Source organism: Macaca thibetana, chromosome 15 (assembly GCF_024542745.1).
Source record: "Macaca thibetana thibetana isolate TM-01 chromosome 15, ASM2454274v1, whole genome shotgun sequence".
NCBI classification, from domain to species: Eukaryota; Metazoa; Chordata; class Mammalia; order Primates; family Cercopithecidae; genus Macaca; species Macaca thibetana.
Genome location: NC_065592.1, coordinates 89,453,585 through 89,525,673, shown reverse-complemented (window position 1 = coordinate 89,525,673; position 72,089 = coordinate 89,453,585). Strand labels below are relative to the sequence as shown.

General features: G+C 39.7%; 1 protein-coding gene and 1 non-coding gene across 2 annotated transcripts; one reads left to right on the top strand and one right to left on the bottom strand.

The window, feature by feature from the left end:
• Positions 1 to 50,681: 50,681 nt before the first annotated feature.
• LOC126937555 (40S ribosomal protein S16-like) lies at positions 50,682 to 51,252 on the top strand. The gene has a single exon (XM_050761093.1). It carries the CDS (start codon positions 50,871 to 50,873, stop codon positions 51,189 to 51,191), a length of 321 nt encoding a protein of 106 aa, XP_050617050.1. The 5' UTR covers positions 50,682 to 50,870; the 3' UTR covers positions 51,192 to 51,252.
• A 13,350-nt stretch (positions 51,253 to 64,602) lies between these two features.
• On the bottom strand, positions 64,603 to 64,709 carry LOC126938229 (U6 spliceosomal RNA). Its single transcript, XR_007720040.1, has one exon. It is a non-coding gene; the product is annotated as a U6 spliceosomal RNA (small nuclear RNA).
• Positions 64,710 to 72,089: the final 7,380 nt, after the last annotated feature.

Here is a 72,089-nt window from a genome sequence, read left to right as displayed (position 1 = left end):
CTGAGGAAGTATAGAATTTGAATTTGTCCTTCAGTGGCCGTGGTCAGTACAAACTGACTTTTTCTCTAATTGCATAAAATTCATCAAAGCATTTGGAATGAAAAGAATAACACGAGGACTGCCTCAGCACTAACTACTGATACCTCATCATCAGACTAGCGGGTCTGTAGACAATGTGAGCAGAAAAATTAAGTCAGTGTCTCTCCGCATTCCTGCAAATGCATTTAACAAATGGATAGCAGTGGTCAGGCAGCCATATGGGCTGATGCGAATACAAGTTCATAGCTTCCAGCTAGGTTGTCTTTTCACTCGTGTTTATTCTCTTCATTATTTTTCTATTTTGTTCCTTTTAGCTTTTATTCCTCAAATTCCCCCAAATGATCCCTCCTCACATTGAGATCTCTCTTCAAATACCTCCTAATTGAAGCAGCTTCCCTTAACAATATTATGAAAAATAACATTATCCCTCTATTCCTCCTCCACTCCTTATTTTTCTTTTTCTACTCTGCTTATTTCTTACAGTACTTATACTACTTATTTGCTTGTTTTCTGTCTCCCTCTGTAATAATTTCACCATTGATTCCATTAATTTACCTCTCTCTGTATCTGGTCATTTAACTTTGCAGCATTCCCCTATTGTGAGGGGGCATTCCGCCTCACTCTTTGACTCTGCGTTCATTCATGTGACTTGCTTAGGCCAATAACACATTAGCTGCTATGATGCAAGCAGAGCTTGGACAGCACTCGCACGGTTAGGCGTACTGTCTCGCTCTGGGCCATTGCAATGGAAACATGCCTGGCCTAGGCTGCTAGGCAATGAACAATACATGGAGCAGTGCCAAGTCACCAAGGTTGCCTCAGTCTCTTTGATTGGCCTAACCTGCCCCTTATGTTTTAAGAATTCTAATAATGAGTTGTTTTTTTTTTTAAGGACCCTGCATTTGGGGGTGGTTTGTTATATAGCAATAACTCGTTAGTATACCCTCTCATAGAATAAAAACTCCCTGAGTGCTGGGAATTTGTATTTTCTTTATTGCTACATCCCTAGCACCAAGCACCGTGCCTGAAGTAGATATATGTTGAATAAATGAATCGGGTGAGGCAGGTAAGCCATATATTAGAGCTTAAGTAATAATGTTTCTGACCGTCTGTCTTTTTATAGGGATAGATACATTAACATGGAGAGAAATGGGTAGGCTACTTATCCAACAGGCAATTCTCCAAAAATAATTTTTTTTATCTCAATCAAGCTTTTGATAAGTATTAAGGGGTAGTGAGTTCAAGGTTACATATTTTACCAAGTGTTTTAAGTGTAACTATTTAAAGCACACAGCAAATTGCTGTAATGATCAACTCTAATGAGATGGCATTACAACTGGCTTCCTTTTTATGATCACTGAGTAGTCCGACAATGAAATATAAGAAAGCCAGTTCACCTCCATATAGAGGTGGGCTCAGGTATGCCTTCTGACCAAGAGGTCATTTTGAGGTAGTTCTGAATTCAAGATGATGAGTAAGTTAGACATCAAAGTTCTATGTCAAAGAGCATGGCAACAATATTTTTTAGATTGAAATTAACAGAAAAAAATGTTGCCTTAGTCAATTTTCTGCAGCTATAACAGAATACCACAGACTGGGTAATTTATAAAGAACAGAAGATCATTTGATTCACAGTTCTAGAGGCGGAGAAGTCCAAGAGCAAGGCACCAACATCTGATGAAGGTCAACCCATGGCGGAAGGCATCACGTAGCAAGTGAGTGCACCAGACAGAAAGATAAAACAAAGATAAATAAAATAAAAAATAAAACAAACTAATAGGTTCGACACTTAATCCTTTTGTCCGGAGCCCTTTCTCAAGATAACTTACCCACTCTCTCAATAACAGCATTAATCCATTCTGAGAGCTCTGCCCTCATGACCCAATCACCACTCAAAGGTCTCACCTTTCAATCTGTCACGAATGGCAATTAAATTTCAACATGAGTTTCAAACAGGATATTCAAGCCATAGCAGAGGTATTACCAAATTGTCACACAAGTTGGTTTTTTAAAATGTAGTAAAAAGAACTGACTAGGCACAGTAGCTCACGGATGTAATCCCAGCACTTTGGGAGGCCAAGGCGGGTGGATGGCTTGAGGCCAGGAGTTCGAGGCCAGCCTGGCCAGCCTGGTAAGACCCTGTCTTTACTACTAAAAATACAAAAATTAGCCAGGTGTGGTGGCACACACCTGTAATCCCAGCTACTTGGGAGGATGAGGCACAAGAATCACTCGAATCTGGAAGGTGAAGGTTGCAGTGAGCCGAGGTCATGCCACTGCATTCCATCCTGGGCGACTGACTGAGACTTTGTCTAAAAAAAAAGAAAAAAAGAAAGGAAAGAAAAGAAATTTAATTGCCATTGTAAAAGCATTAGGAGGTGGGGCTGTCTTTAAGAGGGCTGCCTTTAAGAGACCATGAGGGCTCCACCTTCATGAGTAGGTTTAATGCTTTAATAAAAAGTCTTTCAATTGGGTTCTCTCTCTCTCATATGCCCTCTGACCTTCCACCATAAGTTGACACAAGAAGCAGACCCTCACCAGATGCTAGTATCTTGATATTGGACTTTCCAGCCTTCAAAACTGTGAGCCAATAAATTTGTGTTCATTATAAATTACCCAGGCTGTGGCATTCTGTTATGGCAGCACAAAATGAACCAAGGCACCACCCAACGATGATTAGCTTAGAGAAGTGTTTCTCAACTAGGAGTGATTTTGCTCTTCATGGGACATTTGCCAATGTCTTCAGACATTCGGTAGAGGCTAGACATGCTGTTAAACATTCTACAACACACAGGAAATCCTCCTACAGCAAAGAATTAACCGGCCCCAAATGTTAATAGATCGATGTTGAGAAGCCCTGGCTTAAGACCTAATAATTATGTAGTACAAGGGAATACATTTTACTTAACTTGAATTAGGGGACAACAATTCTTAAAATTGGATATTTAGTCTCTCTCAGTAGCTGGGATTACCGGCGCACACTACCATGCCTGGCTAATTTTTGTAATTTTAGTAAAGACAGCATTTTGCCATGTTGGCCAGGCTGGTCTCAAACTCCTGGCCTCAAGTGATCTGCCTACCTCAGCTTCCCAAAGTGCTGGGATTACTGGCATGAGCCATGGCTCCTGGCCTGAAAGAAAGATCTTCAAAGTTATGATGTTATTAAAATACAGGATACTCTTAAATTTTTAAAAGAACTCAGTAGAAAGATGTGCAATCAATTTGAATAGACAATTCATGAGAGAAATAAATACATAATAGATGTATAAGAATATGTCAAGTTTCCTGCTAATAAAATATATCCAAATAAAAAACAAGAAAGCACTTCTCACCTATAAAATAGACAAAGGTTTAAAAAATTGATAGTACCCAGAGTTCTGAAGGAAATGGTAAATGGGCAATCTCCAACCCTACTGATAGCAGTAGAAATTGGTATAATTTTTCTGGATGTCCATTTGACAGTATTTGTAAATAGCTTTTAGATTGTGCTTAACCTTCAACAAATTAGTCTATTTTTAGTAAATTATTTTAAAGAAAAATAATCATTTATTGAATTCTACCTCTGAGCCAGGCTCTGTAGTGCCACTTTATACACATAAATATTTAATCCTTACAACAACTTTGCAAGCAGATATTATTACCAACTGTTACAATTGAGGAAACTAATGCACAGAAAGTTTTAGCAATAAGCCAGATATCAAACTGCTGGAATAGTTTATACACAAATCTGTCTTCTTTTTAGGAAAAATTGACATATGTGCACATCTGTAGGAATGAGGATGTTTATTGCATAGTTTATAATAAAGAAAAGTAGAAAATGAAGCTTATTATCCATTAATAGAGGAATTATTCTGTAAATTACATTCATTCAAATGATCATATACATTTTGAAAGAAAATGTATTTAGAATATCTTAAGTCCAAAGGATTGGTTAAAAATGAAAGAGTGTTAATAGCCAACCTTTTTTTTTTTTTTTTTTTTTTTTTTTTTTATACAGAATTTCACTCTGTCACCCAGGCTGGAGTGCAGTGGTGTGATCTTGGCTCACTGCAACCTCTGCCTCCTGAGTTCAAGACTCTCGTGCCTCAGCCTCCCAAGTAGCTGGGCTACAGGCATGTGCCACCATGCACAGCTATCTTTTGTATTTTTAGTAGAGACAGGGTTTCACCATGTCAGCCACGCTGGTCTCAAACTCCTGACCCCAAGTGATCTGCCTGCCTTGGCCTCCCAAAGTGCTGGGATTACAGGCGTAAGCCAATACATCCGTCCAACAGCCGACTTTTTTTGAGTCCTTGCTATGTGCTAAGAGTTCCAGATATTTGTTCAGCTTGGTGGGTATTTGCATAGAAAATAGTCTGGAAGAACTTATACTAGGATGTAATAGTGATTGTCTTCAGGTGGTGAAATCAGGGATAAGTTCTGAGTTTCTTTTATGTTTTGATGATCACTGAATTTATTTCACTGGGTATGTATTCCTTTTGTAATCAGAAAAAAACACCCTTTAAAACTAAGAGGGAGGGAGAGAGGGAGACGGAAGGAGAGAGAAAAAAGTGGAGAAATCTTGCAAGTTGTATGTGAAGAAACAAGTGAGTGGAGCTTATTCATATTGTTTTGATACACACACGAGCCAGGAGAGTGTGCTATGCTTCCATCTTCCTAAATCTTCTACTTTTAAAGTAGTGTACTACAATTTCAAATGTGATAATCATATCTTTATTGTAGATTATTTGTACATAAAATAAAATATTTATAGTCAAGATTTAGTTTTCAAAGTGTTTAAAATTTTTCAGAAAACCATAAAATGAAACAAAAGCAGTCAAACAGGAGGTTTCTGATTTCTCTAATAGATTTCCACATATAATCCATGAATCTTCATTTTTCTCCTTCCTGAAGTATGAATATAACTCAAAGGATAATGACAATGACAGTAGTCTCTCTCTCTCTCTCCTTTTTTTTTTTTTTTTTTTTTTTGAGACAGTCTCACTCTGTTGACCAGGCTGGAGTGCAGTGGCATGATCTCGGCTCACTGCAACCTCTGCCTCCCAGGCTCAGGCGATACGCCTGCCTCAGCCTCCCGAGTAGCTGGAGTTACAGGCTGGCACCACCACATCCAGTCAATTTTTGTATTTATAGTAGAGACGGGGTTTCACAGTGTTGGCCAGGCTGGTCTCAAACTCCTGGCCTCAAGTGATCTGCCTGCCTTGGTCTCCCAAAGTGCTGGAATTACAGGTGTGAACCACCATGTCCGGCTGACAGTCGTCTCTTTTGGACCCGCTCTTGTTAAATCTCTATATCCCAACACTTCTGCACCTCTGTAACCGAACATAATCCTGGATGGTCAAGCTCGCTCCTCAACAATGCTGACGTCTCTGCACTGAGCCTATCTCCTGCCCCTTGCTTTGCCTGCCACTGTCTGCAGGATGTAGATGCTGGTGACAGAAATGTCTGAGATTCATGAGTGAGCCATGCTTGACTTTGCTACTATGACGTGGTCACTTCAAGGAGATCAGTGGAATTCTCGACAGTTTTCTTTCAAGGGATCACAGCAGCTGCTTTGCTCCATTAAACACAAGTGGAGGATTAATTCTTTTTAAATAAGGAGATCTTGCTTCTTTTTCTTCTTTTCCTCCTTCTCACCCCCCTTTTTCTTCCTCTTCCTAGTTTTCTTCCTTTTTTCTTCCTTCCTTTTCTTTGCTAGTAAAGTTTGTTGTAAAACAAATTATAATTGCCAAAACTAGTAAAATAGAAAATCGAAATATATATACACACCTACATATGCACACGTTTTGCATGTTTTTTTTACAAAGTCCTTAATGTCACAACATTAATTCTTAGTTTTTTTCTCACCTTTGTTCTTTAGAATGGAAACAGAAGGCAGCCCTCTGACATCATCTAGTTCCCTAGCAAAACACATCCACCAAATGATAATCTGCATTTCTCTTTGTTTTAGGATATTTTACCTTTACTTTTGTAATCATGGTAATTTACTGCTAGTTTGCATGTTGGACGAAACCCAAGTGATACTTTTGTTGCAAAGATGACAACAAAAACTGAGTTATGTGGAAACTTTTCAGTTCTAAGAAGAAGGTGTCAAAAGCTTACGAGAAGATTAGATGATACCCCTGGAGGTGTTAGATGCATTGACAAGTTCACATCTCCCATCTTCCTCGACATTTTTAGGTTGAGCCATATGATATTGCTAGGTGTCCTCATCTAAAATAGTTGATTATCGTCAGTTTCACATCGTTCAACTTAAAGTAATGAACTGTGGATTGTTATGGCAAAATGAGGAAAGATGACCTGAACAGAATAGCTGAAGTGTTGCAATTTTTTAAAAAAAGTTTTATTGACTTCTATCAGTCTTAGTTAACATATGTCCCCTTAACCCATTTCCCATTTGCCCTGAGAATACTGCACTGGCAGTGAGCTGCACATTTGTTTTCTAAACAGGGAATGGGTTAAGGATGGGTTGGACATATCCAACCTTCTCTCAAAATACTGACAGACATATTGAGGTTCATATATCCTCCTTGTAGCTAGTAAGTCAGATCAATTTCTACCTTAATGAATATTTACTAAGCACCAATTTTGTCAGGTTATAATAGATATGGAGACACACTCTTTCTTCAAGGAACATTGCATCTATGGGAAGGAAAGCACATGACCAGTTGTGATGGTTAATATTCAGTGTCGACTTGATTGGATTGAAGGATGCAAGGTATTGTTTCTGGGTGTATCTGGGTGTTTCTGGGTGTTGCCAGAAGAGATTAACATTTGAGCCAGTGGACTGGGAGAGGAAGACCCACCCTCAGAAAGACTCACCCACAATATGGGTGGGCATCATCCAATCAGATGCCAGCACAGCTAGAAAAAGCAGGTAGAAGGTGGAGGGTGCTGACTTACTGTGTCTTCCAGCCTACATCTTTCTCCTGTGCTGATGCTTCCTGTCCTTGAACATCAGACTCCAAGTTCTTCAACTTTTTGACTCTTGGACTTACCAGTGGGTTTGCCAAGGGCTTTCGGGCCTTTGGCCACAAGCTGCACTGTCAGCTTCCCTACTTTTTTTTTGAAATGGAGTCTTGCTCTTGTTGCCCAGGCTGGAGTGCAGAGCGGCCATCTTCGCTCACTGCAACCTCCACCTCCTGAGTTCAAGCAATTCTCCTGCCTCAGCCTCCCGAGTAGCTGGGATTACAGGCACATGCCACCACCCCCAGCTAATTTCCATAGAGATGGGGTTTCGCCATGTTGGCCAGGCTGGTCTTGAACTCCTGACCTCAGGTGATCTGCCCACCTCAGCCTCCCAAAATGCTGGGATTACAGGCGTGAGCCACTGCGCCTGGCCATTTCCTACTTTTGAGGTTTTGAGACTCATACTGGCTTCCTGGCTCCTCAGCTTGTATACAGCCTATCATGGGATTTCACCTTGTGATTATGTGAGTCAATACTCCTTAATAAACTCCCTTTCATATACACGTCTGTCCTACTAATTCTGTTCCTCTAGAAAATCCTGACTGATAAACCAATTATGCTATAATATACTAATTTTCATGAAGGATGCATGTTCAATCTACAACAGAAATCTGGAAGAAGTACCCACGACTGCTCGGGGGAAACAGGAAGCCTTCACAAAAGTGGATCAAAGTCAATTCAGATTATGGAAACACAAATAAATAAAGATCATTTCTATAGAATTTTCTCACAAGATACTTGGCCAGAATTGGGTATTTTTCAAGATGACAGGAATCATAAATAGCTGATGTTGCTGGAAGTTGTATCATGAGTAGGTAGAATGGCAAGAAGGAACTTGATTCCTGCCAAAGGAAACACTAAAGGACATTGCTGGGATTCCAGTCATGAGATTGCAGCAGTGAGATATCCTGCCTAGACAGGGGAGAAACCTGCCCTGAACCTTAAGAAATCGTGTTGGATGTAAAAGACAGGGCCTTAAAAAAATAATAATAAAGCAAGCTCCATCTACTGGATTAAATTAACCGAGGTGACTCAAGCATCTCTTGATGAAAGGACTTCTTTTGCCCCTCCTTGAATATATCTTTCTTTCAGAAATTTTTTTTTTTTTTTTTTTTTTGAGACGGAGTCTCGCTGTGTCTCCCAGGCTGGAGTGCAGTGGCGTGATCTCGGCTCACTGCAAGCTCCGCCTCCCGGGTTCACGCCATTCTCCCGCCTCAGCCTCCCAAGTAGCTGAGACCACAGGTGCCCGCCACCACGCCCGGCTAGTTTTTTTTTGTATTTTTAGTAGAGACGGGGTTTCACCATGTTAGCCAGGATAGTCTCGATCTCCTGACCTCGTGATCCACCCGCCTCGGCCTCCCAAAGTGCTGGGATTACAGGCTTGAGCCACCGCGCCCGGCCTCTTTCAGAAATATTTAAGGAACATTCCTTTGGGGGTAAGGCTTTTAGTCTTAAAATAGAAAGTCTTCCTGATGCTCATTTCAGTTCCTTGTACTCTGTATGTTCCTCAGCTATCTCATTAGCCATCCTTGCTTCAGGCTTCCACAGCCTCTCCCACCACGATCTCCTATGAGACATTTCAAAGTATAGCTGATTTCACTATCCATCCGTTTATTAGTTCAATAAATAATTCTTTCTTTTTTTTTTTTTTGAGGTGGAATCTCATTCAGCCACCGAGGTTGAAGTGCAGTGGCGTGATCTCAGCTCACCATAACCACCATTTCCCGGGTTCAAGTGATTCTCCCTTCTCAGCCTCCCAAGTAGCTAGGATTACAGGCACCCGCCATCATGCCTGGCTAATTTTTGTATTTTAGTAGAGACAAGGTTTCACCATGTTGGTCAGGCTGGTCTTGAACTCCTGACCTTAGGTGATCCGCCCGCCTCGGCCTCCCAAAGGGCTGGGATTACAGGCGTGAGCCACTGTGTCCGGCCATAAATAATTATTTCTGGCCGGGCGCGGTGGCTCACGCCTGTAATCCCAGCCCTTTGGGAGGCCGAGACGGGTGGATCACGAGGTCAGGAGATTGAGACCATCCTGGCTAATATGGTGAAACCCCGTCTCTACTAAAAAATACAAAAAACTAGCCGGGCGAGGTGGTGGACGCCTGTAGTCCCAGCTACTCGGGAGGCTGAGGCAGGAGAATGGCGTAAACCCGGGAGGCGGAGCTTGCAGTGAGCTGAGATCCGGCCACTGCACTCCAGCCTGGGCGACAAAGCGAGACTCCGTCTCAAAAAAAAAAAAAAAAAAAAAAAATTATTTCTGTTTACTACTATGTGCCAGAAACTGTTCTAGGTGCTGAGGACACAATCAAAGTGCCTGCTTCTCAGGGAGCACTTTCATTCAATTCTATGAGGTGCACTATCCTGACTTTGCCTAGTCAGGTGAGATATGCAATTGACTTATTATAAAATCAATAATCCTTGCACACTTCACTTTCATCCATTTCTATATATTTGTTAACACATAGAGGAACCAATAAGGATAAAACATGCAGTCAGAATTATGATGCTTTTAATACATCTCCACCAATCTGGACATTTTTTTCCACAAGAATTTCAGTCAACACCATGCAAATCTGAGGAAGTGTTTATACCCAGTTGACATAAAGAAAAGATTTAGCTGGGTTTATTTTGGTCTTACTAGAGCCCAATCCTTTTAAAGAATTAAATAGTATGTGTTTAGTTTGGATACATATGGTTTAATATACAGATAATTTTGAAATTTCCCTTTTCAATATTATTTAAGAAACTGGGTAATCACCTCAGTGCAATCATAATTTCCTTTCAACCGCTACATTTCTATTTTTCCAAATGAGCTACTTTAAAGGTTTATTTTCAGCATCACAGAAGACACTAAACAAGTCTACTCAGGCACAGAAAGAGCATTAGGTGGGACCAGCAGAAAATATGGATATATTCCCATGCCATGATTTTAAGTCAATGAACTAACGTGGATCTGTAATTAACACCCATATGGGGAACAAGCTTACCTTGGTTAAGAAAACAAGCTACTTCAGTTAACTCTGGCCTCAAAACTAATGAAAGTCCATCGCAATTTTTATCTTGAAACCAGAATCATGAGGACAGCTGGATGACAGAGCAGCTGAGAGCCACTGCAATGAATGCCAGGGCAGCTCTGTGCCAGTCATCACTGATAGGAGGTGAGGGACATGTTAAGGAACAGGAGGGTCTTATGGGAACTGCAGGAGGCAATAGGGAGGCACCTGCCTTGAAAAAAAAGACCTACTTCCTTTTCCCTGATTACTGAGTATTACTGACATCTGTCTGCCTGTAACACCTGCCCGTCCAAATACAATACTTGGAATGATCTTTGCTTACTCACTCCTATAGTCATTACTCCTTTCACCTAAAGGGACAGAACACATTGAACTTATTACTTAATTTGATTGTTCACAGACGCTAATCCTGGTAATAGTGTAAATCTGTTCTGTCTTTGATCCAAGAACACACAACAAAGAGCCAGGAATATTTTTAGTTCTGACTCATTGAGATACGAAAGTTGCTATAATAAGAGCAATATATAAAAGTTTAAATACATTAATTATACCTTGATATGTATATAGTTAGGGTATAAGCAGGAGCAGGAGGAGGAGGCTGTAGGGCCCTATCCAGCTTCCTTTCAGGACCAAAACTCACCGCCTTCCCCCCACCCCCCAGCTTCTGAAAGTTGCGGGTGGTTTACAGCTGTGTTCCTCTCCGTTGCCCTGGGAAGAAGACAGCTGACTCCCCCAAGCCCAATTCCCCTCCCCAGGAGCAGCCCACATCTAATGACTGGTTAACGAAGGGGTAGAAGGACTCGGCTCCTTTGTCTAGATATAGGACAACTTTTGAAAGCTGTCCCAACTCCAGAAATTTTTTTTTTCTTTTTATTATACTTAAAATTCTAGGGTACATGTGCACAACATGCAGGTTTGTTTTATATGTATATATATACACACACACACGTGCCGTGTTGGTTTGCTGCACCCATCAACTCGTCGTTTACATTAGGTTTTTCTCCTAATGCTATCCCTCCCCCAGTCCCCCACTCCCTGACAGGCCCCGGTGTGTGATGTTCCCTGCCCTATGTCCAAGTGTTCTCATTGTTCAATTCCCACCTATGAGTGAGAACATGCAGTGTTTGTTTTTTTGTCCTCGCGATAGTTTGCTCAGAATGATGGTTTCCAGCTTCATCCATGTCCCTACAAAGGACATGAACGCATCCTTTTTTATGGCTGCATAGTATTCCATGGTGTATATGTGCCACATTTTCTTAATCCAGTCTATCATTGATGGACATTTTGGTTGGTTCCAAGTCTTTGCTATTGTGAATAGTGCTTTATTAAACATACATGTGCATGTGTCTTTATAGTGGCATGATTTATAATCCTTTGGGTATATACCCAGTAATGGGATCACTGGGTCAAATGGTATTTCTAGTTCTAGATCCTTGAGGAATCGCCACACTGTCTTCCACAATGGTTGAACTAGTTTACACTCCCACAACAGTGTAAAAGCGTTCCTATTTTTCCACATCCTCTCCAGCACCTGTTGTTTCCTGACTTTTTAAAAGTCAGAAATGTTCATAGGCTCAGCTGAGGCCTCTGTTGCAACTCCTCTGCCACTTGAATTCTCCCTCTCCCTAGCCCTGCTTCCCTCATTCCCCTACAGGGGTTATTCCCAAGAATACTCCCTGTAAACCACAGAGAATCTGTGATTGTAAAGACATTTACTCTGAAAAAGTAATTAGAAACAGCAGCCAGCGACCCCTCCAAAGCACTGCTGCCCAAGGAATCCCCACCTACCCTCCAAAGCATTTCGCCCACAGCAGCCCCTCTGGAGTGCTTCTCTTTGTGGCCTTCCATTGTCTCACCAGAGCCCTATCATCCCCAGCACCCAATGGAGTTCTCTTGCCAGTGGTCTGGGAGCACCTTGGTTCCCCCAGGCCATCCAGTGGTCAACCACAAGAGACCAGAGAACAAAGCCACAGGCCCAGTTGCAACCACTTAGGGTTAGAGCACTCAGCCCAGGAGTGTGGAGCTGAGCCTTGGCCCTCTGAAAGCATCCAGAAATGAAACCATTCATCTATACCTACATCGCACCACAGTCAAACCCTCAAACATGAAATTATAAAGCCAAAGGACAGCAGCTTAAAAGGAAGGAAGGACGTCAGCCTTCGCAGATGAGAAAGAACCAGCATAAGAACTCTAGCAGCTCTAAAAGCCAGTGTCTTCTTACCCCCAAATGATCACACTAGCTCCCTGGCAGTGCTGCTTAACCAGATGGAGATAGCCGAAATCTTCGAAACAGGATTCAATGTTTGTGTGGCAAGGAAACTCATCAGGAAACAAAAGAAGGTTGAAACCCAATCCAAGTAAAGCTGTAAAACAACCCAAGTTGAAAGATGACATAGGCCGGGCGCGGTGGCTCAAGCCTGTAATCCCAGCACTTTGGGAGGCCGAGACGGGCGGATCACCAGGCCAGGAGATCGAGAGACGATCCCGGCTAACATGGTGAAACCCCGTCTCTACTAAAAAATACAAAAAAACTAGCCGGGCGAGGTGGCGGGCGCCTGTAGTCCCAGCTACTCGGGAGGCTGAGGCAGGAGAACGGCGTAAACCCGGGAGGCGGAGCTTGCAGTGAGCTGAGATCCGGCCACTGCACTCCAGCCTGGGTGACAGAGCAAGACTCCGTCTCAAAAAAAAAAAAAAAAAAAAAAAAAAAAAAAAAAAAAAAAAAAAGAAAGATGACATAACTATTTCAAGAAAGAACCCAACTCCACTTCTGCGAGTAAAAAAATTCCTACAGGAATTTCAAAATGCAATCGGAAGCATTAACGGTAGAAGAGGCCAAGCTGAGGAAAGAAGCTCTGACATTGAAGACTGCTCAATCAAGGAAAATCAAGCAGACAAAAATAGAAAAAAAATGTTTAATGATCGAACCTCTAAGAAAGATGGGATTGTGTAAAGAGAACAAAACAACAACTCAGTAGCAATCCTGAAAGATGAGAAGACAGAACACCCAATTTGGAGAACATATTTTAAGATATTGCCCACAGAAACTTCCCCAGTCTGCCTAGAGAGGTGAGCATGCAAATTCAAGAAATTCACAGAACCCCTGTCAGATGCTATACCCGATGACCATCCCCAAGACACATTTGGTTCTCCAAGGTCGACACAGAAGAAAAAATCTTACAGGCAGCTAGAGAGCAGGGCCCGGTTACTGTGAAAGGAACCCCAACAGGCTAAAAGCAGACCTTTCAGCAGAAACTTTACAAGCCAGAAGGGACTGGGGGCCTATTTTGAACATTCTTAAAGAAAAGAAATTCCAACCAAGAATTTCATGTCCCACCAAAGTAAGCTTTGTAAGCAAGGGAGAAATTAAATCCTTTTCATTTGAAATACAAACCTTGAATGTAAATGGTCTAAACGCTCTGCTGAAAAAACATAGGGTGGCAAATTGGATAAAGACGCAAGTCCCAACTGTCTGCAAGAGACTTGTCTCATAATATTAACACCCATTGGCCCAAAGGAAAAGGATGGAGAAAGATCTATTGGGTGAACAGAGAACAAAACAAAGAGCTGGGGTTCCTCTTCTTACATAAGATAAAACAGACTTTAAACCATCAACAATCAGAAATGACAAAGAAGGGAATTATATAATGATAAAGGACTCAATCCAACAAGAAGAGTTAACTATCCTAAGTATATACTCTCACCCAACCTGGAGCACGAAGATGTATAAGTTCTTAGAGATGTACAAAGAGATTTAGACAACCACATAATTACAGTGGGAGAGGTCGACCCTGCACTTACAGTGCTAGACAGATCAAACTCGACATGTGACCAATTGTACCTAATAGACAGCTACAGAAAACTTCGCCCAACAAAAATATAATATATTAATACATCCTTCTCATTAGCACATGGCACATACTCTAAGATCAACCACATGCGTGGCCATAAAGCAAGTCTCAGCAGATTCAAAAAAGCAAAATCATACCAACCACACTCTCAGGTGACTGCTCAATGAAAACAGAAATCAATGCCAAGAAGATATATCAAAACCATGCAATTACATGGAAGTTAAATAACCTGCTTCTGAATGACTTTCGGATAAAGAGTGAAATTAAGACAGAAATAAAAAATTCTATGAAAATAATGGAAATAGAGACACAACATAGCAGACTCTGGGACATAGCTAAAGCAATGTAAAGAGGAAAGTTTATAGTGCTTACTGCCTACATATGTAGTTAGAAAATTTTCAAATTAAGAACCAATATCGCACCTGAGGAATTAGAAAAACAAGAGCAAACCAACCACAAAGCTACCTGAATAAAAGAAATATCCCAGATCAGAGCTGAAGTGAATGAATTTGAGATGCAAAAATTCACATAAAAGATTAACAAAACTGGTAATTGATTTTTTTGCAAGAATAAACAAGATTGACAGAAGAAAATTCTAGGCATGGTATCTTATCATGCCTGGGGTCCCTAAGTAATTAGACTTAAATTCTAGAAAAATCACCCAGAATAAAGGAATGATAACAGGTTGTGTGGGGATGAGGCTGGAGACAGGGAGACTAATAAGAAAGTTGATTCAGAAACTATTTTTTAAGGCCGGGCGTGGTGGCTCACGCCTGTAATCTCAGCACTTTGGGAGGCTGAGGGAGGCAGATCAGGAGGTCAAGAGATCAAGACCATCCTGACCAATACGGTGAAACCCCATCTCTTCTAAAAATACAAAAATTAGCCGGGTGTGGTGGCACGTGCCTGTAATCCCAGCTGCTCAGGAGGCTGAGGCAGAAGAATAGCATGAACCCAGGAGGCAGAGGTTGCAGTGAGCTGAGATCATGCCATTGCACTCCAGCCTGGGTGATAAGTGAGACTTCATCTCAAAAAAAAAAAAAAAAAAAAAAAAAAAAAAAAAAAAAAGAAAAGAAAGAAAGAAATACAAAGAAATAGACTTCATCCTTGTACAAAGTTATACATTTTTATAAGAATGTATAACTATTTTTTCTTGAAAGACACGGGCTTCCCAGCCTGCCTCTCTTTGTCCCAGTTTTGTTAAAGTTGTGATTTATCAGGTAAGATTGAATTCAGCTGTTTTTAACAGACAACCCAAATATATGGCTTAAATAAGATAAGGATTGATTTTTTTTTTCTCTCAAGGAGGAAGAAGGAGGAGGAGGAGGAAGAGAAGAAGAAGGAGGTCCATTGGAGATAGTACAAAGCTGGCATATTGGCTCCGTGGTTATCAGAGATTTGGGTTTGTTCTATCTTCTTCACCATGTTGAGCCCTTGACCTCCATCCTCAGGTCAGTGTAGGATCCAAAATAGCTACTGAAGCCCCTGCTATCATGTCTGCTCTTTATTTAGGAGGTAATGGAAGGAAGGGGAAAAAAAAGAATGCTTGTGGCTTAGTCAGCCATTTTAAAAGAATCTTCCCTGACGTCCTGCCCATAAACTTCCACATATATATCGTTGGTCATTACTATCTACAAGGGATAAAGGAAAATAAAAGTTTTAACTGGGTCCATGCCATCCCCTGATAAAAGAGATGTCAGTCACTAACAAGAAAAGAGGAGAGTGCAAGAGCAGGCATCTAGTAGGCTCTGTCTCACATAGGTTAAAAGAAAAGTCTCTCTCTCTACATGTGTATATATATGTGTATATATATATGTGTATACACACACACACACACACATACACACACACACACATATATATATGGCAAAGACGGTTAATGACAACTGACCCTCTGGCTTTGTGTAGGGAGATAACAGGAAGTGATGGGAACTGTGCTGAGCAGGGAAGCCCATATCTCACCTAATAGGCTCAGCCATATTCTGCCCCAGCAATGTGGGAATGGCGCCCGCTGTGTTCTGAAGTTCCCATTTTCCAAGAGAAGCAATGAGCTGTTCTACATCGGCTCCTCACTCTGCTTCAGCCACACTATCCTACTGCTGTCCTTTGAACATGCGCCTGTCCTTCCACTACAGGGCTTTGGTACTGTCTGTTCCATCTGCTGAGAATGCTCCTCTTCCATATATCAGCATGAACCCTTCAAGTCTTTGGTCAAACTACAAAAAGCATAATCTGAGGCATGATTCAGATTTTTGTGCCAACTCTTGTATTACTTTATATTTTATATTTTTATTTTGAAACAGAGTCTCTCTGTCGCCCAGGCTGGAGTGCAGCGGTGCAATCTCAGCTCACTGCAACCCCCCGCACCATCCTGGGTTCAAGCAATTCTCCTGCCTCAGCCTCCCAAGTAGCTGGGATCACAGGCATGCATCACCACGCCCTGCTGATTTTTGTATTTTTAGTAGAGACAAGGTTTCTCCATGTTGGCCAGGCTGGTCTTGAACTCCTGGTCTCAAGAGATCCATCTGCCTTGGCCTCCGAAAGTGCTGGGATTACAGGTGTGAGCCACCGTGCCTAGCCTTTCCTTATTTTAAAATCAACGCCCACATATTTCAAAATTCTGTGTCTGAATGTTGCAATTCGTACCTAACCTCCAACCACTGACCAAGGAGAGACAGTTTTCCTTGAGGCAATATTTTAGGAAATGTTATGCCACACAATAAGAAATGAACTCTTTTGCTTTGCTATCCAGGGTAAGGAAGGGGGAGCTTGAAATGAAGGTGCCCGTCACCAGACTCTTAGACCGTGGCAAATACTTATTACCCCGGGGACAGATACCCACCAACCATCTACCCTCTTCTTTCCTTTGCTAGTCAGAAGGTGCTGGCTCTGAAGCTGGGGTGGACAGTATTTCTAAAAGGACGATTCTGCATAAATTAACTCCTCCCTGCCCTATATAAATGCTCTGGCACTAACCTGATCCAACTCCCTCCACACAGCGGTCCATTCCTTGCAGCTTTCTGTTTAGGCCAGCAGATGGCAGCAAGTATTGGTTGAACCAGGAAACCAACTTACACCTTCAGAGTTGATGTCCTTTTTGATGCATTTTCTTTGATTTGTGCCAATAAAAACAATAAAAGGAATTTACATTTGCCTCACTCATTACTTCTCACACTGAGAAACAGGAAGGTTAATCTATTTTACACCTGACTTACCGTTTTGAAAGGGTGATCATGGAAGTCTGAATATGTGAAATGGGGCAAAAGTCTTAATTTGTTCTTTAGTAACAAGACATACAATTTAATATATAATACCAAACAGAAATTATTTATTTAATCTTCACTCCAATGGTTGTTCTTAATAAAAAACTACAAATATTTGTTAAGTTTCTAAGTAAAGGTACAATAACTTCAGGACATGTGCAAAATGGTAAACAGTTGTGTTATTATTTTCTGAATAACTTCCACATTTGTCCAAATCTATCCTTTAAAATGTACTACATCCTTTTAATCACTTGGAGATGAAAATAATGAAATATATGTGGGGAAAAGTTACTAGGAAAAACTTCTACATATCATGAAAGTGAACTCTTGTTTTATTACTATCTTTTGCAGAGTAGCAATATAAAATTCCTTCCTTTGTATCTCTGGATATATTTCTCTGGCCTCTGCTTGATTGCATCCACCAGTTCAGAGCTTTTGAAATTTTATTGTAAAGATTTTATTTTATTATTGTATTTTTTTGAGACAGAGTCTTGCTCTGTTGCCCAGGCTGGAGTGCAATGATGTAATCATGGCTCACTGCTGCCTCAATCTCGTGGGCTCAAGTGATCTTCTCACCTCAGCCTCTAGAGTAGCTGGGGGTACAGGTGTACACCACCATGCCCAGCTAATTTTCAAGTTTTTTGTTATTTGTTTGTTTGTTTGTTTTTGGAAAGACAGGGTCTCCCTGTGTCGCCCAGCCTGGTCTCAAACTCCTGGGCCCAAGTAGTCCTCTCACCTTGACTTCCAAAAGTGCTGGCATTCCAGGCATGAGTGACCACAACCAGCCAAGGTTCCTAAACATTTCTATTTTGGATCACAGACAGCTTTGTGAGACTTGTGAAAGTATGAACCCTCAATCTAGAGAGATGCGTTCCCTAAACTCATTCATGGAGTTCAGGTGAAGCTTCCCTACTCTAAGGAAAATAAAGCCTTTCTACACAACAATTCTTCAAGTATTTTTTAAAAGCATCATGTTCTTAAAACAACCTCACTCATTTCACTGACTTTTTTCCTTTCTCTGTTCCTTCATCCATTTTTTGAAAACAAGCATATACTAAGCACCCTTTCTGTTTCACACACTCTAGACACTTGAGACACTCAGATGAATAAGACGCCATTCCTGTCGTTCACAGCTTATCTGGAGAGAAAAATCACCGACATTAGGTCAGGGAAGCGATATTTGAATTGAGTATGGTCTTCATTTGGATTCAGTCTAGGTTCAAACCCCAGCTTTACCACGTAAGTGTCACCTTTGGAAAGATACTTAACCTCTTGAGTCCTCAGTTTGCTCATATGTGAAATAGGCACTTGTGTGCTATTGCTGTTATTATCGTCGTTTGCCAAATAAGAAATCTGGACTTTATTATGTAGGCTTTCATAATCCACCAGCCCTTTAAGAAGGGGAGTGGTAGACATGATTTGATTTTTTTCTTTTTTACACATTTTATTTTAAGGCAAACCATTCTACTTTGGAAGATTGTGAATAAACTGGACCAAGGAGAGATGGAAAGGAGGGAGACCAGATTGGAGACCTGCAATTGTAGAGGGAAGAATGGTGAGCACTTGAGCTAAGGCAGGGGTAACAGGGATGGAGAGTTGTTAAGAGATATTTTTGAGGTATAAATTATAGGACTTGGTGGTCAGTTGACATGGAGAAGACCAAGTTAAGTTGGTCTTACATGTTTCTACCTTAGAAAACTGGTTGGATAGTGATTTCATTAACTTGGATTGTAATTACAGTAGAAAAAACATTGAGAGAAGATAATAAATGTTAGATGCCTTTCAGATACCTTCAGCTTTGGAAATATGAATCCAGAATTTGGGACAAAATCCTCCAGTAGAAAGAATAGACTTAGGGTTTCTTTTTGTCTTTGGTGGTCAGTCATGAGAATGGATAAGATCACCCAGGAGAGCAGGTACAGTGTGAAGAAAATGGAAGACAACCAACAAAAGAATCAAGGCAGGCCAGATGAGGTGGCTCGACTGTAATCCCAGCACTTTGGGAGGCCGAGGTGGGCAGATCACGAGGTCAAGAGATCGAGACCATCCTGGCCAACATGGTGGAACCCCATCTCTACTAAATATACAAAATTAGCTGGGCATGGTGGCAGGTGCCTGTAGTCCCAGCTACTTGGGAGGCTGAGGCAGGAGAATTGCTTGAACCCAGGAGGTGGAGGTTGCAGTGAGCCAAGATCGTGCCACTGCACTCCAGCCTGGCAACAGAGCAAGACTCTGTCTCAAAATAAAATAAAATAAAATAAAATAAAAATAAAAATAAAAGAAAGAAAGAATCGAGGCAAACACAAACATTTAACAAAAGGTGGGGGAGGAGGAAGAGGAAGAGAAGGCCCAGCTAATGAAGGCAGCTGACAGTAGAAAGTTAGAAAAGTAGAACTTAAGGGACTGTTTTTTCTAAGCAGTTGCTCTCTTAAACCAAAAATCTGAATGCCCAATAAGTATCAGGCACTCTGCTAACCGTTCATCTTAATTCCCCTTCATGTAGGTAGCCCATTGCACAATGCCATCCTACCCATCGATCTATGGCCAACCCTAGCATAAACCAAAGTTTCACCTATGCTTGGATCTGTTTCTGTGCTCTTTACTATGCTGTGTCATTCTAGATATCCATCTCTGCACCAATGCCAAAACCTTTTAATTACTCAATTATACAACTTTACGAACACCCTTCCTCCCTCCATTCCAAGGCAAATATAAATTATTGCCATGTTTCACATGAACAAAGTTGTAGGCATGTTTTCAGTAATATTACATATACTGATGATGTAGAAACTCTTTCTCTGACACTACCTTTAAAATGAAATTACAGAGTTAACATACCATAAGGTGCAATCTCTCTCTTTCTTCATTTGATCCACATAAATCACATTCCCTTAGACAGTGATTCCCAAACCTGACTGAGTATCATAATCACCTGGGGAGCTTTTTAAAAATGTAAATTTTTTTTTTTTTTTTTTTTAAATGGAGTCTCGCTCTGTTGCCCAGGCTGGAGTGCGGTGGCACGATCTTGGCTCACTGCAACCTCTACCTCCCAGGTTCAAGCAATTCTCTTTTTTTTTTTTTTTTTTTTTTTTGAGACGGAGTCTCGCCTGTCCCAGGCTGGAGTGCAGTGGCGGATCTCGGCTCACTGCAAGCTCCGCCTGGGTTGCCATTCTCCTGCCTCAGCCTCCCGAGTAGCTGGGACTACAGGCGCCCACAACCGCGCCCGGCTAATTTTTTGTATTTTTAGTAGAGACGGGGTTTCACCGTGGTTTCCCAAAGTGCTGGGATTACAGGCGTAAGCCACCGCGCCCGGCCGGTTCAAGCAATTCTCTTGCCTCAGCCTCCCAGGCACCTGGGATTACAGGTGCCTGCCACCACACCTGACTAATTTTTTGTATTTTTGTAGAGACAGGGTTCCACCATGGTGGCCAGGCTGGTCTCGAACTCTTGACTTCAGGTGATCCACCCACCTCTGCTTCCCAAAGTGCTGGGATTACAGGCATGAGCCACCACGCTGGGCCCATATCAGTCACATTAGAATGCTACTTTGCCATCAACTTTCAGAAATTAAGCACTTTATTGGGAGGCTGAGGCGGGTGGATCACAAGGTCAAGAGATCAAGACCATCCTGGCCAATGTGGTGAAACCTCGTCTCTACTAAAAATACAAAAATTAGCTGGGCGTGATGGCATGTGCCTGTAGTCCCAGTTACTTAGAAGGCTGAGGCAGGAGAATTGCCTGAACCCAGGAGGTGGAGGTTGCAGTGAGCCGAGATGGCACCACTGCACTCCAGCCTGGGGACAGGACGAGACTCTGTCTCAAAAGAAGAAAAAAAAAAAAAAGGAAATTTTGCATTTTATTAACTTATTGTTTTTTGTTCTTTCGAGAAGTAAGTGTTGTTATAAAAAATTACAAACCTTGCAGAAATGAACAGAATGTAATACAATCCAACAGTTTCTCCTTTAATAAAGGACGTTAACAGTTTGGCCAACACTCTGTATTTTTTCTTATGCACTTAGTAAGATAATTCTTTTAAAATTGGATCGTTTATACTTTGGGAATCTGGACTTTGAGAATCTACATAAGACTTGGCCTTGGGAGCACAGTAAGTCCCATGCACCATGTGGAAAGCCTAGACATGTGAGCCAGGAGCATCCGCTTTTCAGACACAGCTCTGTCTTTTATGAGCAATTTTGGGCAATTTATTTAACCTCCCTAAGTCTCAGATTTCCTCATCTGCAGATAAAAATACTACCTATGTAATAAAATTATTGTGAGAATTAAATGAGATAATGCTTATAAAGGGATTAGCACAACATGAAAAATAAGTTCTTGGCAGGATGTGGTGGCTTACACCTGGAATCCCAGCACTTTGGGAGGCTGAGGTGAGTGGATCTCTGAGTACAGGATTTTGAGAGCAGTCTGGACAACATAGAGAGATCCTGTCTCCAAAAATAAAAATAAAAAATTAGCTGGGTGTGATGGTGTACACCTGTAGTCCCAGCTACTCTGGAGGCTAAGGTGGGAGGATCGCTTGAGCCAGAGAAGTTGAGGCTGCAGTGAGCCGTGATCATACTACTGGATAAATGTTAATTTTAAAAAATTGTCAGTAAGCCTTATTTTTTAAGATCAGTTTTAGGTTCACAGCAAAATTGAGTGGAAAGTACAGAGAGTTCCCATGTTCCTTCCCCTACAACCTTCCCCACTATCAAGATCCCGCACCAGAGTGGTACATTGTTACAGTCCATGATTCTACATTGCTATATCCTTCTCACCCCAAATCCATATATACATTAGGGTTCACTCTTGATGTCATAGGTTCTATGGGTTTTAACAAGTATATAATGACAAGTATCCACCATTGCAGATCCAGCTCTGTACATTGAGATACAAGATAGAATGCAGATACAAGATACATTATATCTTATATCTTATACATATATCAAGATACAATGTAGATGTACTTGTATCCAAGTGTCCATAATGGATAATTTCACTGCCCTAAAAATCCTCTGTTCTCTGCCTATTCACCTCTCCCTTTCCCCCAACCTCTGGCAACAACTGATTTATTTATTTTTTATTTTTATTTATTTATTTTTTTGAGACGGAGTCTCGCTCTGTCGCCCAGGCTGGAGTGCAGTGGCCGGATCTCGGCTCACTGCAAGCTCTGCCTCCCGGGTTCCCGCCATTCTCCTGCCTCAGTCTCCCGAGTAGCTGGGACTACAGGCGCCTGCCACCTCGCCTGGCTAGTTTTTTGTATTTTTTTTTTAGTAGAGACGGGGTTTCACTGTGTTAGCCAGGATGGTCTCGAACTCCTGACCTCGTGATCCGCCCGCCTCGGCCTCCCAAAGTGCTGGGATTACAGGCTTGAGCCACCGCGCCCGGCCAACTGATTTATTTTTTTACTGTCTTCGTAGTTTTGCTATTTCCAGAATGTCATATAGTTGGAATTATACCATATTAACTTTCTATTATGCTCATTATTATTATTACTACTACTACTATAGGCACTTTCATTTAATATATAGGACATTGTATTAATGTATGATTTTATTATTTCTAGCTTATGTATAGCATTTCACTGTATGGATGAACTTAAATGTCTTATGCATATTTTGGTTGTTTTTCAATTTTTCTTGATCTAAACCATTCTGCAGAGAATACCCTTTTATATATATTTTTTCATACTTATATGTGTCTCTCCTATAAGGATATTTTTTTAAAATTGTGTTTTGTTTGTTTCTTTGTTTTTTAGACAGGGTCTCGCTCTGTTGCAATCCTCCCATCTCACCCTCCCCAGTAGCTAGGGCCACAAGCATGTGCCACTGCCACCATCTATTTTTTTATTTTTTGTTTTTTTGTAGAGGCAGATCTCCCTATGTTGCCCAGGCTGGTCTCAAACTCCTGGGCTCAAACACTCGTCCTCCCTTGGCATCCCAAAGTACTGGGATTACAGGCGTGAGCTGTCGTGGGCAGCCAAGGGGAATTGTTGAGTCAATGTGTATGAATATTTTAATAAAGTTTTACCCATTAGTTCCACACACAATTTGTTTATTTATATTTCCACTAGCAGTATACGAGACTGTTTTCCACATACTTGCCCAAACTGGATATTCAATTTCTTTTTAATCTTTGCTAATGGGAGAGTCCAAAATTTTGTATCTTTGTTATATTATTTAACATTTAATTACCAAAGAAAACAAGCATTTAAAGTAATCTATTGATGCCACAGTTTTTTATTTAGGTTTCTATTTTCCCAGATTCTCCTGGTCTATTTTCTTTTTACAAGGATTACTTCCTCTCTTACTTTATTTCTTTCATTCCTTTTTCCAGTTTTTTCCTCTCTCCTTTATTTACCAACGGAATGACATTTTTTAAGTCAATGCCATTTTTTCTTAATATTAAGTGGTCTCTGGGTCCTTTTAATTAATACTCTCTTTATCTTGTTTGCCTTCTCTAAACAGAAGACACCAAATGATTTCATCCTTTATTTCCCAAGTCAATATTTTCTCTTTTCTTCACTTCTCACACTTTACAGAAGAAAGTAGAATGACAGGTACTGTAGTTTCCTCACTACCTCTTTGAAATGGAAAAGAGCTGGTTTCTTTAATACTGCATTTCCTCTTTGTCCACTTCAGGTCGTCTTCTGCAGCATGTAATTGTTTCTTTGGCGTTCCAAATACTACCCTGTTGCTGATAGAAAATGTCACAGCTTGTGTGAGTGCCAGTTGCAGCCAATTATGTACTAAATGACCTGCATTGGCATGAACAAGCTTGGCAGAATGCATTATGCTTTGGTGAGGTGAAATTTTGCTTCAATAAATCGTGCTTGCATGGGATTTGACCTCAGGATGAAATCACACTCTTGTCTGAGCTGAAACAGCAGCAGCAGTGAAAGCATCAAACAACCACGATAGCATGAATATCCAAATGGTATTTTTTGACAGGTGAAAATTATATCACATATGATAACAAAATGGCCGTGAATAGGGCTTTATTTTTTTTATTCCAAACTCATTGTATTCTAGTTTTCCAAAGTTGGTATCTTTTCCTTGTTGTCCACAGAAATAACGTATAGACATATTCCCTAAACAAGCATGTAACATACTGATATAAATTTTATGTTAAGCAAATCAAAATCATTTGGTATTTATTGTGAAAGTAATTTGTACCTTCAAGGTACATTTTTATTTTCCAAGATAAATTAAGTTAGTTCAGACTTAGAATTACAAGAGTTTCAAGAGCCTAAATCATCAAAATAATAAGTCATTGAAAAAAATAAGTAATATTTTAATGGCTTGTATCATATAAATTCAAATATGTGAGTTTACCAAAAGTATTATTACCATTACATTTAATCTTAAAGTGGTAATGTTATAGTTAAAATCAAACCTATATCCATTAGCATAGTATGCAGCCACTGAAATCTGATTAGACGAACTGTGTAGAGACAAGGAAAGATATTTATAGCTATCTAAATTGAATAAAGCACACTATTAAAATATAATTGCAGGCCTACATATACCATCAGATTAAAATAGTTATCTTTTTTTTTTTTTTTTTTGAGACGGAGTCTCGCTGTGTCGCCCAGGCTTGCAGTGGGGATCTCAGCTCACTGCAAGCTCTGCCTCGGGTTTTTACGCCATTCTCCTGCCTGCCTCCCGAGTAGCCGGGACTACAGGCGCCCGCCACCTCGCCCGGCTAGTTTTTTGTATTTTTTAGTTTTCACCAGCCAAAAACTCCTGACCTCGTATCCGCCTGTCTCGGCCTCCCAAAGTGCTGGGATTACAGGCTTGAGCCACCGCGCCCGGCCTAAAATAGTTATCTTTTATTTTGGGGATTGTCTACATCCTGCTATTATATTGTCTTTTCCACAAAAAATTACTGTGTACTAAGTCCAAACAATGGCTAATATCCAATGTTTATTCAATAGTTATATCTTTCATTAAGCACATGTCAGTAAGTCACTTGACTAATATTCATATTATGCAATGCAATGAATCTTCAGAATGGATTTAATCCCCATGACTACCTTTAGCAGTCTTCAAAACTTGGTACGGAATAGGTTTGGATTGATCAAGAGTGATATTCAAATTATTAAGAATCAGTCAGGGCCAGGCGCGGTGGCTCACACCTGTAATCCCAGCACTTTGAGAGGCCGAAGCAGGTGGATCACCTGAGGTCAGGAGTTTGAGACCAGCCTGGCCAACATGGTGAAACCCTGTCTCTACCAAAAACTCAAAAAATTAGCTGGGCATGGTGGCGAGTGCCTGTAATCCCAGCTACTTGGAAGGCTGAGGCAGAATAGCTTGAACCCAGGAGGTGGAGGTTGCAGTGAGCCGAGATCACGCCATTGCACTCAGGCCTGGGTGACAGGGTGAGACTCCGTCTCAAATGAAAAAAAGAAAAAAGAATCAATCAGAACAGACACTTTAGCAAGCACCAGACACAGCCATCGTGAATGTAGGGACTGAAGATCTATTCTGGATAGAAGTGGAAGGGTGCGTCTAGAAACAGGCAGGATGGAGTCCTGATTTTCAGGATATTGGCATAGTTTGATGAATAACACACTACTTGGTTTACAAAGCGAAGGCATAGGTATTAGTTCCAACTTTGCCAATTTTCCTTTAAGTCTCAGATTCTATATCTGTAAAATAAAGTATTCAAAGAATGAGATAATCAATTTTGGAAAACACTATAATTTTTTTTTTTTTTTTTTTTTTTTTTTTTTTTTTGGTGAGCTGAGATCCGGCCACTGCACTCCAGCTTGGGTGACAGAGCAAGACTCCGTCTCAAAAAAAAAAAAAAAAAACCAAACACCAAACAAAAAAACACTATAAATTTTATAGTGAGCACAAGAAAACTCATGAGAACTTGGCAGTCATTAATGAAATATTAATATTTTATTTATTTACTTGTATATTGTAGACACAATTGACAATCTTGTTCTCAGTTATATCCCTTAAAGAGTCCCATGACTGAACTTTGACTAGGTAATGCAGATTTTAGATGACACAAACTGATTCGATCCCTGTGAATTATTCGTACATGCTACCAATAAAAGATTGATTGCATAATATAAATATGATTCACCTGACTTACTGACATGTGCTTAATGATCTGTTCCTGTGAATTATAAATAATGTTTGGAAATGCCAAATGTATGGGAAGTTATCTTCTTCTTGAAAAGAGAAGTACATACCACATGTGAACATAGGGTTCAGAGTTAAGATACATTTTCTACAACAAACTCTTCCAGGGTTGATTGTAATTTACTGAACATTTATAATATAAACATGTTGATCATTTATTAATCCTATGGAGTTTTGCTTTTTTTTTTCTCATTTCCAATTCATTGTCTTCCTTCAATGTTCTCTTGCCCTACCTAGCGAAGTTTCAGGTGGTCTCGATTAGTTTATTTGACCTCATCTGTGACATTTCACTGGCATCAACTACAGATTATTTTTCATCCACAGATAAAGCAGTTTTATAAGTACAACTTTAAAGCTTTAAAATGTTTGATTGACTTTGCAAATGCTTTGAAGGTTTTGTTGTTCACTAAGTAAGTGGTCAGAAGTTCAGGCAGTCTTCGTAAAGGCTTTTGGCACTCTATTAAGCTTTATATGTTACAAAAATTCTGAGTTTAATTTTAGAACGCTTACTCAAACAAATGCTCAGAACTCATACAATCCTGACCTCACTATATATGCCACCTATCAGTGTCAACATTTAAGAAATGCAGCTTGATAGTCATCTGTGGCTGGAGTGACAAAGTGCCATATATATATATATATATCTTTTTTTTTGAGAGAGAGAGTCTTGCTCTGTTGCCCAGGCTGGAGTGCAATGGTGTGATCTCAGCTCACTGCAACTCCTGCCTCCCGGATTCAAGTGATTCTCAGCCTCCTGAGTAGCTGGGATTACAGGCGCGTGCCACCATGCCTGGCTAATTTTTGTGTATTTAGTAGAGATGGGGCTTCCCTATGTTGGCCAGGCTGGTCTTGGACTCCTCACCTCAGGTGATCCACCTGTCTTGGCATCCCAAAATGCTGGGATTACAGGTGTGAGCCAACAGACCCATCATATATATATTTCTAGTAATAGATAATGGGGACAGAAATAGCAGTTGTAGTAGTGAAAACAATCTTGAATACCCTGTAGAAACTGAGGACCAAGACATTGTTTATTTGTCCCAAATGGTTACATCAAATCTCACCCTAGGCATTTTATCACCAAAAAACAATATTCTCCTAAAAAATCTGCAACTGAAGAATTATCTATGTCTATTACAAGCCACATTTATTACTTAGGGCAAATACATGTTTTACATCCTCAAGGGACTCTTCTCATAAAAATTTATTTTATTTTTTAGCATTTAAACAATATGACATTGACAGACCACCCGTCTTAATACCAGTGGATGTACAGCTCATATTTTTATGTGTTATTTAAAAAGTACTAATTTTATACACATACACCAACACAGACACACCATAATCAAATAACATAATGTTAAGTGATTTCTTTTCAAGGAAATGACTGAAATCCCTACATGAACAACATGAGGCGATTCTCTACCCTCTCCACCTTCTCTCCTCGGGGGTTCATCTCTGTTAGAGACTATTAGCAGCACTGCCTATATCACAAATAATTGACAAATAATTGTGTGTGTGTATACGTGTGTGTGTGTGTATATATATATATGTATTTTTTTAGACAGAGTCTCGCTCTGTCACCCAGGCTAGAATGCAGTGGCATGACCTCAGCTCAATAAACCTCCACCTTTCAGGCTCAAGTGACCCTCCCACCTCTGCCTCCTGAGTAGCTGGAATTACAGGTGTGTGCCACCGTGCCCGGATAATATTTGTATTTTTTGTAAAGATGGGGTTTCACCATGTTGCTTAAACTGGTCTCAAACTCCTGAGCTCAAGTGATCCACCTGCCTTGGCCTCCCAATGTGCTGGGATTACAGGCATAAGCCACTGCGCCCAACCAATTATATATAATTTTTTTTTTTTTTTTTAAGATGGAGTCTCACTCTGTTGCCAGGCTGGAGTGCAATGGCATGATCTCAGCTCACTGCAACCTCTGCCTCCCAGGTTCAAGTGATTCTCCGGCCTCAGCCTCCCGAGTAGCTGGGACTACAGGCATGCATCACCACACCCAGCTAATTTTTGTATTTTTAGTAGAGACGGGGTTTCAGCATGTTGGCCAGAATGGTCTCGATCTCTTGACCTTGTGATCCGCCTGCCTTGGCCTCCCAAAGTGCTGGGATTACAGGCGTGAGCCATCATGCCCATCCCAATTATACATAAATTGAAAAAACACACATAAGCATACATCTACAATGCAGCATGACGTCAGTATCTTCCTCTTTGTTCTTATGCACATTTTTATCTTCTGGGCTTGAAGTAATTCATGTTTTCTTAAAACACCATATCTATGCTGTCTACCATCTTTCATGATTCCCATATCAGGAACCATTCTACTTCCCATTTTCCTATACGTACTCTTAGTTGTAATTAAACTAATTTTCTTAATGTTAAACAAACAAATTCCAAAGAACAAAAACCCAATCATTTTATCTTCATTTTTACTTTGCATACTTACCAGCTATGAGTTGCATGATATTGGGCAAGCCAGTGTATCTGGACATCAGCTTCTCATCTGTAAAACAATTGAACGTTGCTGAAACACTTCATCTGATTGGGAAATGTTATGTTTTCCCCCATATATCCCCTAAACCTTGGGAGTCTATCTTGGAACACTTCATAAAATAGGATTACTACACCTTCAGATTTTCATGGTTTCTATTTGAACTTTTTATCTTAAACTGACTTCCATTCCAATTCTCAACCTCTTACTGCTAATGCTTTTGCTGTCTGACCATTAGGTTTGTTTTATCGATGGCTTTGTTCTGCTCCCCTGGCTCTAACTCCGATTTCCCTTGAAGTGATCATCACCCCTGTGTTACTTTGTTGTGGCCTCTATGAGGAAGAGCCTTATCCTGGCCACCAGTTGGTATTTGGACCTTGTATCTTTGGCAGAGGCATTTGAGGCTGATGTTCTTCCCTGGTTCCTCCTGCCGTGAGTGGGACCTTGGCACTACAATTCTATGTTTCTCATATGCTATGGTTCGAGAAACCACAGCACAAAACTCATGTTAAGACTTGTCCTCAGTATAAGTGTGTTGGCAAGCGGTGACTTTAAGAAGTGATTGGGGCTGGGCGTGGTGGCTCAGGCCTGTAATCCCAGCACTTTGGGAGGCGCAGGTGGGCAGATCACGAGGTCAGGAGTTGGAGACCAGCCTAGCCAACACGGTGAAACCCCATCTCTACTAAATATACAAAAATTAGCAGAGCATGGTGGTGCGTGCCTGCAATTCCAGTTACTCAAGAGGCTGAGGCAGGAGATTGAACCTGGTGGGCGGAGCTTGCAGTGAGCCGAGATCGCACCACTGCACTCCAACCTGGGTGACAGAGCGAGACTCCGTCTCAAAAAAAAAAAAAGGAAGTGACTAGGTCATTAAGATCATTAAGATGGGTTAATGTCTTCCTCAAAAGACTGGGTAGTTGTTGTGGAAACGGATAGTTCCTGCAGGAGCAGGTTGTTATAAAGCAAGGTTGCCTCTCCTATTTTCCTTTTGTGTTCATGCCCAGTTCCCATTCCATTTCTCCATGTGTGTGTGTGTGTATGTGTGTGTGTGTGTGTGTTTTTGTTGTTGTTGTTTGCTTGTTTTCTTTTCTTTTTTTTTTTTCTGTCACCCAGGCTAGAGTGCAGTGGCACAGCCTCGGCTTACTGCAACCTCTGCCTCCCAGGTTTAAGCAATTCTACTGCTTCAGCTTCTTGAGTAGCTGAGACTGCAGGTGCACACCACCATGCCCAACTAATTTTCGTATTTTTAGTAGAGATAGGGTTTTACTGTGTTGGCCAGGCTCGTCTTGAACTCCTGACCTCAGGTGATCAGCCCACCTCAGCCTCCCAAAGTGCTAGGATTACAGTGATGAGCCATAGTGCCCGGCCTCTCTACCATGTTTTGATGCAGCACAAGACTCTTACCAGAAACTGTCAAGTAAGGTTGCCCAATCTTGAATTTCCCAGCCTGCAGAACTGTGAGCTAAATAAACCTGTTTTCTTTATAAATCATCCCTTCTCAGGTATTCTGTTATAACAACAGAAAATGGACTAAGACATCTTGCCTACAATTTTTTTGCTTCTTACACAAGTGCTGTCCATTCCTCAAGGCTCAGCTCAAGTCCTAATGATTCTATGAAAATTCCATCCTAGACTAGGTGTGGTGGCCCACACCTGTAATCCCAGCACTTTGTGAGGTTATGGTGGGCAGATTGCTTGAGGCCAGGAGTTAATACCAGCCTGGCCAATGTGGTAAAACTGTGTCTCTACTAAAAATACAAAAATTAGCTGGGTGTAGTGGCATACACTTGAAATCCCAGCTACTCAAGAGGCTGAGGCACGAGAATCTCATGAACCCGAGAGGCAGAGGTTACAGTGAGCCAAGATCACACACTGCACTCCAGCCTGAGTGAGACTCCATCTGAAAAAGAAAGAGAAAAAGAGAAAAGAAAATTCCATTCTTAATCAGCTATTACTGAGCTTTCTCATTTTGGACTCTTACAGCACCCACCTGCATTGCATCTGGCACTAGATTACAAGATAAAATATTTCGAGTAATCTGGCCGGGTGCAATGGCTCACACCTGTAATCCCAGCACTTTGGGAGGCTGAGACAGGCAGATCACGAGGTCAGGAGTTTGAGACCAGCCTGGCCAATACGGTAAAACCCTGTCTCTACTAAAAATACAAAAATTAGCCAGGCATGGTGGCACGTGCCTGTAATTCCAGCTACTCTGGATGCTGAGGCAGAAGAATCGCTTGAACCTGGGAGGTGGAGGTTGTAGTGAGCTGAGAGCATGTCACTGCACTCCAGCCTGGGTGACAGAGCAAGACTCCTTCTCAAAAAAAGAAAAAAATATTATAAGTAATGTTAGAGGTCACTTAATAAAATTATACCATGCAAGATTCCACTCTCTCCTATTCCTCACAAAACTTTAGTGTAGATAATTCTGCCTAGAAAAGTAGACATTCCGGACCGAGTGCAGTGGCTCATGCCTGTAATCCCAGCACCGTGGGAGGCCGAGGTGGGTGGATCCCTTAGGTTAAGATTTCGAGATCAGCCTGGCCAACACGGTGAAATCCCGTCTCTACTAAAAATACAAAAATTAGCTAGATGTGGTGGCGTATGCCTGTAATCCAAGCTACTCTGGAGGCTGAGACTGTAGAATCACTTGAATCCGGGAAGCAGAGGTTGCAGTGAGCTGAGATCATGCCACTGCACTCCAGACCAGGCGACAGAGCGAGACTCTGTCTCAAAAAAAAAAAAAAAAAAAAAAAAAAAGAAAGAAAGAAAAACAGACATTCTATTTGTGGATCAACCAATATATCTCAGATATTTTCTTCTCAGGACCTATTGACTCTGGGATATTACCAAGGAATGTATATTAACACTTTTGAGAAAATGTAAAATGAGTTCCCAGGAGAGATAAAAAAAAAAAAAATCCTGGTATTCAGTACACACAAGCTTGTCAGCCTTAGGTAAAGGCCGTGGTGTAGAGGATTCAGAGGAAGGGGTAGGGGTGGTCTGTGGTCCCCCCGTGGAGGATAGTAGAAGTGAAAATGCCTGATACCTTATTTTTCAGAGTGAAACGTGTACCTGGACAGATCTCTGTTTTTCTATTAAATAGTTGATGATGACAACAGTGAGAATAATGATCTTGATAATGATAATGATGCTGTTATATAAATGGGTTAAAAATGGCTCCTTATATTGACGCCTATGTTGTTTATTTCTTCACAGCAGAGTAGGACTGTTAGCTCAAAGGCCACTGATGCCAAACTCAAATTTTTATACATCTATTTGCTTTAGATATAGGCCAGATAAGCATATTTTTAGCCATTCAGTCTACTTGCTTTGCATACCCCCTCACAACTGCACTTAACCTCTGCTAGCCATACAGAAGACAAACCCCGTAGTTTAAATGACCCTGAACTGCTGCTGCCCTTCAGAGCTCTCTGACCCAATTCCCCGCCTTGCTGCTGAGTGACATTGCTTAGATGCATGAACCCCCTCTATAATTCCTCTCTCCCTTGACAGTCCCCTTGCCCTCTTCTCCTTCTGGGTGGTGGTCCCATACCATTGTCTCTGGAAGGTCTACTCCATGCGGGACTTCCTCTCTTATGCAACCCTGTTCTAGCAGTGCCCAGTAAAGCTTGTTGTGCCATACTATAGTCTCATGGTCCTGAGTTTTACTTGATCAGCCCAGACATCCTCAAACTCACCATAGATGTAGATGGTAAAAGTTAAACACAGGGTGTGGTGGCTCATGCCCGTAATCCCAGTACTTTAGGATGCTGAGGTTTGTGGATTGCTTGAGCTTGGGAGTTCAAGACCAGCCTGGGCGACATGGCAAAACCCTGTTTCTATGAAAAGTACAAAAAAATTAGCCAGATGTGGTAGACCCAGCTACTCAGGAGGCTGAGATGGAGTATGGCTTGAGCCCGTGAGGCAGAGGTTGCAGTAAGCCGAGATCACATCACTGTACTCCATCCTGCATGACACAGCCAGCCCTTGTCTCATAAATAAATAAATAAAGGAGTGCAAAATAGACTGTGTGACTGAGGTTTCACCTCAGACCCCTAGTCGCACTGTCTCCAGATAAATATCATCAGCTGTTTCTTGAGTATACACCCAAAAATATTCTGCATACATATATGCATATACACGTTGTATTAGGTTGCTGTTACTGCCATAACAGCATACCATAGTCTGGGGGGTGTAAACAAAGCAATATATATATTTTTCACAGTTCTGGAAGGTACAAGTCCAAGATCAAGGTTTGGCAGGTTTGGCTTCTCCTGCATCGTCTCTCCTTGGCTTGCAGATGGCCACTTTCTTGCTGTGCTCTCACACGGCCTTTCCTCTGTATGTGTGTGTCCCTGATGTCTCTCCATGTGTCCTAGTCTCTTCTTAGAAGGACATGAGTTAGATTAGATAGGTTCTACCCTAATGGCCTCATTCTAACTGAATCACCTCTTTAAAGATTCTATTTCCAAATACAATCTATTCTGAGTCACTAGGGGTTAGAAACTCAACACACAGCTTTTGAGAGACACAGTTCAGCCAATAACACATGTGCTATATATTTCCTTTAGAAAATGACTAATGAATCTTACTAGGCACACTGTCCTTTGCTTTTTCATTCACTGTATCTTGATGGTTGCTGTGGTTTGAATACTTGTTCCCTCCAAAGCTCAAATTGAAACTTAATCCTCAATGTGGCAATATTGACAGGTTGGGGTGGGGGGGCGGGGCGAGAATGGTGGCTCATGCCTATAATCCCAGCACTATGGGAGACTGAGGCAGGAAGATCACTTGAGCTCAGGAGTTGGAGACTAGCCTGGGAAACATGGCGAAACACTGTCTTTACAAAAAGTACAAAAATTAGCCAGGCATAGTGGCATGCAACTGTAGTCCTCATCTACTGGGGAGGCTGAGGTGGGAGGATCACCTGAGCCCAGTAGGTCAAGGCTGCAGTGAACTGAGATCATGCTGCTGCACTCCAGCCTGGGTGACAGAATGAGATCCTGTCTAAAAAAAAAAAAAGAGAGAGAGAGAGAGAGAGAGATGCAGTTTTGCAGGTTATTTGATCATGAGGGTCTGGTCCTCATGAATGGACTAGTCCATTCGCAGATTAATGGATTATCATGGGAGGGGAACTGGTGACTACAAGAAGTGTAAAAGAGACTAAGATATCACACTAGCATGCCCAACCCCTCACCATGAGATACCCTATGCCATTATGGGACTCTTCAGAGGGTCCCCACCAGCATAAAGGCTCTCACTAGATGTAGCCCCTCACCTTTGGGCTTATCAGCTTCTATAACTATAAGAAATGAATTAGTTTTTAAAATAAATTACCCATTTTCAGGTATTCTTCTATAAGCAATAGAAAATAAACTAAGGCAATGGCTTTTCACATCAATAAATGGCTTTTCATATATTTACCTCATTCTTTTAATGGCTGTGTAGTATTTTGTTATCTGGATATTTTGAATTTTATTTGTCAATAATCCAATGGTTGAACAATTTGGCTACTTCCACTTTTTATTTATTTTATAAACAATGCTACTATAAATATCTTCATAATTATACTTTCTTACATAGGTGGAGAGGTAGCTGCAAAATACATTTTTAGAATGGAGACTGCTCAGTCAAGAGGTATGTTAGTATTTCTTCTGATTTGCCTGTTCAAGTTATTTGTCCATATTTTCCCCATTGGATCATTGTTATTCCCTTAGTGATATATTTGTCAGAGATTTACATAGAAGAAAGGAATGAGTCTCTTGTCATGTGTGCTTTTATAGGATAAAAGGTTGTAACATTGGCCTGGAACTCTTAGGTCTTCTTGAGGCTTTTACTAAGCAAACGGTTTCTAGGACCAAGTCATCTTAGTCATGGTAATGCAGCCACAGATAGGAGGCAGGTTTCCATCCCCATACTTTATAATCTCTTATAATGATCATGATAATACCAAAAAACTGAGAAAATTCAGATACTGAACATATTTAGTTGATTCCATGTCAGATCATATCAGTCTGTTTTCACACTGCCGTAAAGAAATACCTGAGACTGGGTAATTTATAAAGAAAAGAAGTTTAATTGACTCACAGTTCCACATGGCTGGGAAAGCCGTGGGAAAACTTACAATCATGGTGGAAGGTGAAAGGGAAGCAGACACCTTCTTCCCAAGGTGGCAGGAGAGAGAGAGAGAGAGAGAGAGAGAGAGAGAGAGAGAGGGAGGAAGTGCTACACTTTTAAACTGTCAGATCTCATGAGAACCCACTCACTATCACGAGAACAGCATGGGGAAAACTGCCCCATGATCCAATCACTTCCCACCAGGTCCCTCTTTAACATGTGGGGATTACAATTCAAGATGAGATTTGGGTGGGGACACAGAGCCAAACCATATCACAGACATTTTCCAGAACTTTAATTTTCCTACTAACCATATGATTTAGTAAACAATGCGTGTTACAAATTAAGGAATTGAGCTCATAACACATTTCTTTCCACCAAACAAAAATCTCAGTTTCAATCAGGAAACCTGCTAGGCAGGTGGGATCATCTTGTTATTCATATTGTTGGGATCATATCTCCAAACCTCAGTGGCCTATTCACTCACTTGAAAGGACCATATACCACTGGCCATTGGTCATAGAACATTTTTCCTCCCTGGAATATATTTTTCCTTTCACAACTCAGCTTAAATGTCCTTCCCTCAGAAAAACCTTGCCTGACGTTTACCTATTCCCAAGCCTAACATACATCGTTCCTGCTAGACTCTCGCAAAGTACTTTGCTCTTTCCTTAATAGCATTGAACATAACTGGTAATCATACATGTATCTGTTTAGCACAATGTCTGAAACATGTTAGACACACAGTAAAGATGTGAATGTATAAAACATAAATTCCTTTAGGTACTAACATTACACAGTTTTATGAAATGTGAAATTCCAAGGAAGTCATAGATATTTTTGTATCTTATAATTCATGATGTTTCTGTAAACGCTACAACAAAAACATACATGTCTGGACAAAACTCAGCTTTCCTTATTCATTTCCACCTATGTTCTTGGGAAAACAAAGTATCTTCTACATCCCTGACTCCTATCCTACTGACTCCATAGCAACTCTTCTCCATTTTGAACTTTTCATAAGTCTTACCTTATTACTTAGATTGAAGAAAGTGTAAGAGAAACCAGTTAATATATCCAGAGCTCTGCTCCAGTGTGCAGGTACAGGTTAGATGTCTTTTTTATTTTTATCATTACAACAGAGTTTATGACTGCAATAAAAATGTGAGTAGTTTCTTCAAAGATAAACATCTGAAAGAGAGAGGCGGGTTACATTCTAATAGCCTGTGGCTGCTGTCAGAAATAATTTAATGCTTAGTGCTTCGTTGGCTGACCCAAGTCCTTTGAAGAAGTGAAGCATGCTACTTACACCATCATGGCTGCCCAGAATCCACTCATTTATGTGAGGTGCTCTGTAGTGCTGCTCAATGAAGGCAAGAAGCCTGAACTTGATAATTGAGAATGAATGTCAAGTAGTGTCAAGACGCCTCAATTCATAAGGCTGATAACTCCTTCTGTGATTGCATTTCCATTTTTACAGCTGCTTCAGTGGCCAAGTTTGCCAGTCTTGTTTGGGAAAGTATATATATTACAGGACTCTTGGTACTGCCTGAGAAGAAACTAGCATTTTTGATTCATTTCTAAGGGTTGTGGAATTTTCCAAGTATTATAGAGGTCAATTTTATACAATTTATGAAGAGACAGAAAGAAAGGAAGTTACATCTTTTAAGAGACAAGAAATAAGAGGAAGACAGCACTTATCTTTGCACTATTATTCTAGTAATGACAAATTTTAAGTTATTTACATTGGTGATACGTTTCTTGGGGAGGAAGAAACTTTTTTAAATGACATGAAAATATATAAATGACTAAACAATGATGAGGAAGAAATTAAATTACTAAAATGTTTTGCAACTATAGCTGCTTAAATTTAATAATATATACATTGTTCTTAGCACAGAGTCTAGCCCAGGGATCAGTAACTTTTTCTGTAAAGAGCCAGATAGTAAATTATTTAAGGCTTTACAGCCCAGATGGTGTCTGCTAAAACTACTCTACCTTACTCTACTCTGGCATTATGCAAAAGCAGCCATACACGATGTATAATTGAATGGGTGTGGCTGTGTCCCAGCAAAACTTTATATATGGATACTGAAATTTGAATTTTTAAATATTTTATGTGTCATGAGCATTACTTTTCTTTTGATCTGTTTAACTATTTAGAAATTGAAAAACCTGACACAGTTTGGATATTTGTCCCCACCCAAATCTCATGTTGAAATGTAATCCCCAATGTTGGAGGTGGGGCCTGGTGAGAAGTGATTGAATCATGGCGGCAGAACCTTCATGAATGGCTTAGCACCATTTCCCTGGTGCTGTTCTCATGATAGTTAATTCTTGAGAGATCCGGTTGTTTAAAAGTGTGTGACCTCTCTTCCTCTACTCTCTCTCTCTTGCTCCTTCTTCTGCCACGTGACATGCCTGCTCCCCTTTGCCTTCTGCCATTTTTATAAGCTTCTTGAGGCCTCCCCAGAAGCCGAACAGATGCCAGCCTCATGCTTCCTATAAAGCTTGCAAACCATGAGCCAATTAAACCTCTTTTTAAAAATAAACTACCTGGTCTCAGGTATTTCTTTATAGCAATGCAGGAACAGCCTAATACAGAAAATTGATACTGAGAGTGGGATATTGCTAGAAAGATACCTGAAACTTTGGAAGCAGCTTTGGAACTGGGTAATGGGTAGAGGTTGGAAGTGTTTGAGGGCTCAGGAGAAGATAAGAAGATGAAGGAAAGTTTGGAACTCCCTAGAGACTGGTTAAATTATTGTGACCAAAATGCTGATAGTAATATGGACAGTGAAGTCCAGGTTGAGGAGGTCTCAGATGAAAATGAGAAACTTGCCAGGCATGGTGGCTCACACCTATAATCCTATCACTTTGGGAGACCGAGGTGGGTGGATCACCTGAGGTCAGGAGTTCGCAACCAGCCTAACCAACATAGGGAAACTCCATCTCTACTGAAAATACAAAATTAGCTGAGTGTCATGGCTTATGCCTGTAATCCCAGCTACTCGGGAGGCTGAGCCAGGAGATTCACTGGAATCCTGGAAGTAGAGGCTGCAGTGAGCTGAGATTGCACCACTGCAGTCCAGCCTAGGTGAGACAGAGTGAGACTCCATCTCAAAAAAAAGAAAATGAGAAACTTCCTGGGAACTGCAACGAAGGTCACATGTGTTATACCTTAGCAAAGAACTTGGCTGCAGTGTGCTCCTGTCCTAGGGATCTGTGGAAATTTCAACTTGAGAGTGATGACCTAGGGTATCTGGCAAAAGAAATTTCTAAGCAGCAAAGTGTTCAAGAAGTGACCTAGCTGCTTCTAACAGCATATACTCAGATGCAGGAGCAAAGAACTGACTTAAAGCTAGAACTTATATTTAAAAGGAAAGCAGGCCAGGTGTGGTGGCTCACACCTGTAATCCCAGCAATTTGGGAGGCTGAGGCAGGCAGATCCCCTGAGGTCAGGAGTTCAGGACCAGCCTAACCAACATGGAGAAACCCTGTCTCTACTAAAACTACAAAATTAGCCAGGCATGGTGGCACATGCCTGTAATCCCAGCTACTTGGGAGGCTGAGGCAGGAGAATCGCTTGAACCTGGGAGGTGGAGGTTGTGGTGAGCCGAGATTGTGCCATTGCACTCCAGCCTGGGCAACAAGAGTAAAACTCTGTCTCAAAAGAAAAAAAAAAGGAAGCAGAGGAGGCCAGATGCAGTGGCTCATGCCTGTAATCCCAGGACTTTGGGAGGCAGAGGCAGGCAGATCACCTGAGGTCAGGAGTTTGAGACTAGCCTGACCAACATGGTGAAACCCCATCTCTACTGAAAATACAAAAAATTAGCCGGGCGTGGTAGTGCATGCCTGTAATCCCAGCTACTTGGGAGGCTGAGGCAGCAGAATTGCTTGAACCCAGGAGGTGGAGGTTGCAGTGAGCTGAGATTGTGCCATTGCACTCCAGCCTGGGCAACAAGAGCAAAACTCTGTATCGAAAATAAATAAATAAATAAACAAACAATAAAAGGGAAGCAGAGCATAAATGTTTGGAAAATTTGCAGCTTGGTCATATGGTAAAAAAGAAAACCTCGTGTTCAGAAGAATTCAAGCAGGCTGTGGAGCAACTGCTTGCTAGAGAGATTTGCATAACTAAAAAACAGCCAAGTGCTAACAGCAAAGCCAATGGGAAAAAGGGCTTGAAAGCACTTCAGAGACCTTCACAGCAGGCCCTCCCAACATGGGCCCAGATGCCATGGAGGGAAGAACAGTTTCGTGGGCCAAACCCAGGGCCCTGCTGCCTTGTGCAGCCTTGGGACGCCGCTGCCCACTTCCCAGCTGCTCTAGCTCCAGCTTCTGCTGTGGCTCAAAGGGGCCCAGATACAGCTCAGGCTTCTGCCCCAGCTCCAAAATGTCCAAGCCATAAGCCTTGGCAGCTTCCATGTGGTATTAAGCCTGCAGGCACACAGAGTCCAAGAATGAAGAAAGCTTAGGAGCCTCTGCATGAATTTCAGAAGATGTATGAGAAAGCCTGGGTGCCCAGGCAGAAGCCTGCTGCAGAGGCAGAGCCCTCACAGAGAAGCTCTACCTGGGCCGTGTCAAGGGGAAATGTGAGGTTGAAGCAGACAGAGGGCACTGCCTATTGGAGCTGTGGAAAGGGGGCCACCATTCTCCAGACCCCAGACCCCAAAATAGCCCTAGTTTTGTCTTATTGTTATACAAATTGTCGTGATTAGTAGACAATATGGAAATCAGCCCCCAAAATATAGTAAAATATATCGAATAATTATCTTTTCCTCCCTGAGACTTTATACTAGTAGTGATAAAATTAAAAATACAAAAGAAGGTGGGGTTTAGTGGCACACCTGTGGTCCCAGCTACTCAGGACTGTTTGAGCCCAGGAGTTCAAGGCCAGCCTAGACAATACAGTGGGACCCCATCTCAAAAAAAAAAAAAAAATTGAAGTCATATTCACAAAGTCAATTCGAGTACCTACTTTGTGAGACTGAAGCTGCTTTAAACATGAACCATTTTAAACCTTTTGTTTTGTGCTGATTGCATACAAAATAAATGGTAACAATGAAAATCAAATTTACTGCATTGTGAGATACACTGTGTAAGAAAGGGGATTAATGTATAAAGCATGTACAAAATTGGATCTGATATTCAAGGGCAAATGCCACATTTACAAACTGAATTTTAATAGTTTAAGGAAGCAGCTTCAGATTTGATATGGGTAATAATTCAGAAAATAATTCTGAGAGGCAGTATATAACTGTTATAATTTTCTTAGACATTTGTCTTACATCTTGGAAAGCAAGTGACAAAGGCCATATTTGTCTTCACAGCATTTAATGTGCTTTGGGAGGTCCAGCTGAAACTATATTAAGGATTTAGACAAAAGTTTCAGGCACTTATTTACATATTTCCAATCACCGATTCAGTTAATTAACTAGATTTTTCCTAGTAACAAATATCCTGATAATTGAGGAGGTCTTTGGTTTTTACTTGGATGTCAAGCATTGTCCAGGTGCCTGAGACTACTTAGCATTTCTATGACACTTTAGAGATGCTTTCAGACGTTGGGTGGCTAACAAGCTGTGTTTTGTACAAGACTAAGGATCTTAATCTGATCAAATGGTGGTGCTGAAAAGCTCCCTTGGTTTTTAATATGATGATCTAATGCTAGGAAATTGCAGTCCCTTGTCATTATACATAGATCAAGACATTCCATTCTGGCCGTGGACTGTAACCTCTGTAGACCTTATTTTCTTACCAAAGATCAGAGGATCTTGGGGCCACCGGAGCAAATTTAAATGACTTAATTTTGTCCACAAGTATTCCTTCTTTCCAATTCTCTCGCTCTACACATTTTAGTCCAAAGCATAGCCTTCCTAGAAAAATGAATGGCTCAAGTGGTATATAGTTACAAATCACATTATCACTGGATAACCAAGCCGTTCCTTATGAACAACATGAGCTAGATCTATCTTTAAATGCTGTTTTATTTACAAGTTTTCCGTTTACCTCAGCTTTTTAAATATTCTTTACCTTAAGATGTTGAGATCAGAACTCATCATAGTGGATCTCCATAGTCTAGATTAGAAAAATTTCATTAGTCCTCTGAATGTCACGTAATTTAGATGAAACAGTCAGCATTTGGTAAGCCCCTGAAGTGCTTCCATGAGCTTCTTTGTAGGTTTAATGCTTCTTTGCCCATTCCTTCCAGTCACTGTTAGCAGTTCTTGTCATCATGTACTTTTATTTTCAAATAGGTTCCTGCTTCTGGTTATTGGAAAAACTATTTTACAGTATCCATCATCTGGTTGATAAATACAATACCATACTTTATTTTACCTCAATGGCATTAGGTTAGTTAGATTCAGGGGAGTACTATTATGTCTTATCATAGTCGTGAATATTGTCAACCTTTCTGAAAAACAACATATCTGAGGGAACAGCTAAGTATGTCCTAATTTCAACAAATGAAATGCAAAGGTTTTGATCTGGGTGGAGCTAACAACTAGCTCCTCCCTTTCTTCAAAGCTTATTTTCTTTTTCAATCATGTAGTAGATTCTTTGGTGATTTTTAAAAACTTTCTTGGTTTGCCAGATACAAAAGGAAATTTTTCCTTAAAAAGAGCTTAAACTTAGTATCTCCAAGAAATTAAATGTGTTTTGCCTTTTCATTGTATCTTTTAGATGGTTTGAAATATTTTTTTAAAATCCTCATATGCTTGTTATTTAAATGTAAGCTTTCTCTTTTGGGCCCCCAAATACTACAGTTAATGCAGAAGAAATACACAAGCTTAGTTATAATATGGGCTCAATTACTCAGGTAGCTCTTGGGTGCTAAACACAAGTCTTCTTTCTCTTCCCTTTTTCTTTTCTGTCGTGTGTGTGTGTGTGTGTGTGTGTGTGTCTGTGTGTGTGTAACAAAGAGAAAGAGAACTTAAGTAAAAATTGGAGTATGCTGCAGCTGTTAAAAGCTCTCTGAAGCCCATTGAGTAAGAACAGGGCTGTTGAATAATGCAGACAAGATAATGAACAGCAGACAAATGATCCCAGGGGGCTCCCTGCTGGGTAAAGGGAGTGTGTACTTAGAGGGTAGATTTATTATCCTAACATCTTTTGTGGTGACCTCCAATTTATTGGAAATATCTGAGACATTTATAAACTCCGAGTTTGTCTCCAACCAAAGCCTAACTTGCTTATCATCTCTACCTCAGCTTCCTGAAGCCACATGGCAAAGTTGCAAAACCCAAAATTTCCTCTTCGAAAGAAGATACTGAGAGTTAACTAACCATGTAAAGAGAAAAGAACCAAGAAAGCAACCTTGTGGTCGATTTATTAGTTGAAGTACAAATGTTGTTCCCTAGGCTACAGGAAAGCATTCTAGATACAAAGCTTTCTTGTTTACTAGAAATAGCCAGGAAAGTTTAAACCTGAAGTGACTAGATTTAATCATGCAGCGCTTGATTTAGAGGTACAATCTATTCCCAGACAAAACTGGGCCATTTCGTAACAAATGCAAAATGGCAGGATCCACAGTATTATGGAATTGTAAATTGCCTTTGTTTTAAAATGAGCATTCTTATAAGACAGCTTTTGATGCAAGACTTACTGTTTGAATGTAATTAGTCAGACATTATCTTACACAACCTCGCAGTCAAATTCAGTGAGAACTTCAATTTGGGACTAAAGAAATTACTCCATAAAGGAAGAGAAACTTTCAAAGCCATGAGTGAAACAGTTTTGGAAACCTTTGAAATATCTCATGCACTTCTAAGATACCTGGTCTATTTTTTCTTTAATTCCACAAAGCTGGTTTCTCAATTGCTTAGGAAAAACAAAACCAAGGAAACTCTACCTAACTGTATAGCTCAGTTATTCTGACCTACCTGGCAATTTACCTTATTGAGGTTTTAGAGATTAACAAATGTTAATTATGTCACTATGTTAAGATAAAATCCTGAAGATCTTTGTTGCTTGAGAGGTATTGAATTCTAAGTGTTTGTTCATATTATATTTGTCATTTCAGTCATGTTAAGAAAAAAGAGTTTGGAAATATTTAACTTAGTGAAGTGGCAATTCTGAAATCATCAAAAATCTTTTTTGTGCTTGCATATGTGAATACATGAAATGGAAGGGCTTTAATTTACAAAAGCGATTAAAATGAGTGAGATTGAATATAAACTCAGAATAATTGGAAGCATTTTTTCCCCATTCTCCTAAGAAAGTCTAAAAAGAAGAAAGTCATAATAGAGCTTTGCAGAAGGCTAGTGGAGGGAGTGGGATTCTTAACAATTAGATGAATTAAACAGTATATTTGACACACGATGTGCTCCATTATACTGTGGTAGGTGCTGAAATATTAATAGCACCTAAATGGCTCAAGTAAGTAAGCATATGAGTTTAAATGCCCAACAATTCTATAAAGTAACTAAGTCTGTGTATATATGATGAGTCTATTTGTTCTTTCTTCTTTTTTCTTTTATTGATTCCTGTAGTAATTAAATTCTGAGTTCTTGGCCAGTTGCTGTTTAACTATTTGAATCATGTGAATGAACTGCTTGCATTGACTAGGGTCACTGAGGGTATCTCCAATAATTTCTAAATAATCAGACTGACAATATGCATAAATTGAATCGTAGACACTGAATAACAAATTTCATGAGTGAATATAAGTCTCTAGAAGTCTGTTATGTATAATGTGTATATTCTGCTAATTAAATAGCAAAATATAACAAAAATGTGAAATATATGTGGCCAAGCTTACAAACTTATAAAAATTCATCTATTCATTCATTCTTCACCTATTTGTTTGCACCTACTATGAACAGATATTGTTCTAGGCAACAGGAATCTGTAGTCAACAATATCTGCAAGATCCCTGATCTCATGAAACTTATGATTTAGAAGGAAAGATCAATGTATATGTACCTATTAAATGGACATTTATTCATTAAATCAACAAGCATTTATTATATAACCACTCTGTGCTGCGCACTGGAGATAGAAGGGAGAATAAAATAACATTACTGCTCTTGAGGAGTTCAAATTATAGATTCCAGCTATAATCCCAGCCAAGAGGGGAGGATCACTTGAGGTCAGGAGTTTGAGACTAGCCTGCCCAACATGGTGAAACCCTGTCTCTACTGAAAATACAAAAATTAGCTAGGCATGATGGCACACACCTGTAATACCAGCTACTAGGGAGGCTGAGGCAAGAGAATTGCTTGAACCCAGGAGATGGAGGTTGCAGTGAGCCGAGGCTGCACCACCGCGCTCCACCCTGGGTGACAGAGTGAGACACTGTCTCAAAAAACAAACAATTCCCCACCAACAAACAAATAAACAGAAACCAGGCTTATATATAATTTGTTTGGTAGGTGATAAAGTATACGCTTGTGAATATGACACTGGAATAAAACAGAGTCAAAATTTTATCTTTCATTATAGGATGTCAATGGATAATATCTAAAGGCTGAAATATTAGAAGAAAGAGCTAAAGAAATGTACAACTGGGTAATCACTGGGGAAGGCCACCTGTTGCTGTGATCCATACAAGTCTATTCCTGGGACCCAGGTAGCAAAGCAGAGAAGGACAGGGAGTGAGTCTGAAAGGGCAAAGAGAAGAAGATATTCAGTTTAGGAAGTTCCAGAGAAAATGAGAAAGCTCATAAAGAAGTGGATCATAAAGAAAAAAAATGTTAAAATAATTATAATTCTTTTTTGTTTATTTTTTATAATCATAATTCTTAATCCTAGATGACAAAATGATTGCAATAACTGAACAAAATAATTCCAGAACACAAAACTTATAGGCTGGAAAATAGCTATTTGATGTGAGTTTTAAAAAATATCCTGGAATATAATGAAACAGACTCTAACTGTAGATTAGATAGCATGACAGCCTACATGCCAGCAGGACATGTTAAACACTTGAGTAATTCCTAGGAAAGGTTTTGGGCCTTTTCTCATGATATTGATAGATTTCTCTGCATTATAGAAATCTTTCCCTTTTTAAAGGCAAGAGGGATGAACCTTTTGCCTTTGAGTCATTTGTAATATTATTAGAAGTTGTATTAGTGTTCTATTGTTGTGTAATAAATAACTGCAAACTTAGTGGCTTCAGACAACACATATTTATTAAGAGACAGTTTCCATTGGTCAGGAGTCTGGACATAGCATAGTTGGGTTTCGGTGAAGGGCCTCGTAAGCCCGCAGTCAACGTGTCAGATGGGCTGTGTTCTCATCTAGAAGCTCAACTGGGGAAGAATGTGCTTCCAAGCTCATTCAGGTGTTACTAGAATTTATTTACTTGTGGCTATCTGGCTGAGGGCCCCAGCATTTTGTTTGCTTTTTACTTGAAGTTTGCTCGCAAACCCTAGGAGCTGACTGAAGTTTCTTGCCATGGGAACTTCCTCAGAATTCCTGCTTAATTTCATCAAGCTAGCAAGGAAACTCACTCACTTTAGTCTGCTGGGACAGAGTCAAGTATATAACACCAAATAATCACATGGGTGATAGTCTATCATGTTTGGCATAACCCACTTGTTAGAAGCAAGTCAGAGATCCTGCCTGCACTCAAGGGGAGGCGATTACACAAAGACATGGAAACAAAGGTGGGAAAACATTGGGGTCACCCTAGGTCTATCTGTCACATGAGTGAATGAAAAATATAGAAATAGCTAAGATTTGCTAAAGCTGGTGTACAAACATGGTGTTTAACATAATAGTTTCTCTACTCATACATATTTCAAATATTTTTAAATTTTTAAAGTTTAAAAGCAGTTTTTTGAGAAAACAACTTGTAACTCCACTTTGCTGTCTTCATCATCTATTTGAGTTACAGTGCAAAGAAACTCAATTCAATGGTTGTGCATGGTATTCGTCTGATTTCCCATGCCTAGCACAGTGCCTGACTCATAGAAGCTGATTCATGAATGATGGATGATCAAATGAATTGCCCAAAATGATTCAAAATTTCAAAAATCAGTTATACATCCAAAAATTGTACCCCAGCTTTACTGGAATCAGGACCTGCCAGATAGTTCATGATTGTTACTGTCACTCAGCTACAGAATAACAATGAAAACTAAAATGTATTGAGTGTTTACCCTGTCCCAGACATTGGTCAAAGTGCTGTACACGTTTTAAGTATTTAATTCTCCCAGCACCTCTGAGAAGGTAATTCTATATTTTAAGAACAGTGAACTCCTCTAAAAATCCTATGGTGATAAGGTTTTTTTGCTTTGTTTTTATTTCTTTTCTTTTTTCTTTATTTTAAAGATGGGATCTCACTCTGTCACCCAGGCTGGAGTGCAGTGGCACAATCATAGCTCATTGCAGCCTCAAACTCCTGGGCTAGAGCGATCCTCCCACCTCAGACTCTCAAGATGCTGGGATTACAGGTGTGAGCCACAGTGCCTGGCCAGTGACAAATTTCATAGTCAGTAGCGATGAGATTTAAACCTAACATTTATTCTCTTACAAATTCATTACCGTAGACACTTTTTTTTCTTTGTAAGACAATGGTTGCCTAAGCAAATTCTGACATTAGCATTAAAATGTCTTTTGTCTTTGACCTCAAGGTGTTCAACAGGTCTTTGCTCTTTACACGAAAGTAGGCTTTCATATTTAAACCAGGAATGATTCTTTATGCAGCTCTTAAAATGTATTTATAAATAATCATGCATTCAAACATAATAAGTCATTTAGGACTGTAATTAGTCATTGTCAAGTCCTGGCAAACAGCAGGATTCTAATTGGAAAGCAGTGTTTGCCCTACTTGTGCCTCAATGAAACTTTCAGAGAAGGGCATCATGTGCTTCTTAATCTGTTTTTCTAACAGCTAGTAGCAAATCAATGAAGATGAGGCTGGTGGCTATGATAAATTAATATGCACACTGACAACTTATAACCATGCAATTGCTTAGGGAATTACTATGCGACTATATCCAAGTAATTATATGTTTTAAATGATTTATCTCAATTTGTTAACAATACACTACTAAAATGGAAATAAAAAGAGAGAAAATGCAAATAGCATGTTATACCAACTTTACGTTGAACTTATTAAGAGGTTGCCCTTTTAATGAAGAATTTAATGAATTAAGAGGTTTGTTATGAATAAGCATTCTTACTACTTGTTAAGTATTTGTCACCACAGACCTGTCATAGTCATTCTAATTATGATTAATACCTTATCTTGAATTCCATCTTCATTCACATTCCAGTAACAAATATAACTTCTATTATATGATCAAGGTTCATGAAAACAGGATGATTTGCCTATGACCTTATATTTTATTCATTTTTACATTCATATTTAACAGATTTCTCTGAAATGAAAGTTAACCTTATGAATCTTTTAATTTTTAAAGTGCATTTTATCCTTGACATGCCTTGCAACCCTTTATACTGTTTCAAATCATGGTTGTGTATTCAAGATAAATGAAAATCCTAACATTTTGATTACCCTCATATATAACTAGAAACTGCTACTTTGAGACATTCTTTAAAAATATGTTTTGTCTACTATGGAAAGAGCTAGTTTGATTCTCTCAAGCACTACTAATACTCTCAATATGGAAGACACAGGTTTATGAAGTTCAAAAAATTATGCAAGAGTACAGGGTCAGATTTTTCAGTGCAGTCTGTACATAAATTGTGGTAAATATGAAGGTTTTTGTTGTTTTTTTAAAAAATGATATAATACACACTCCATATCACAGTATCTTATGTTATATATCCCTTCCTTTGTAGTTCTATCTTTTCTAAGGAAGAATCCATTTACCTCTTCAACTTACTTTTTCTCTCTTTTCTTCTGCTTTATCTTCCTGTTCCCACTTTACTCCCCCCTCTGCTAATCTTTGCTGCATCTTTATTTTACTGCCTTCTCCTCTGCAATTCTCCTTTGTCCCCATTCTCTATGGATATACTTTATATTCTGACCATTTCCATGCACCTCTGTCCTGTTTCTCTCTCACACTTTCTCCTCTACCTCATTCATCTCCCCCAAGGGAATTTGTATTCTTCACCTGCATAAAAAGCAGGCTGTAAGCATTTGATTTTGTGGTTTTAAGAGTCCTTGATTATTTATATTACCAAGTGTTAAAAGCTCTGAAAGGAAATAAAAATAATATTACTTCTTTTTTTCTGCCCTTTTTATTAGACTGTCTAAGAGAGGCTCTCTATGAGAGCTGAAAGGGCTATATTAACTAATACGCTCACCAAGAAAATTAAGCCAATTAATTTTTGGCAATAATAATAATAGTGATAGTAACAAGAAAACCAGATCATTTATCAAACATGAAGTCTGCTCTCTGAAGGGCTAGATATCAATGAAGGGCAGCTTCTTTAAGGGAAGAAGCCCTCTGGTCCCCAGAGCCACTGGATCCTTCTCAATCTCTGGTGTTGATGAGGAACACTCCACACACAACATCATCAAGGCGTTTGTGGTAAGCCAGGTAGCATGAGCGAAGTGTATGCAAATCAGAGAAATGAACCCTCTCCTGAGGTCTTCCAAATCACTCAATTCTTAAAGCAATTAGCAGGTAGTCTATTTCCCCTTAAACTAGATGCATTTACATTTTCTTCATCATTTGAAGCATGTCTTCACACATTTCAGGTTCTCCATTATATGCAGAGATAAGTACTATGCACTTATTTTCAAATCCAGTGGAATAAAGTCAAACACTTGTGGTATGCAATATTCTAATGTCGTAAAGATTTGATGAGTTTTTCCTTAAAAAAAAAAAAAACCACAAAACAGACTACATTTTAATTACATTTTCTTAGAGGTATCTGGGGGAAGACGGGCCATGTGTTTAAGAGTGTTTAATGTACTTAAAAATTATATCCTCTAGCAGTCTCCAGTACTGATTTAATAGGTCTGATCTTTTGAAATGAATCCTATATCATATTTATGATGATGTTTTATTCGAGAATGAAACTAAATCTAATGAGAGGCAATTCCTTTGATGAGAGTGACAATTACATCACTGGAACCAACACATGCACAGATATCTCTCCTATTGACAATAAACTAGTAGCTTTGGAAATAAATTTAATGTTTAATCTCAGGCTTTCGATTGTCATTTGTGAAGAAGCCAGAACTAACTTAGGTGTCCCCCAAATCATGCATAGCAAAGAGGAAACAGAAAATCCAGAGCCAGAGATAAACTAGACTTTTTCAATAATCATCATTTTCAACTTCTCTAACACCAAATCTTTCCTCTAAATTCAAGTAAGTGAACAGAAGTAGTAAATATGGAGCCTGTGGTCCATGGCAGACTATCTTACAACTTACTTCCTTTTTTTCCACCTGCAGTCCCATGCACGATCTCCACTTTTAAAATCATCGTGATACTTCTATAAATCCTTTGTAGCAAGAGCTAATAAGTACTGAAATGGCGAATGTTCCAAAGGCAAGAAGACATGGCAAAGCCCTAAATAAATTAACATGCATAACTGGGAATAGATTATGTATAATATGAATAAATGTGAATATATAATAAGTAAAAAGCCTACATTGGAATAAATCAATTCCAACTTGAGTTACAAGAATGACTCAGGTAAACACAAGCATTATTTTTTTTTTAAATTGCTCATTATACGGCAAAACTTTCTTAGTTGGTTTCTTCTTCTTTCCTATTAGAATAAAAATTAGAATTTCATTAATTTTCATTCTTCTTTCAGGATAAAACCGGATTTAATGCTGCGTAGTCTAGGTCTTTGAATGCTTAATAATTTAAAAACTTAAAAGAGATACTCTTTTTTTGAGCAAAAGGTAATAGGAAACATAATTGGCAACTCCAGCTTTGCTAAGCTGACACGGCACAACACCATCAGAGTTGGTAAAATACGTATTGGCCAATAAATAATGTTAAGACCACTGGCCTAGCAAATGTTAAGACAAATCTAAATCCTTACCTAATTTCTAATATTACTATAAATTCTAGATGAATATGATGACTTACGACAACAAAAATATGTTCCCCTAGCTCTTACGTACTTTTATTTGGAAATGGAGTTTCAAACCATCTTTTAAAAAAATTCTATAAGGATTTTAATAAAAATGCAGAAAACATTAAGATAAAAGATGGCTTATATCTCATCCAAATACAAACTAGACTTTGCTCGTTCATCTACGTAAACAATAGACAATGCAGATGTATATTTTGGCAAATTTTACTCAGCCTATAAACGTTTTAGCAGAGGAAACAAAAAGCTCTTACCTGTTAAATCACCTGCATATCTTCTCATGACTCTGCTAAAAGGGAGTGTGATTTACTTACTTCTGATACTGAGGCCTTAATCATGAAAGCTTTTGGTTCTTTGCCATTTTTCTGAAAACCCATAGAAGCCCTTAATAAGATTTCGACTTTATAGAATGGGAGGGGCCAGCCTCCTGAGACTAGAACATACAAGATGGTTACCATTGTTGCTGACTATTTAAAAGATGCCAGGATGGTCTCGATCTCCTGACCTCGTGATCCGCCCATCTCGGCCTCCCAAAGTGCTGGGATTACAGGCTTGAGCCACCGCGCCTGGCCACACGGTGAAACCCCGTCTCTACTAAGAAATACAAAAAATAGCCGGGCGAGGTGGCAGCGCCTGTAGTCCCAGCTACTCGGGAGGCTGAGGCCGGAGAATGGCGTGAACCCGGGAGGCGGAGCTTGCAGTGAGCTGAGATCCGGCCACTGCACTCCAGCCTGGGCTACAGAGCGAGACTCCGTCTCAAAAAAAAAAAATAAATAAAATAAAAAAATAAATAAAAATAAAAGATGCTCTCTTTTCCGGTTGCAGCGCCGCGCGGTTAGGTTCTCTCGTCCACGCTCGCAGCCAAGCCGTCCAAGGGCTCGCTGCAGTCGGTGCAGGTCTTCGGACGCAAGAAGACAGCCACAGCTGTGGCGCACTGCAAACGCGGCAATGGTCTCATCAAGGTGAACGGGCGGCCCCTGGAGATGATTGAGCCGCGCACGCTACAATACAAGCTGCAGGAGCCAGGTCTGCTTCTCGGCAAGGAGCGATTTGCTGGTGTGGACATCCGTGTCCGTGTGAAGGGTGGTGGTCACGTGGCCCAGATTTATGCTATCCGTCAGTCCATCTCCAAAGCCCTGGTGGCCTATTACCAGAAATACGTGGATGAGGCTTCCAAGAAGGAGATCAAAGACATCCTCATCCAGTATGACCGGACCCTGCTGGTAGCTGATCCCCGTCGCTGCGAGTCCAAAAAGTTTGGAGGCCCTGGTGCCCGTGCTCGCTACCAGAAATCCTACCGATAAGCCCATCAGGACTATCAAAATTCACCTGTATAATAAACAGTTTTTGAGGGATTTTAAAGTTAAAAAAAAAAAAACGCTCAAATGTTGGCCTGCCAAAAAATCAGATTTTCAAAGTGTGGGACAAAAAGAATGTCCTTCTCTAGTTTGAAAATATGTTGAAGATGAACATTGAGTATAGGATTACAGTATAGTAAAAATTTATTTGCTGTTTCTCCAAAACTGGTTGAATTATCTTTGAAGAGGTCATAGGGAATCTAGAAAAGAATGAACTGATCATTTGATCACCTGATTATTTGATACTATGTGTAGGTTGTGACAAAAACTCATATAGTAAGAAAAAGCTCATTTTTTGGGACAAGACTGTTTTAGAACTCAAAAAATTGCCACCAGAAAAAAGAGAGTCTTTTAAATTACTTTACTAAAACTTTAACTTGCTTGGCATCTACTTTCTTATTTTTATTTTAAAATATTTAATTGAAAAATAGTATATATATATTTAAGGTTTACAACATGGTAACTTGATATATGTACACATTTTTGTAATTATCACAATCAAAGTAATTAACACACCCTCACCACTCATGCCGTACATTAGATTCCCAGAACCTGCTCATCTTATAACTGAAAGTTTGTACCCTTTGATCAACATCTTCCCATTTCCCCCACCACCTACTGCCTGGCAACCGCTGTTGTACCCTCTGTTTCTGTGTTTGACTTTTTTAGATTCAACATATAAGTGAGATCAGACAGTATTTATCTTTCTGTGTCTCGTTTATTTCACTTAGCATAATGTCCTCTAGTTTATCCCTGTTGTCACAAATGGCAAGGCTTTCTTCTTTTTTATGGTTAAATAATATTCCATTGTGTGTATATGCCACGTTTTTTTCATCCATTAATCCACTGATGGATGCTTATGTTGTCTCCGTATGTTAGCTACTATGAGTAACGTTGCAATGAACATGGGGATGCAGATGTCTCCTTGAGGTACTGACTTCCTTTCCTTGGGATATATACTCAGAAGTGGGGTTGCTGGATCATAAGGTATTTTTATTTTTTTGAGAAACTGCCATGCCGTTTTCTATAATGGTTGTACCAATTTACATTCCTGCCAATAGTGTATAAGGGCTCTTTTTCTCTCCAGACCCTCTCCAACACTTATCTCTTTTTGATACTAGCCATCCTAACAGGTGTGAGGTGATAACCCATTATGGTTTTGATTTGCATTTCCCTGATGATTAGTGATGTTGAGTACCTTTTCATACACCTCTTGGCTGTTTGTATATCTTCTGTGGAAAAATGTCTATTTAAGTCCTTTGACCATTTTTAAATTAGGTTATTTGGGATTTTTGTTGTTGAATTATGTGCTATCCCGATATATTTATTTTATTTTGTTTTGTTTTGTTTTGTTTTGTTTTATTTTATTTTATTTTATTTTATTTTATTTTATTTTATTTTATTTTATTTTATTTTATTTTATTTTATTTTACTTTATTGAGATGGAGTTTTGCTCTTGTTGCCCAGGCTGGAATGCAAAGGCACGATTTTGGCTCGTTGCATCCTCCGCCTCCCGGGTTCAAGCAATTCTCCTGCCTCAGCCTCCCAAGTAGCTGGGCTTATAGGTGCCTGCCACTACGCCCGGTTAATTTTTGCACTTTTAGTAGAGATGGGGTTTCACCGTGTTGGTCAGGCTGGTCTGGAAGTCCTGACCTCAGGTGATCCGCCTGCCTTGGCCTGCCAAAGTGCTGGGATTACAGGCATGAGCCACCATACCCGGCCTCCTGATATATTTTTGACATTAACCCCTTGTGAGATATACAGTTTTCAAATATTTTCTCCCATTTGGCAGGTTGTCTTTTTGTTTCGTTGATTGTTTCCTTTGCCGTGTAAAAGCTTTTTAGATTGATGTCAAATCTACTTTCAAAATTTTGCAAGTTCAAAAATTTTCCCTGAGAGACACTTAACTAATCACGACATTTAATGTGAGTGTTTGAAAATTGTGGACATTTTAGACATGGATAGCCTATAATGATGAAGTTACAGATGCAAAGCACCTGCCTGATGATGAGCTGGTGTACCAGAACAAGCCTGTGGATGCAGAACAGATGGGCATTTTTAGAGCACCACAGGTCCAAATTCTGCTGTTGCCAGTAAGTAATATCCTGAGTATTTCATGTGAAATGAACACAGGCATTTTTGTTGAGAGGATAGCTAGCTTAATTGACATCACATTGGACTGACACCAGGAATCACTGTAATATGGATTTGATAAAAGCAGAACTGCAAGTCAAACTGAATTTTACTTTTGCCTGTATTCAGCTTTACTATTCCATAAAAGAAAATAAAGGGCCAGGTGCGGTGGCTCACTCCTGTAACCCCAGCACTTTGGGAGGCCAAGGCAAGCGGATCACCTGAGGTCAGGAGTAAAAATACAAAAATTAGCCAGGCGTGGTGGCTCAAGCCTGTAATCTCAGCTACCGGGGAGGCTGAGGCAGGAAACTCGCTTGAACCCAGGAGGTGGAGGTTGCAGTGAGCAGAGACCATGTCACTGCACTCCAGCCTGGGCAACAGAGCAAGATTCCATCTCAAAAAAATAATAATAATAATAAAAAGAATTTATAAAAATATAACCTGAAATACTGAAAAATCCAATAAAGCATTTAAAAAGAGTTCAAATAAATTGCTGTATCAGAAGACAGAAACATCACAAAATATTGCTATATTTTCTCACACATATTGTTTATTTAATTAATCCTACTATTGATCACTTCTAACTGCCACTGCTATCTAGGCTTACTGTTGTCTTGTTTAAATAATAGCATTTATTTAACATAAAAGTAAGTAGTACAGAACATACAATTTCAGATAAATACCATTTTTCATATTTTATGTTAAAGTAATAACACATTTGAGTACTTATTCATAATCTAATATGTATTAGATTATTATGTTTGGGTTTATTTTTTTTTTAATTCAGTATAGTTGTGCCCACGTTGGCCCTCAGAAAAGTTGGCCACTCTTAGTAGCCAGGGTTCTTAGCTGTCAGTTCAGGGCTCCCAAAGTGCATGTCCCAACAGACAAAGATTCAGGGGGAAGCTGGATCTCCTTTTAAGATCTCAGCTCGGAAATTACATATCATCGCTCCCACCATATGCTATTCACTAGAAGCTACTCACTAAGTGTGGCCCGCACTGAATGGAAGAAGAATTCGACTCCACTTTTTGATGAGGGAAATGTCACAATATAGGTATACTTTAAAACTACTTCGAATAATGAAGATCACAGTGACTCCCATGCACTTTTGCTAGGCAAACTGGTATACACTTTTTGGAGGGCAACTTGGAACTATCAAAATAACAAACAATTAGGAGTTTAGGGTATAGACATACTTGCAAAAAAAAAAAAAAAAATGCCAAACACACCATTTAAAGCTTCCCCCACCCTCATTCTGAAAATGTTCAAAACTGTAGAAACCTACAGTGGTGGAGTAGAGATGGTCATAAGTTATTTTACGCTCTTCTCTTTGAGATGTGGGGTCCCTTATTTTCTTGGATCTGAACTACTGTGACTTCTTGAGCAATCTAAAATGGCAGAAGATTTTAGATTGCTCTAAAATCTAACTCAGAACTCTGTGATAGTTCTGGACCTAGCTTTCAAGAAGACTGGCTTTTCTGGGGGGTCTCCTGAATCTCTGAGCCGCCACGTAAGCTCCACTACCCTGGCGAAGAGACTGATGAGAGGCCCCAAGACTACACAGAGATGGAAAGCTAAATTCAACCATCTCCACCAAAGCACCAGGCATGCTTTGGATTCTCTGAACCGGTTGTCCATCAGCTGTGTGAATATCCAGTCACCAAGTGACTCTAGGTAATGCCACCTAGAGCAGAACCATCATCCAGTGAAAGTCCTCCCAAATTCCTGATCCATAAAATGGTAAAATATATTGAAAGAATGTTTTTTAAGCCATTAAGCTTTGGGGTAGTTTGGTATGCAGCCACATACAACCACAATGCCTCCATACCCTTCACCCATATCCATCAGCTGTTAACATTGTGCCACATTTGTGCCCCTGCCCTCTCTCTCTGTTGTGCTGAATAATTTGAAAGTAACTTGCCAATACCATGATACTTCACCTTTAAATTCTTCAGTATGTATTCCTCACAGTCGCAATGCCATTATCACTCCCAAGATACTTAAGATTGACACAATAATGTTCTCTCTTTTCTTTTTTTTATGAGACAGGGTCTTGCTGTGTCACCCAGGCTGGAATGCAGTGCTGCAATTATGGCCTACTGCAGCCTCAACTGCCCGGGTTCAAGCAATCCTCCCATCTCCCATCCCAGCCTCTGGAGTAGCTGGGACCACAGGTGCATGCCACCATTCCCAGATAAAATTTCTTTTTATTATTTGTAGAAGTGAGGTCTCACTATGTTGCCCAGGCTGGTCTCAAACTCCTGGGCTCAAGTAATGCACCTCAGCTTCTCAAAGTGCTGAGATTACAGGTGTGAGTCACTGTGCCCAGCCGGTATAGTAATATTATCCAAAATGTAATTCACATTCAAATTCCACCAATTACTCCAATCATGTATTTGTATAGTTTTTGTTTTAAAATCCAGAGACCAATCAAGGATTATGCAGAGGATTATTTAGTTGTCATGTCTCCTCAAGCTTGTTGAAATCTAGTACAATAAGCCCCTGCTTTTTTTGACTTTCATGTTATCGATATTTTTGAGGAGTTCAGAGCAGTTGTCTTGTAGAATGTCACGTCATTTGGATTTGTTAAATTATATCCTCAAAAATTATATTAGGGTTAAGTATTTTTAATGTATTTTTAAATTTTTAATTAGTATGGACACATAATAGTTTGTATCTATTTACAGGGTACATATGATATTTTGATACAAGCATACAATGTGTAATGATAAAATACAGGTAACTGAGAGATCCATCACCTCAAACATTTATCATGTCTTTGGGTTGGGAACATTCCAAATCTTCTCTTCTAGTTATTTGGAAGTATACAATAAATTATTGTAACTATAATCACCCTACTGTGCTGCTGAACACTAGATCTTATTCCTTCTACCTAACTATTTTTGTATAGCGTTAAGCATTTTTGGTAAGAGAATACTACATGGCTGACAACGTAGGTACTTTCCATTGCTTAGCAGAAGAGGCACATAACGTCAGGTTGTCTCATTATTGATAATGTCAAGTTTGATCATTTGATTAAGGTAGTGTGCACACGTTTCTATGTCGTGAAGATATACCTTTTTCTCTAAAATTAGTGAGGACCCTGTAGTCTTTCAGACTGTGTGGATATCCTGTTTGGAGATTACCTTTCACCACATTGCTTTTAGAATTCATAGATGATCCTTGCCTGACTCAATCATTATGCAGTGGTGATACGTTGGTGATTTTGGTTTGCTAATTCTGCGTTTCTTTCTACATTTGTTAGCTGGCATTTTCTCTAAAGAATTTTTTCACTGCCTATCTCTTCTTTTCGCTTAATTTTTTTTTTTTTTTTTTGAGACGGAGTCTCGCTCTGTCACCCAGGCTGGAGTGCAGTGGCCGGATCTCAGCTCACTGCAAGCTCCGTCTTTTCGCTTATTATAATAAACTAAAAGATTCATTTTTAAATGGTTGGCTTTGATGCTCAAATTGTCCCATATTTGGTCAATTGGTTCCTGTGTTCCCTTGAGTTTTAGTGCACTTCCTTCCTTTCAGGCTTAAGATATTCCAGGTTCCCTCTGTAATTCTCCCACCTCACACCTGGAACTAACAATTTCCATAAAGAACCCTGGCTCTTTTTGTGAGAAAGGTATGTAGAAGCCACATTCTGGGCTCTAGGTATGCTAATTGCTCCTGGGACTCAATTTATACTGATACTGCAATTCATATCCAACATCACAGGATCCCTCACATTCCTCTATTCCACAAGTGTATCTCCCCTTCCCCACAGCAAGGGACTTGGTTTACCAAAGAACAAATTCATTTGCTCATTTGCCCTATCTTACATATACACAGAAAGTTCCAGAATTATTCTACTAAGACAACTAACAACCGAGTCAAGCTTCTTTGTTTTTCTTCTACCTTCAAAATATTTGAAGGATTTTCAACTAGACTTTCATGTATAAAAGTTACTTGAATTAATTCTTTCTTCTATTTAGCTATGTTATCAACTTTATGCACAGTCAAGTTCTATTTGTTTTCAATGTTAGTAATCTTTTTCCCATTTTTAAAATTTCATTTGATTTTAAAATAATATGTAAACCACTTACATGGATCAAATGTCAAAATTATATAAAAAGATAATATTGAAAAACTCTCTCCTATCTCTATTCATTCCATTTATTCCCAATTACACCTATAAACATTTTCATCAGTTTTTGTCTTATCTTTTCTTTATTTCTTTTTATAAAACCAAGAAAATGTATTGCCCCTTTATTTTTACACAAAATGTAGTAAAATAAACTTCTTTTTTATTCATTGCTTTTTTTTTTCTTTTACTTAATGTATCTGGGAAATCACTCCACCTTAATTGACAAATATCTTATTCATTCTTTTTTTGTGGCTAGTTGCTAAGTATTTTATAGTAACTAAAACCAAAACCAGTAAAAACAAAATGTTTTTTTGAGACAGGGTCTTGCTCTGTTACCCAGGCTGGAGCACCGTGGCAGCGTCGACCTCCTGGGCTCAATTGATCCTCCCACCTCAGCCTCCCAAGTAGCTGGGAACACATGCATGCCCCACCACACCCAGCTAATTTTTTTTTTATATAGAGATGAGGTCTCACTGTGATGCCCAGGCTGGTATCGAATTCCTGAGCTCAAGCAATCCACCACCTTGTCCTCCCAAAATGCTAGGATTACAGGTGTGAGCCACTGCACCCAGCTGAGCTAAGGATTTTTAAAAGTGAGAATGAAAGAAGGGAATAAAATATAAAATATATCATAAAGTTAAAATGATTTAATCTTTGTGAACTGATATCCAAGAAAAGACAGATCATTGGTAAAGAAAAACTAGTTGATAAATATATCCTGGTATATTGTAGGAGTGAAGAGAATTTTTCCCTCCCCCTCTGAAGGTTTGAGTCTGTTGAAATGAACTGACAATTGACAGATTAATGGGAGAAAAGACATACAAATGTATTATTGTGTGTAAGCATGGGAGCCATACGAAATATGAGAATCAAAGAGGGTCAGATAGCTGAAGCCTAAATAACACCCTCCTCAGGGGAAAGAGGAAAATGGAGGATGTGGGCAATCAGGAGGGGTAGTAAATAATTTTCAAGGGAAAGAAATGGGCCCAAAGAGCAGACAACAGTTTGTAAATGATTCTCTTGGGAAACTAAATGAGCCCAGCAAATTATAGGAAGGTAAGGGGCAGAACTACGTTGTAAACAAAGGTTGTTTTGTTATGCTGTTGTTTCTCTCCAGCTGCTTTCAAGATTTTTGTTTGTTAGTTTTTAGTTTCCAGAAGTTTAATTATGATGTGTGTTGACTTGAATTTCTTTGGGTTTATCCTGTTTAATATTCACTTAAATTGTTGAATCTGTAAGTTTATATCTCTGGTCAAATTTGTGAAGTTTTCAGCTATTATCTTTTCAGGTATTTTTCCAGCCCTCCCCTCTTCCTTCACTTCTTCCAGAACTCTGACGAAATGATGGTAGATTTTTAGTTTTGTTACTTAACCTCTGTTCATTTTTTTCAGTCTATTTTTTCTCTCAGTTCTTCAGAGCAATTTCCATTATTCTATTTTTCCATTCACTGACTTTTTCCCTGGGTTCCCACCATTCTGGTGTTGATCCTATTCACTGAACTTTTAAATTCAGCTACAGTATTTTTTATTTCTAAAATTTCCATTTGGTTCTTCTATTTATCTTCTATTTCTCTGCTGAAGCTGCCTATTACTTAATTTGTTTCAAGCATGTATAATTCCATCTCTGTTGGTATCTGTTGATTGTCTTTTTTTCTTTAACTTTTATATTAAGTTCAGGGGTGCATGTACAAGTTTGTTACATAGGTAAACATAGGGTCATGTGGGTTTGTTGTACAGATTATTTCATCTTAATACCCAGATATTAACCCTAGTATGCATCAGTTATTTTTTCTGATCCACTTCCTCCTCCCACCTTCCCTCATCTGATAGGCCCCAGTGTGTGTTGTTCCTTTCTATGTGTCCATGTATTTGCTTCATTTAGCTCCTACTTATAAGTCAGAGCATGTGATATTTCATTTTCTATACCTGTGTTAGTTTGCTAAGGATAATGGCCTCTAGCTCCGTTCATGTCCCTGCAAACAACATTATCTCATTCTTTTTTATGGCTGCATAGTATTCCATGGTGTATATGTAGTACATTCTCTTTATCCTGTCTATAATTGATGGGCATTTAGGTTTATTTCATGTCTTTGCTATTGTCAATAGTGCTGCAATGAACATATGTGTGCATGTGTCTTTATAATAGCATGATTTATATTCCTTTGGGTATCTAACCAGTAATGGAGTTGCTGGGTTGAATGGTATTTCTGTCATTAGGTCTTTGAGGAATTGCTACACTGTCTTCCACAGCAGTTGAACGAATTTACACTCCCACCAACAGTGGGATTCCTTTTTCTCATTCCTTTTTCTCCACAACCTCACCAGCATCTGTTATTTTTCAGCTTTTTAATAACAGCCATTTTGACTGGTGTGAGATGATATCTTATTGTGGTTTTGATTTGCATTTCTCTAATAACCAGTGATACTGAGATTTTTATTTTCATATGCTTGTTGGCCACATGTATATCTTCTTTTGAAAAATGTTTGTTCATGTGCTTTTCCAACTTTTTAATGTTTTTTTCTTGTAAATTTGTTTAAGTTTTTATAGATGCTGAATATTAGATGAGTATTTGTCAGACGCATAGTTTGCAAATATTTTCTCCTATTCTGTAGGTTGTCTGTTTACTCTGATGATAGTTTCTTTTGCAGTGCAGAAGCTCTTTAGTTTAATTAGATCCCATTTGTCAATGTTTGCTTATGTTGCAATTGCTTTTGGCATGTTCATCATGAAATCTTTGCCTGTGCCTGTGTCCTAAATGCTATTGCCTAGATTGTCTTCCAGGATTTTTATAGTTTTGGGTTGCACATTTAAGTCTTTAACCCATCTCGAGTCCGTGCTTGTATATGGTGTAGGGAAGAGATCCAGTTTCAGTCTTCTGCATATGGCTAGCCAGTTATCCCAGCACCATTTATTGAATAGGGAATCCTTTCCCTATTGCTCGTTTATGTCAGGTTTGTCAAAGTTCAGATGGTTGTAGGTGTGTAGTCATATTTCTGGGTTCTCTATTCTGTTCCATTGGTCTATGTGTTTGTTTTTGTACCAGTAGCATGCTGTTTTGCTTACTGTAGCCTGTAGTATAGTTGAAATGGAGTAGCATGATGCCTCCAGCATTGTTCTTTTTGCTTAGGATTGCCTTGGCTATTCAAGCTCTTTTTTGGCTCCATATGAATTTTAAAATAGTTTTTTCTAATTCTGTGAAGAATGTCCGTGGTAGCTTGATAGGCATAGCATTGAACCTATAAATTGCTTTGGGCAGTATGACCATTTTAACAATATTGATTTTTCCTATCCATGAGCATGGAATGTTTTTCCATTTGTTTGTGTCATCTCTGGTTTCTTTGAGCAGTGGTTTGTAGTTCTCCTTCTTGAGACCTTTCACGTCCCTAGTTAGCTGTATTCCTGGGTATTTTATTCTTTTTGTGCCAAATGAGAATGGGAGTTTGTTTCTGATTTGGCTCTCAGCTTGACTGTTTTTGGAGTACAGGATTGCAATGATTTTTGCACATTGATTTTGTATCTTTTTTTTTTTTTTTTTTTTTTTTTTTTTTTTTTTTTTTTTGAGACGGAGTCTTGCTCTGTAGCCCGGGCTGGAGTGCAGTGGCCGGATCTCAGCTCACTGCAAGCTCCGCCTCCCAGGTTTAGGCCATTCTCCTGCCTCAGCCTCCGGAGTAGCTGGGACTACAGGCGCCCGCCACCTCGCCCGGCTAGTTTTTTTGTATTTTTAGTAGAGACGGGGTTTCACGGTGTTAGCCAGGATGGTCTCGATCTCCTGACCTCGTGATCCGCCCGTCTCGGCCTCCCAAAGTGCTGGGATTACAGGCTTGAGCCACCGCGCCCGGCCTGATTTTGTATCTTGAGACTCTGCTGAAGTTGCTTATCAGCTTAAGCTTTTGGGCTGAGACTAAGGAGTTTTCTAGATATAGGATCATGTCATCTGCAAACAGGGATAGAAATTCCTATTTGGATGCCCTTTATTTCTTTCTGTTGCCTGACTGCCCTGGCCAGGACTTCCAACAGTATGTTGAAAAGGAGTGGTGAAAGAAGGCATCCTTATCTTGTGCCAGTTTTCAAGAGGAATGCTTCCAGTTTTTGCCCATTCAGTATGTTGGGTGTGGGTTTCTCATATATGGCTCTTATTATTTTAAGGTGTGTTCCTTCAATACTTATTTTACTGAGAGTTTTTAACATGAACGGAGTTAAATTTTATCAAAAGCCTTTTCTGCATCTATTGAGATAATCGTATGGGTTTTGTCTTTAGTTCTGTTTATGTGATGAGTCACATTTATTGATTTGCATATGTTGAACCTGGCATCCTAGGGATAAAGCCTACTTGATCGTGGTGGATAAACTTTTTGATGTGCTGCTGGATTCAGTTTGCCAGTATTTTTTGAGGATTTTTGCACTGATGTTCATCAAGGATATTGGCCTAAAGTTTTCTTTTATTGTATCTCTGCCAGGTTTTGGTATCAGGATGATGCTGGCCTCTTAGAATGGGTTAGGGAGGACTCTCTCCTCCTTAATTTTCTGGAACAGTTTCAGTAGAAATGATACCAGCTCTTCGTACATCTGGTAGAATTCAACTGTAAATCCATCTGATCCTGGCCTTTTTTTGGTTGGAAGGCTATTTATTACTCCCTAAATTTCAGAGTTCATTATTGTTCTGTTCAGGGATTCATTTCCTTCCTGGTTCACTCTAGGGAGAGTGTACATGTCCAAGAATTTATCTATTTCTTCCAGATTTTCTAGTTTACGTGCATAGAGTAGAGTTGTTCATAGTATTATCTGATGGTTGTTTGTATTTTTGTGGGGTCAGTGGTAATATTTCCCTTATTGTTTCTGATTGCATTTATTTGAATCTTCTCTTTTTTCTTCTTTGTTAGACTAGCTAGCAGTCTATTTTACTAATTTTTCCAAAAAACCAGCTCCTGGGTTTATTGATCTTGTGAAAGATTTTTTATGTCTCAATCTCCTTCAGTTCAGTATTGCTTTTGGTTATTTCTTGTCCTGATAGCTTTGGGATTGGTTTTCCCTTGGTTTTCTAGTACTTTCAGTTGTGATGTTAGGTTGTTGAGATCTTTCTAACTTTTTGATGTGAGCATTCAGGACTATAAAATTCACTCTTCACACTCCCTTAACTGTGTCCCAGAGATTCTGGTATGTTATATCTTTGTTCTCATTAGTTTCAAAGAGCTTCTTGATTTCTGCCTTAATTTTACTATTTACACAAAAGTCATTCAAGAGTAGTTATTCAATTTCCATGTAATTGTATGGTTTTAAGTGAATTTCTTAGTCTTAATTTATAATTTGATTGCACCATAACCCTAGAGACTGTTCTAATTTCAGTTATTTTGCATTTGCTGAGGAGTGTTTTACTTACTATTATGTGATTGATTTTAGAGTAAATGCCATGTGGCAATGGGAAGAATGTATATTCTGTTGTTTTGGGGTGAAGAGTTCTGTAGTGGTCTATCAAGTCCATTTGATTTAGAGCTGAGTTCAGGTCCCAAATATCTTTGTTAATTTTCTATCTCAGTGACCTGCCAATGTTGTCAATGGGGTGTTAAAGTCTCCCACTATTATTGTGTGGGAGTCTGAGTCTCTTTGCAGGTCTCTAAGAACTTGCTTTATGAATCTGTATGCTCCAGTGTTGGGTGTGTATATATTTAGGATAGTTAGATCTTCTTGTTGAATTGAACCCTTTACCATTATATAATGCCTTTCTCTGTCTTTTTTTAATCTTTGGTGGTTTAAAGTCTGCTTTGTCAGAAACTAGGATTGCAACCATGGCTTTTTTCTGTTTTCCATCTTCTTGGTAGGTTTTTCTTCATCCCTTTATTTTGAGCCTATGTGTGTCGCTGCATGTGAGACGGGTCTTTTGAAGACAGTATACCAGTGGGTCTTGGTTCCTTATCCAGCTTGCCACTCCATGTCTTTTAATTGGGGCATGTAGCCCCTTTACATTTATTTATTTATTTATTTATTTATTTATTTTATTTTATTTTATTTATTTATTTTTTTTTGAGACGGAGTCTTGCTCTGTCACCCAGGCTGGAGTGCAGTGGCCGGATCTCAGCTCACTGCAAGCTCCGCCTCCCGGGTTTACGCCGTTCTCCTGCCTCAGCCTCCCGAGTAGCTGGGACTACAGGCGCCCGCCACCTCGCCCGGCTAGTTTTTTTGTATTTTTTAGTAGAGACGGGGTTTCACCGTGTTAGCCGGGATCGTCTCTCGATCTCCTGGCCTCGTGATCCGCCCGTCTCGGCCTCCCAAAGTGCTGGGATTACAGGCTTGAGCCACCGCGCCCAGCCACATTTATTTATTTTTTTAGATGGAGCCTTGCTGTGTCACCCATGCTAGAGTGTCATGGCACCATCTCAGCTCACTGCAACCTCTGCCTTTTAGGTTCAAGTTATTCTCCTGCCTCAGCCTCCCGGGTAGCTGGGATTACAGGCACCTGCCACAATGCCCAACTAATTTCTGTACCTTTAGTAGAGACGGGTTTTCACCATGTTGGCCAGGCTGCTCTCAAACTCCTGGCCTCAAGTGAGCCAGGCCTCCCTTGGCCTCCCAAAGTGTTGGGATTACCAGCATGAGCTACCACGCCTGGTCCCATTTACATTTAAGGTTAGTATTGATATGTGTGGATTTGATCCAGTCATCATGATGTTAGCTGGTTATTATGAAGACTTGTTTATGTGGTTGCTTTATATTGTCACTGGTCTGTGTACTTCAATGTGTTTTTGCAGTTGCTGGTAATGGTCTTTCTTTTCTATATTTAGTGCTTCCTTCAGGAGCTCTTGTAAGGCACTTGTTTGTCTGAAAAGGATTTTATTTCTCCTTTGCTTATGAAGCTTGGTTTGGCCAGATATAAAATTCTGGGTTGGAATTTCTTTTCTTTAAGAAAGTTGAATATTGGCCCCCAATCTCTTCTGGCTTTTATGGTTTCAGCTGAGAAGTCTGCTATTAGTCTGATGGGCTTCCCTTTGTAGGTGACCTGACCTTTCTCTCTAGCTGTTTTCAACATTTTTTCTTTTATTTTGACTGTGGAGAATCTGATGATTATGTGTCTTGGGGATGATTTTCTTGGGCAGCATTACAAAAGATGAAATGCTTTAGAATTTGCATGTCATCCTTGTGCAGGAGCCCTGCTAATCATCTCTGCAATGTTCCAATTTTAGTGTATGTGCTGCCGAAGAGAGCACTGTCTTTTTTCAAACAGGTTGAGCTCTTCCTGGTTCTTGGTATTATGAGTGATTTTCAGTTGCAACCTAGACATTTTCATACTATGCTATGAGACTCTGGGTCTTATTTAAACTATTTTATCTGGCTTTCTTTGACATTACTCTGGTATACTGGAGGGGCATATTGCCTCATTATTGACAAGTGGAGGTAGAAGTCCAGTTCTCCCAGTCAGCCTTTGTTGATACCTGAGTTGTAACAGGTTCTTGTTACCACTGGGAGTGGGAATTCTAGAAGAATTCCACGGACACAACTGTGGAAAGCCCTGACTCTTTGCTACTGCCTTCTGACACCACCACACTGGGGAAGGAATGGGCTTCTTATTGTTGCCATGCGGAGGTGCAAGTCCAGGTTCCCCATTTGGTTTTCACTGACACGGTAGAGGTGTGGGAAAGGTCTTGTTACCAGCAATGGGCATGAAAGTCCCAGTTCCCTATTTGCCTTCTCTGATACCATCATGGTGTGGCGTGGTGTTGAGCTTCCTTGGTACAGCCTCTGATGGCTGGAAATCTAGGCTACCCACACAGTCTTCGCTGGTGGGGACAAGAATAGGTCACAGTCTTTTCTTTGGTGCTTGGTCAGAGTAGAGCAAGTAGGTTATTGGCTAAAAGTTTTTTGTTTTGCTATGCTGTCCCTTTCTTGTTCCTTTGGTTACAGAGAGCAAAATTTCATGGTTTTTTTTTTTTTTTTTTTCTTGTCTGTGCCTATTGGTGTTTTGAGGTTGCTGTTTCCTTCAGCTCTAAGTCTGGGATGTTGAAGTAAAAAGAGAACCCAGGAAACTTACCACCACATCATTCCTTGGGTCCCAAGATCCTTAGCCAGTCTGGATTCTTCTCTCCACCTTTCAGAGTCTTCTTATGTTTATTTAATACATAATGTCCCAGGCCAGGTGTGGTGGCTCACACCTGTTATCCCAACACTTTGGGAGGCCAAGGTGGGTGGATCCCCTGAGGTTAGGAGTTTGAGACCAGCCTGGCCAACATGGTAAAACCCTGTCTCTACTAAAAATACAAAAATTAGCCTGGCATGGTGGAAGGCGCCTGTAATCCCAGCTACTTGGGAGGCTGAGGCAGGAGAATTGCTTGAACCTGGGAGGCAGAGTTTGCATTGAGCTGAGATCGCGCCATTGAACTCCAGCCTGGGTGACAGAGAGAGACTCGGTCTCAAAAATATATATATATATACATATAAAAATATATATTCCAAAGTTTTTAATTCTACTTTGTGAGAGAAATATGTTTATTGCATGTTGCTGAAAGCAGAAGTTCTCTGGTGTTGAATTTTTATCAGAAGATGTTTTGAAATCTCTTAAGATGATCTTTCTTTTTTGACTTTTTAATATGTTGATTTAAGCTGTTGTGTTATTGCTCATTGTGTTAATCCATTCTCACACTACTATAAAGAACTCCCTGAAACTGGGTAATTTATAAAGAAAAGAGGCTTAATTGACTCACAGTTCTGCAGGCTGTACAGGAGACATAGCTGGGAGGCCTCAGGAAGCTTACGAGCGTGACAGAAGGTGAAGGGGAAGCCAGCACATCTTACATGGTTGGAGCAGGAAGAAGAGAGAGCGAAAAGGGCAAGGGTTACACACTTTTAAAACAACCAGGTCTCGTGAGAACTCATTCACTATCATGAGAACAGCAAGGGGGAAATCTGCCCCCATGATTCAGTCACCTCTTACCAGGACTCTTCTCCAACGTGTGGGGATTACAGTTCGACATGAAATTTAGGTAGGGACACAGAATCAAACCATATTACTCATTAACAGATGTTCTAAAATAAATATATAGTATTACAGTTTTTTTTTTAAGATGTATGTAATAGATTATTAGAACATTTGTATGCAAATTAGGTAAACATTTTTTAAAAAGAAAACTTGTATATTTAAACGTGTAATTGTACTGGGCATGTAATCCTAGCACTTTAGGAGGCTTCAATGGGAGGATTGCTTGAGCCCAGGAATTCAAGACCAGCTTGGGCAACATAGCAAGATTCCATCTTGACAAAACAAAAATTAAAGATTAAAAAAAGGGTAAGCTGGGTGCAGCAGCTCACACTTGTAATCCCAGCACTTTGGGAGGCCAAGGCAGGCGGATCACCTGAGGTCAGGAGTTCAACACCAGCCTGGTCAACATGGTGAAACCCCGTCTCTACTAAAAATACAAAAAAAAAAAAAATTAGCTGGGCATGGTGGCAGGCTCCTATAGTCCCAGATACTTGGAAGGCTGAGCCAGGAGAATTGTTTGAACCTGAGAGGCAGAGGTTGCAGTGAGCCGAGGTCATGCCACTGCACTCCAGCCTAGCTGACAAAGAAGCCATCTCAAAAAAAAAAATTATCAGTAATTATCAGTTGTGTACAAAATAACTTATATAAAACCTTATTCTCCAGTTTTAAAAAATCATTCACATTTATTTTAAAGAGGATTACCTATTATTGAATTTTCATGTCCAATGATGTCCATTTTCTTTTTCTCTTTTTTTCCCTATCAGTATAAAATTGAATTTAAAATTAAATTGAGAAAAATAGTGCCCAGAATATTTTAACACTTGGTTCATTTTTGCTTACATAAGGTCCTTATTAAAATGGCAACCTGATTCTTAAAGTTGCTTAGAGAAAAAGTTTTGGGGTTCTCGATTCTTCTTTTTCTCTGCCTGGTTATCTCTTTAACTGTATATCCATATACCCTCTTTAAAAAAAAAAAAAAAAAAAAAAAAGGCAGGGTCTTTTTCTGTTGCCCAGGCTGGAGTGAAGTGGCACAATCATGGCTCATTGCAGCCTCAACCTCCTGGGCTCAAGTGATCCTCCCACCTCTTACTCCTGAGTAGCTGGGATTACAGTTGCACACCATCATATCTGGCTACTTAAAAAAAAATTTTGTAGAGATGGTGTCTCATTATGTTCCTCAGATTGGTCTCAAACTCCCGGCCTCAAGCAGTCTCCAGCCTCGGCCTCCCAAAGTGCTAGGATTACAGGCCTGAGCCATGCCTGGCCCATCCATGTATCTTGATCTCACTTTCTTTAAGTCTTCTCTGACCCCTTTTCACTACCATCTCCTCCCTACATAAAATAAAACTCCCATATCTGCTTTTCCTTTCTTCCTTACTTTGCTTTATCTTTTTTTTCTTTATTTATCCCTACCTGGTATGTCCTGTATTTGCTTATTTACGTACACTATAAGCTCTGTCAGAGCAGAGAAGTTGTTTCTTTCAGTCCTTTATCCTAGATCCCAGAATGATACCTGGCATGCTGTAGAGATTCAATAAATATTTCTTGGATGAATGGCTTGATTTTAAAAAGTGGAGATTATGGTGTCTACGTGGCTTTTAGTGAAGATGGCTTGCCTCTGTACTGTTCATTGTAATTTGTCATTTGTATTTCTTATTATTGCTTCATCTTGATGTTATGAAGCCAAAACTTCTGCTTTAAGGTATAAAATTAAATTCCCTAATAAGAGAGATAGATGCTTATATGTGTAACAATCTACCAAAATGAAGGTTTATCTCCACCCTGGTATGATATGTATTATGGACCATAATTATGGTACATACTATGGGCAGTATGCTAATGAAGGACATGGCAAAGAATGCGTGGGGAGTTTAATTGCAAGTCACCACTGCAGTTGAGTCCAACCTTTCTGCATAGAGCCATTCATCATGAGTGACAGGCAAGAGAGGAGGAGAAGCAGCAGATTCTTCCACGGATCACCCTCTCCCCTACTTGCCTCACCCTGTCATTCCGTTTACAGTCCTCTCTGTCTGCTGCAATCATTCCCAGAGGACATATTTATCACCATGAAAAAAACTCGAATGACATCAGCAGCAGCACTTACAACTCTGCGCTGTGATCCAGTAAATAATGTGTGCTCAGCATGTGGAAGTGGGGAAGCAGCCCTTAATATTATCAAAAACCAGGCAGGGATCTCAAGCCTTGGCCTTACCCAGGAGCTGGTTAGGCACGCAGAATCTCAAGCTCCACCCCAGACCTGCGTTTTAATGAGACTGCCGGTGATCTGTGTGGACACTGAAGTTTAAAAAGCACTAGTCTGTAGACTTGACTAATACCCAAAGCCATCATCTCTTTAAGACGTGATTTTAAACCATTGTGTCACAAATAGAATCCAACTAAAGTGAGAAAATAAAGCTTTTCCTGTCTCACCCCAGGGATGAAGTAGAAACAGAAGTTGAATTAACACATTGAATTAACCCATGTGAGTTCATGGTTTCCAAAGCTCTTATGTGTAAATATCTTCCTGTTTCCTGTAAGATGAGCATGATCATTCCCGTTTTCTGTGGAGTAAACTGATGTTCAGAAAAATGAACTGATTCTCCCAAGGTGACCCGGTCAGTAAATGGAAATAAGATGGCCAGAACCAATCCTCCCCCAACCCCACAACCCCCTAATCCCACTCTCTTCTACCTCATCACAACATGTTGAAGTTTTTAAAAAATCTCTTCTTTCTGTCTTTCACTCCTTCCTTTTCTCTCTTTCTCTTTTAAAAGGTGAAACATAGCTAGTCAAGGCATATTGTTTTTCTTTTTATGACTGAATCCCACATTTATTTAATGAAGTGCAGCTCTGAATAGAAGATCAATTTTTGATGATTCTTTGCAAATCATTTGTTTGAATCTACCTGAAATGCCTCTGCTTCTGGAGAATGTTCATTACCGCAATCTGGTTTATGTTGTGTAGCTATAAATTAGATATAATTACATATAGACAGATGTAGATAGTTATTATAATATAGATACATTATATCTATATAAATTATATATAATCAGTATAAATCATATTGGCGTATAGTTTATATAGACAGAAATTAAGTGCATATTTGGATCAGCCGAATGAGTCCACAGCATTGTAGCAATCAGTAAAGCCATCCCCAGTGAAGCAATACCACTCAGCTCTGGCTTGTTTCTTAAATAGGTATTAATGTTTAGGAACATTTTTGCCTCTAGAAAGAAAACAAAATTTTTATAATTTTGGGAGAAGAAATAAATTGTGAGGATTTGAGATGAGTGGGGGACACATGCAGGGGTTCCCAAAACCCGTTTTAAAAAGATACACAAAAAAGTAGAAAGTATCTGTATTTTGACTTAATATGTGTGTGGGGGGGTGGGAGGAGCCCACTCTGTGGTTATGCACATGCACACACGTAATTTGATCCTAGTACCTACTTTAAAATCTTTCCTTAGAGCCTTTTAGGACAGATCCTATGCACTTTAGCTAATATCTTTGCAGAATCTGTAGAAGACTGACAATAACAGTGCTGAGTGGATTATACTCCTGTAAACAAAATTGTCAGTGATTAAGATAGAGTATACTTATGGCCGGGCGCAGTGGCTCATGCCTGTAATCCTAACACTTTGGGAGGCTGAGGCGAGCAGATCATGAGATCAAGAGGTCAAGATCATCCTGGCCAACATGCTGAAACCCCATCTCTACTAAAAATACAAAAATTAGCTGGGCTTGGTGGTGTGCGCCTGTAGTCCCAGCTACTCAGGAGGCTGAGGCAGGAGAATTGATTGAACACAGGAGGCGGAGGTTGCAGTGAGCCCAGATTGTGGCACTGCACTCCAGCCTGGCAACAGAGTGAGACTCCGTTTCAAAAAAAAAAAAAAAGAGTATACTTAGATGAGCTCCAGAATGTCATCAAAGCTTGCATTTTAAAACTCTTCCAGCTCTTTTCTGTAGATTCTTTGGTAAAAGTAATGAAAGGAAGAGCTGAAAGTTTTAACTTTTTACTTCTCTACAAACCTCACATTAAATAGCCCGTTGGCGGGGGGTGGGGTGGGGGGGGAAATAAAATATTAAATGTAACAGACTTACAGAGTTTGTTTATTTTAAATGTCAAAAAACAGTTCTGTTTGGGAATCAGAAATCTAGTTTTGAGAGAACACAACTTGGGTAGCCCCTGTTCTCCCATCAACATACCAGAGGGCTGTAAGTTATAAAAATATGGCTCAAGAAATAATAGTTGATATTCTGTACATGCACTAGGAGGTCTCGAGGGCCCGAGAAATGTGTACGGTCTACACTAATAAGGTAAATCATGTGAGTTGTCTATACAGCCAGCTATTTTCACCAGCAATCGTTTAATTAAACATTGGAGCACTTAGAAGGTTCATAGCTTATTGCCATTATTTAATATTTGTTTTATGACCCACAAGGAAGGACTTGTGGGGACCAGAAATTTTTCTCTTGGGAAATAGATACAATCAGAACCATCAACCCCAAGCATACATAAAACAGGATCTAAATCACATTTATCTCCCGCCAGAGAACCAGAAAGGCAAAGACTGTGTCTCCAGAATTAAAAATTAATAGCCGTAAAAGGAATATAAAAGGGGTGAAAAGGATGTAGGTTTTGTAACAATACGTAGGGAGCACCTAGAGGACCATTTATTTGCATTTTGAAACTGGAGAGTTACAAAGATGGTCAATTCTGTTGAACAGCTTTTAAACCTAAAAGGCTTCTTTGCAAAAACCGACTTGAATGCAGTTAAAGTGTTTTTAGCCTGAATTTGTAGAGCAGCTGACAGAAAAATGCAAACAGCAGTTGCAAAATCTCTTTATTTTGTAATGCTTGAATACAACTTTATTGTAATAATATTACTTTTTGTTCCAATTTTATGGTTATTTGTGAAATCAAATATTGACTCTGAGGGCAAAGAACCACTTGGATGTTAAGATGAAAATAATGCAATCATAATATTTTCTAATTTATTTCATAATATGTTAGCACAAAGTAATTTATTTACTCATCCAGGGGTATTGTCAGCATGTTCTTTTTTTTTTCCTTTTTTTCGAGATGGAATAGTCTCTCTCTGTTGCCCACGCTGCCGTGCAGTGGCGTGATCTCGGCTCACTGGAACCTCCACCTCCCAGATTCAAGCAATTCTCCTGCCTCAGCCTCCTGAGTAGCTGGGATTACAGGCACGCACCACCAGACTTGGCTAATTTTTGTATTTTTTAGTAGAGACGGAGTTTCACCATATTGGCCCGGCTGGTCTCGAACTCCTGATGTTGTGGTCCGCCTGCCTCCACCGCGCCCGGCCAGTATGTTACATTTTTAAAGAAAAAGGCTAGGAATTACGTCCACTATATTCAACAGGACAATTGATATTCTGTGCTAGTCACAGTACAATTAATGGTATTTCACTAAATACAATTTCTTCTTAAGCTGTATGTGAAAGGATTATACTTTATATTTATACATAATTATATTTTATTCTTATTTATTTATTTATTTTGAGACAGAGTCTCACTCTGTTGCCCAGGCTGGAGTGCAGTGGTGCGATCTTGGCTCACTGCAACCTCCCCCTTCCGGGTTCAAGCAGTT

Bases quoted from the DNA above. Each gene is read 5' to 3' on its own strand.
- LOC126937555 (XM_050761093.1), top strand. From the start codon at position 50,871: ATGATTGAGCCGCGCACGCTACAATACAAGCTGCAGGAGCCAGGTCTG.